Source organism: Cucurbita moschata, unplaced genomic scaffold, assembly GCF_002738365.1.
Source record: "Cucurbita moschata cultivar Rifu unplaced genomic scaffold, Cmos_1.0 Cmo_Scf00046, whole genome shotgun sequence".
Taxonomy (NCBI): Eukaryota; Viridiplantae; Streptophyta; class Magnoliopsida; order Cucurbitales; family Cucurbitaceae; genus Cucurbita; species Cucurbita moschata.
In genome coordinates this window covers 751,414-823,502 of record NW_019268562.1, presented here as the reverse complement: position 1 = coordinate 823,502, position 72,089 = coordinate 751,414, and the positions used below count along the sequence as shown (strand labels likewise).

Here is a 72,089-nt window from a genome sequence, read left to right as displayed (position 1 = left end):
AGGGCTATGGTTAATCATTTTTCTTTCTACCAACTCCTACATATTTCATATGGGATTTACAACAAGTTTTTTGAAGGAATCAGGCACTGAAAAGTCTTATAATCGGCTGTCCAACAAAAGGTTTCTAGATATACTCCGGCAAGAAACATGTTTTCCGACGAACTTTGGAAGATTATAACTTGTGCTACAGACCACAAAAAGGTATGAACTTGGTCTCTACTTCCTGCTTGAAACTTCATCTAAAGGTTTCATGGAGCAATCAAATCCATTAGATGTCTATATATAGTTGTAAAAAGATAAAACCAGAGGGGTATGATAAAAAAAAATCGAGATTTTTCTAGCTAACAATGAAGAAGATGAAGTCCAAAGTCAAAAGTCAAACTTTGACCACTAAAAGTCAAAGATAGGTATATGTTGATCTTCCCTCGGTTTTGTCAATTTTAACCTCCTTCCTGGCCGGTTCTCACGAAAATCTTTATGGTTCCAGAAACTAGACAAAATAAGAAGTCTGTGAAAGGAAAATTGAGATAATCAGATACAGGAAGCTCAAGAACGGAAATCCCAAATGTCAACGATGAGGTAAGTAGTGACCTTGGACATTTTGTTAAAAAATACTTGTACAAATCCATTGGATTTTCCATATGAACCCTAACATAAGTATGAATTTAGGATATATGAAAGAAAAACAAAAAGAACTGTGAGTTTAGGCCCTAAACTGATCAAAATGCTTAGATTTAAGTAACGTTAAAATAACCCACTAAATGAACTCCAAGGACGACTTAAAAAAATTTGAAAACTATTGGAACACGTTAAGTAGCAAAAGCAAGGATTATGGGTAAAATGACCAAAATGACCCTAGGACGACTTATGAAAATCCATGGTCTATATATGTGCTCCAAATGGTTTCGTACTTCTTATAAGGTCTATTATGAAGGACATGAAGATATGTTTGACGTTTCAAGTTGATTGGAGCAAGTTTGGAACCTAAACCAAGTTAGGACCAAGGAAACACCTAAAAGAAACACCACAAAAATCAAGACTCTTCTAGAACCCTCTAAAGAACTCCCTAGAAATCTACGACCTTCTAGAACAACTTATGCTAAGATAGGTTCGTATGGTTACAAATGCTAGTTACAACTTGTGCCTCCAGGAATTACGAACCTTGGAAACTTACAAGATTGAGAACCAAGAACAATACCACACAATCTTTACAACTACCCAAGTAAGGAGAATGCAAGGTACCACTCAAGGATAAGGAACCAAGGTCCTGAGACACAGAAACTCTAATAATGTCCAAAGTGACCTATGACCTCACACAAAGCGATGCTTTTTGTGGCCCAAGATTTCTTCTTCTAGGTGGGATGCCTTGCACCATGTTTCCTTTTTATAATATCATGCTTGGCCTCATTTCTCTCACTTAGAAGAGATGCCCTGCACCATGTTACGAGTACCCAAAAGATTTTCAAGATGCTATGTTCATGTATGCACCGACCACATGACCTTCATGGTTTATCATGGGGAGTAGTCTAGGGCCATGATGGAACTAGAAGATAGTAAGTTACACTAGCCAAGAATCAACTCCTAAGACCTCCCACGGTACAACGTGCTCATGACTTCGACTACGCTGCTTGGAACGCATGAAGCCTTGAGTGTAGGTGTTCAGACTGTATCATAGGGCAAGCCCTTGATGTAGGATTAGACTACATCTCTTGGAACTTAAGAAGTCTTGGATGTTGGTTTTCAGACTATGCTGCTTGGAATGCATGAAGCCTTGGGCATAGGTTAGCATACGGTATCGAAGGGCAAGCCCTAAGATGCGGGTTAAGACTACGTCGCTTGGAACTCATGAAGCCATGAACGTAGGTTAAGATTGTATCGCTTGGAACGCATGAAGCCTTGGACACAGGATTTGTTAGGTGCATAGCTAGTGCCATAAATCCTAGGGGGAGTGTCTTGGAGAACGAATCAAGAACAGAACAAGAACAAAACGAGAACAAAGAAAGTATCAAGAACAAGAGAAAGATCAAGGTCTAGAACATGGATCAAGATCCAAGTTCTAAGGACAAGAACCAAGAACCAAGAACCATGTACTAAGGCCCTTAAAGGATAACCAACGTTTCATAATCCAGAGGCCAAGGTCCTCAGGATAATCAAGATAAGAACCCCAACTCAGGAACAAGAATTGAAGAACTTGAGTACTTACAACAATAACAAGAACAAGAACAAGACAACAACAAAGAATGTGGTACCCTAGAATATTAAAGACACGATTAAGAGCCTACAAGTAGGCTACTTACAGAGTCTTTGTCTCAGTCTATATTCTCCATTTGTTTAGGTAATAAGGAGTTGGTCAAGGTCGGGAGATCAGGTGCCATAGACAAACCTCACTCGTTGTCCTCAACCCATTTGTTGTAAAATGTTTTGTGCCCGTTCCTTATTTTGTGTTTTAACTAGTATGATTGTGTTTTAAATACTTATGTATAAACTTCATTTGGATATTATGTAAATATAAAATTTTAAATTCTTTTGTTTATTTCACGAAAAATTTACCCGTCTTTTAGAACCATCGCGACAGCCCGATCCTTACAGAGTGGTATCAGAGCCCAAGGTTTCTCTATGGCCTAGCTCAGGAGGATTCCCTACCGAGACCAAGTAAGTATGCCTTTAAACTCTTAACTAGCAATTTGACAGACTAATCGTTTAATAAAAAATCAAAAGTGGAGAGATTAAACTAGCAATTTGATAAAGTGAGAATATAAGATTACATAAGGTTTTTAGTGTTGGTAATGGTTTCTAAAATCACAGTAAATACTAATACTTGTGTGTGTTTTGTGTGCCTACTCCAAGTACAATTTATTAAGTTAAACACTTGTGATAAGGACTATGAAATATGTATGAAGAACAAGTATCAAAGAATTCAAGAATGAACAAAAGAAAAATTTCCCTAATAGCTAATATAATACAAAAGTTATTAGAAGTGGGATTTGAACCCACGCCCTCTCATGAGGACCAAAACTTGAGTCTAGTGCCTTAGACCACTCAACCATCCTAACTATTTATTTTAAGCTCTAACATTGGTTTAAGAGTGGAATGAAGCATTCCTTATAAGGATGTGGAAAGCTCTCCCTAATAGACGCGTTTTAAAACTTTTAGACATACAACGATAAGTAACAGGCAAAAAATAACAAAAAAAATCTGCTAGCAATTGGAGAGGGGAACCAAGCATTTTCTTTAAGGTTGTGGATACCTCATCCTAGTAGACATATTTTCAAATTGTGAGGCTGATGGTGATACATAATTAGCCAAAGTAGACAATATCTGATAGAGGTGTGCTTGGTTTGTAACAAATTGTATAGAGCTAGTCATCGGGTGGTGTGCCAACGAGATTGCTGGGAACACAAGGGGGTGGATTGTGAAATCCCACATCGGTTGGGGAGGGGATGAAACATTTCTTATAAGAATTTGAAAATCTCTCACTATTAGACGCGTTTTAAAATCGTGCGGTTGATGACTATATGTAACGAGCCAAAGTAGACAATATCTAGGCTAATAGTCATAATTTGTTGGAATAGTTCAGTTGATTAGAGCTTATGATTGTTAGCAATAAGGTTGGGGAGGTTCAAGCTCTCTTTTTAGCAATGGTAATGAATCATTCCATTTTAGTATGTTGAAAAATAACCCTTCAACCAAAGTGGACAATGTCATATAATTATGGAGGTTCGTGATTCCTGACATTGTTACATAGTCTTAATCTAACATCCTTAATAATAATGTTGAGTTCTTTTTAGGGGGTACCTTCGATACAAAAACATAATGTAAAATATATTGAGTCATGATTGTCCTAACAATTGAGTCATGATCATAAAGAATGGACAAGTTGTCTCACATAGTGAGGAAAGTGACCAAGATGAGCTAAGAAGAAATCTAAGAGAATGAGGAGAAATTGAAAGCTTAAAAATAGTGAAAAGAATAATGAAATTGAAAAAAAAATGAAAGAAAGTGAGTTGTTTGGCTAGAGTTGGAGAGGTTAGAAGCTGAATGTTTTCACAAACCATCTTTATACTTATGTACAAGTAAGGATGTTTGGTCTCTAACGATGACAATTTTTATTTGCCTTGTATTTTTCAATCTCTTTTACAAGAATTTGAGAATGTGTTCCAAGATGAAGTACCTAAGGGACTACCTCTCATTAGAGATATTGAACATAAAATAGATTTCATAACGGGTTCAATCATTCCTAATAGGCCAACTTATAGAGAAAACCCAACTGAGACTAAAGAAATTCAGGCAAGTTGGGGAGCTCATGGAGAACGGCTATATACGAGAGAGTTTGAGTCCATGTTCTATACCATTCTTATTGATGCCAAAGAAAGATGGAACATGGCACATGTGCGTGGATTCTTGAGCCATCAACAAAATCACTGTGAAGTATCGACGTCATATTCCTAGGCTAGACCATATGCTTGATGAATTGCATGGTTCATATCTATTTACAAAGATTGATTTGAAATCTCGATATCATTAAATGAGAAGGCATATAGAAGATGAATGGAAAAGAACTTTCAAGACTAAGGTTGGATTGTATGAATGACTTGTTATGCCTTATGGGTTAACTAATGCTCCTACTACATTTATGCGCTTAATGAATCATGTTTTGAGAGAATATTTAGGAAAGCATGTTGTTGTACATTATGATGATATTTTAATTTATTCAAAGAATTTGTATGAGCATGTGAAGCATGCTAGGTAATTTTTTATTATGCTTAGAAAAGAGAAACTTTATGCTAATTTTAATAAGGGTATTTGTTCCTCGAAAAAGTTAACTTTCTTGGCTTCATAGTTGGTAAAAATTGAGTACAAGTAACTTTTTGCTCTGAAGGAATCCTTAATTTGAAGGAAAAGAGACCGTAGATAAGATTTTGAAACTTATCCCTAATTTGAACCTAAAACGGATTTTCTTCAATTGGGCTTGTTCTTGAGGTTATTTCTCTTCGTTGTCTTCTATGGGAACATTCCTTGGAGGTGTAATTGGGATCGTCCTTGCTTGACGAATTCTCGTGTATCCTCGGATTAAAATTTTGAGTTTTCCTTGAAGCTCTTCAATGACAAATTGGACTAGGGGAATGGTTTCTAGGCACTTTCAGCATGTTAAGAACAAGTTTGAATCGAAATGGTGTAGAATTGCTCTCGAATTTGGAAGAAATCTGAGAATAGGAGACCCAAAATCTAAACGCTTATTGCCTACTAGTGGGAGCTCAATTCTTGTTCCAAACTATTGCCCAAACGCTTATGAACAACATAGTGGAAAATAGATAACATTAGTTTAAATAAAAATAAAGCAATGCTCTGATCTAACCTAAGGATCATTAAAAATAACATGAATGCAACTACCCTAAATTTGGTTCCTTGGCCTTCAATGCAACGTTGTCATCCGTAAATGGGTATCTTACCTTTACTTTAAAATAAGAGTAGCATGTGGTTTGAGTACTTTAATAAATACTCAGTAAGTAATCTCACTGTTAGGGTTAGAATATGAATCACGTGTAATATAGTGGGACCTATCCTTTCATAAATACATTGTGGCATGGGCTTGGGCTTTGCTTTTCAGTCCGAGCAGAGTTGAATATGTTGTACTTCCCTTCACACGACCCATGAATGTGCACATTGACCACCAGGTGGGTTTGTATAAGAGTACTTTGTGGGTCTGCCTCGTCGAGCTTGTGCACACTCACATTACCAAATACCATGAAGGGAAAAGACCCGCATAATATCATAAGGAACATAAATATTGTAAGGTATGTGTCTGTACTAATCATAATGGGGAAGTATCCCGATGCACCTCGCATATAAAATACATGAGATCCCTAACATTAAAACACGACATAACGTTCCTATGAGACATACATACTTGATTCTTGTCATATTGTTCATGATTAACAATACATAGGCATAGGGTGTACTAAACATAATATAGAAGTATCTCGATGTACGTGGTATACAAAATGCATGAGGTCCCATAACATTAAAGCATGACATATATTTGTGGCGCTAATCATACCTCCAATCAATTCCCAGCATAGTGTTCCTCTGAGATATAAATACTCGATTCATTTCATATTTTTAATAATTAACAATACATGATTTTCTAATGTCTCATAGTCTTAGAATAGTGTATATGATATCATAGCGTAACTTGTATGCAACATATCATATATCATAGCATATACATAACATAGTATATATCATACAATCATAAAACACGACATGTGCCTGGGCCACAGATAACGATGTCCATTCCCTGTCATCATCCCGACCATCTATTTCATTCTCCATTTCCACAAAATTCTTTATTTATTTGTGTGGGGATCAAGGTAAGGGATTCCTTGAAAGGAAGTGGCAGGGATCGGATAACCCATGGAGAATTTTAGTGGGTTTTAAATCCAAGAGTCAGTCTTAGAGGAAAAGGCCAAGAGTGTTGAAGATGAAAGGCCAACAATCTTTATAGGAACAATGACGTTTAATCGGTCAGGAAACAGTGGCATTTTGATGTCTATATTTAGTTTTAGAAGACCTTATAAATACATTTGTTATTACTAGTGTAAAACGGTAAAGCAGAGCATAGAAAAAAAGAAAAGAAATAGAGAAGCAATAAAAGATTGTTTTTTCAGATAAACAGAGTGTTCTTTCTCTCCTTCTATCGTTAGTGTGTGTGAGATTTATTTCACAAATTTATGAGTTTTCTTTAACAAATTTGCATCAAGCCAATGGCGAATGTGACGGGTCAAATGCCGCTACCGCGACTAATGAAGACAAACTACGAGAATTTGAGCATTCATATGAAAGCTTTTCTCGGTTCTCAAGATGCATGGGAGGTGGTGGAAGAAGGGTTAGAAGAACCAAAAGATACCATAGGTTATACAGCGGCACGAAATAAGGCGTTAAAAGAGGTGCGATCAAAGGATAAGGGGGCACTATTCATGTTGTTCCGAGTCATCGACGAGTCGGGCTTTGAGAAGCTTGCCAATGCAACTACTTCAAAAGAAGCGTGGGACACTTTAGGAAAAGTGTTCAAAGGAATCGACCGAGTCAAGCAAGTGCGTCTCCAAACTCTTTGTGGCAAGTCAGATAGCATGAAGATGAAGGAGTCAGAAAGTGTATCTGACTACATCACGCATGTACAAACTGTGGTAAACGAACTCAACTGAAATGGAGAAATATTAGCCAAGACGCGGGTTTTGGAGAAGATTTTAAGGTCATTAACCAACAACTTTGAGAATGTTTTATGCGTGATAGAAGAGTTAAAGAACCTAGCAACATTTATAGTCGACGAGCTAGCCGGTTCTCTTGAGGCACACGAGCAATGTAAGAAGAAGAAGGAGGAAACATTCGATCAAGCACTTCAAACCAAGGCGTCAATCAAAGATGAAAAGGTACTCTACTCTCAAAATTTTGAAGGTAGAGGTTTTGGTTGTGAAAGTAGTGAAAATGGTCATGGTGGTCAAGGCAGCAGTCATGAAGGATACTATAAAAAGAAGTCGAGCCAAGTAAATTGGCGTGGAAGAGGACGCAGTCGAGGAAGAGGCGGCCGATCAATTTACTCCAACATTTAATGCTATAAATGTCACAAATATGGTCACTATACGAACGATTGTAACTTCGACAAATGTTGCAACTGTGGGAGAGGGGCATTTTGTAAATGATTGCCGAGTTGATAAAAAGGTGGAAGAAACAATCAACCTAGCCTTTGATGACACAACAAACCAAGGTCTTCTCTTGATGGCTCAAAATGAAGATCTGAAAGTGAAAGAACACGGCAGAGAAAAAGATGACGGCGGTAGTTGTGAGGCGGTGGAAGCTGTTGGAAACGAGGGGATACGCAGCGGATTTGTCAAAATCGCGATATCAGAGACGAGAAAATTGAAGAAGGAATCAGGATTGAACACGCGATCGCGAACGAGCCAAAGAAACTTCCAGATCATCAGAAGGAGAATAGAGATTTAGAGCAACAACCAAAATCTGCCGTGGATAAATCTGTGGAGAAGTCTCAGTTGCAGACGTTGAAATCGCTGACCGAGCGCCTTTTGAAGGAGAAAGTAGAGATTGAAAATGAAAAGAAAGCTTTTAGAAATGGAGATTGAAAGGTTAGAGAAGAAAGTACCTGAGCTGAGTGAGAGTTTTTTGTATCTCATATAGGAGAAGGAAGGAAATGAGAAGGTAATTTCTCAGCTTGTGAAGAGAATTGAAGAAGGTGTGGAGAAAGAAAGGTCAGCTGCTGATGAGTCGTGGGTTCAAAATCGGAGGTGCGCGCTAGGAAGTGAAATTCTTTACATTGAAGCGTAGCACCATGCGGATCGGGTCGAACATCCTTCGAGTCAAACTGGGCTAGACGTGGGCATGGGTCGGAAGAGTTACCACTTGTCGCATATCAATTGCAGACGCGTCACTTTACAACATGCCTGACGCGTTATTCCACCGAATCGTCAATATGTGTCCCTCAGGCTGTCTGACACGCGGCTTGCCTGCTGTCTAACGCGCTTTCCCTCCCGCAAGTTGACATGTGGCTTGCTGGAAAAAATTTTCTACTGATAGTCACAATACTGAAAGGGCTCTCAGAAATCCTCGAATTTCATCATTCATAGAAGAACATATCGAACGACTTAGATCTAAAGAAAAATTGTGAAAGTCATTTACCTCCTTCTTGTTCGTGAAAGGACTCTCAGAAAACCTCAAATTTCATCCTTCATAGAAGAACCTATCACGGCTCAGATTAAAGAAAAATTGTGAAAGGTTACCTCTCGCATGAGAAAAATTGTGAGAGGTTACCACCGTATCATGAAAAGATATTATTAAGAATTAAACCTTCACATTATTAACACGACAATCTAACCAACTGAGCTAATAGGGCATAGGTTTTATGCACGTTATAGATCGTTGGCTCCTAATCCAGTCAATCGAGTTTCGTTTACATAACTTGATAAATAATGAACTTAAAAAAGTCATTATCTTTTAAAGTTCGTGTTGTTTTAACTCGTATCATGAAAAGATATTATTAAAAATTAATGAAATTCGCCCATGGTGTCAAACCTACGACCTTCGCGTTATTAACGCGACGCTCCAACCAACTGAGCTAATAGGCCATAGGTTTTATGCACATTGTAGATCGATAGCTCCTAATTTAGTCAATCGAGTTTAGGTTACATAATTTTATGCATAGTAAACTTAAAACTTTAAGTCATTATCTTTAAAGTTCGTAATGTTGTAACCCCGTGCCATGAAAAGATATTATTAAGAAGAAATGAAATTGACCCATGCAGGTATTGTCTTCTTTGGATTTTCAGGATTACCTTACGCTTTTAAAATGCATAGAGAAATTTTCACACCCTTATAAAGAATGTTTCCCTCTCCAACCGTTGTGGGATCTCACAATCCACCCTCTTTGTATAGAGGTATCAAGTTGGCTTAAGGGCTCATCTTGTTATCTTTTTTGTCTCGGATTAGCCTCCTACAATTGATATGAACACTATTATAAAACAAGTATAGAAACCTTGTTCAATATCTGATTCATAAAAATTACTTAAGCTCTGGGAAATTGGTGAGTCCAACAACATCTTTCTAACTCAGGTCTCGTGTTGGTATTTATGTTGGAATAACTTAGATATAACATTCAACCTTAATTCAAACCTTCCTAATTTCTTCCAGGTGATTTAGTTTCTTCCTTTAACTAGATCATGACTTGATTAGTCTATATGTATTACTTGATCTTTTAAGTCACAGACTCCAAATCTTGTTAAAGTATCTGATCATTGACCACTTTGCCTCATACAACCTCAAAGCTTCTTCTTACTATTTGTGCATAAACATCTAAAGAAAAACGAAAAAGTGTTATTTCTTATAATTTCTTTGTAACACTAAGGAGTGACTTAATAAAACTCTCATCTAAGATGGATATTGCATAAGCATAATAAATGTTCTTATATGTAGTAAAACTTGAGATAATTAAGAATAGTTTCATATACACATCTTGTCATTTGATATTCATAACAAACCTTGATTTTTATAAAAGGTTTTTAAGGGTTGTTTGGTCATTTTTCTTAAGTTCATACCTCAAACACGTTCTAATTTCCTCATGTGATCTTGCATACTTACCCTTAAGGTCATAAATGAGTCTGTTAAAAAGTTTATTTAACAATTGAGGTTTTTTTTGTAATCTTGAAAACATTTTATAATTCTTATAGGGGTATGTTGGTCATTTACCACCCCAAATCTTGGTTAAATCTGGACATATTCCAATGGCCTTCTAACTTTGTATAAAATCTTTGAATCATGACATATTCAAATGGCCTTCTAAGTATGTTATAGAAGAGACACAACTCATCGAATCCAACGACCAAATTTAAAGTGGAGATCAGTTGCCCACTAATCAGAGAGAATATGTTTGGCATAAATTTCATAAAATTCAATCTCAAATTCACGACAATCTAGAAGTTTTTAACGTCGATTTAAGCTCTCTCTATAAATCCTGAAGTAGGAGCTTTCGTTTTGAGTTTTCTAACATTGTTACTTAGTCTTAATCAAGCATTCTCGATTACATTTCATAGGTAATATTATCATCCAACCTTTTCTGTTGGATCAAAACCCTTGAATTTAGTTATAATGTTTTAGTAATTTTTAGGGGTAGCTTCGGGTCGTTGAAATAAAATTTAAATGAAACTTTGAGCCGAATTGTTTTTAGGTATCCCTTTTAAGGTGTTTGAAGTATATTAACAGTACCTATATTGATCTCTAAGTGTTAAACCTAAACTGAAGCTTACTTTTTGTTTGGGCATACCCCAAATGTGTTGGGTTTTATGTCCTAAAACTCATTGTTTGTAAACAAAAACATATTATGTTTTCAATAAAGTTATTATTGATGTTTATTTAGTAAATATTGTTATTGAATAAAGTGAATGTTACAATCATTAATCCAAATTCAATAAACTAAGAACACTCTGGCTATAGTATGATTACTTGAACTATATGTAGAGACATAAGAGTGGATCAAGTGCAAGTATATAGTCAAAATGATCTATAGTACAGGGATAAGGCTGAGTACCTTATTCTGGGGCACTATGGATGCGGCCCACTTTTGTATATAATATAAACAATGTGATCACTAAATTGTACATGTGGAGACATGTGAGTGGGGGCGTCCTATGCAATGAGTATTGCATAAGATCGGACCATGAAGAAAACCACTCTCACTTTATAATGTCGTTTACTTTTGAGACTGATTTTTTCATTCGATGACCTAGGTAACTCGATCTTAATCCTGAGCTAACTACAAACTCCTGTTTATTCGAAATTATCCTTAGATTTGCATGGGTGAGAGTGGCCCGAGTTTTCCGACTTAATAAGCCTCCCATTTCAGGGGTAAGACTGGGTGAATAGCTGGGGGACATAGGGTGTATGATGGAATTCACTCCTACCCGCTTTTAGGGATAGTAGAGAGGTTGTTCCCTTAACTACTGACTCCAAGTCTTGAACATGGGGCCCCACCCTCTCATTGGCCCAAGAAGGATTCGGTTTGGTGGTTGGACCACAAACCAATTGTTCATTAGAGGATTAGTGGGACTTAAGAAACAAAAAGTAACTTTAGGGGTAAAACGGTAAATTGACCCAGCTCTAGTTAAGAACAACATGTGAAAGATCGACTTACTAATCATGGTTATATCACATGGACAGAAATATATCTATAGTGAAGGGAGTGCAACTACTAGCCTACAGTGGAGTGTCCAAGTAGTTAATAAATGTTGGTTAACAAGGTTAATGAGTTTAACCGGTTAATCTCGGATCATTTGAACCCATGATCTGTAGGTTCATTAGGTCCCTCTTCTAGCTCATATTTGACAAACCTTAGAACAGTGTGACGAGTCAGTTCAAAGTGTTCAAATTCAAATTAGGAAATACACGCTAAATATATACGATATATTTAACCTCATTTTGTTTTAATTATGAATTGAACAAAAAGTGAGAATTGGAGTTATTTAAATAAGATTTAAATATTTTAATTATGAATAATGATTGATAATCAATATGTGCTAGAATTGATTGGGATTGGCATTTTATTTAATGTTAAATATTAATTAAAATTTTTAATTAATCATTTATATTATTTTGATTTGAAATTAATTATTTAAATTAATTGTTGAATTAAAATAAAGAAAGTCAAAATGTTTATTCACTTAATAGAAAAATGCATGTTTGAGTTGGTAGAATTTTGAGTTTTAAAATTTGGTTTAACCAACGTGCATGTTTGCCAAATAAACCCCAAAAACTTGAGTGGAATTTTGAGTGTCAAAATTTGGTTAACTCAAACTTGCATACTTGCCACATAATCCTACAAATTTGAGCGGAATTTTTAGTGTCAAAATTTGGTAATCTCAAATTTGCATGAACATGCAAATATGACTCACTGGATTCCACAATCTCGTTTTAAGGCCGGAGAATAGTAGGGAATACACTAGTGGTGGTTCAAAATCGTTCGTGAGGAAAAAGGAATTTGAACTCCAAAAGGTTAGTATTCAAACTCATTGAGTTTTAATGCTTTTGAACATGCTATCTAATTTACTATAATTGATGTACTTAGGGTGCCTAAGATCCAAATTGAATACGCATGTGTTATAGTAAAACCATCAAAATGAACCTAAACTAACAACATAATTTATGAACAAAGGAAACAAAAGATTTTTAAAAAGAGAGAAAACCCAAAAAGTAGCAAGTTCCCTCAAACACTGCAAATGGATACCATTCACCACGTGAAAAACACAAAAAAAAAAAAAAATGGAAGAAAGAGGGTGCCAATGAAGGAGTAGGGAAGCAAATGGGGAAGAAGAAATATAAGGGAGATGGGGGGCTTTGGAGGCTTCAAAGGTAGATTATGGTGGGCAAAAATATCTCTAGATGTACTAAATTTTGTCACGTAGCATACATTAGCTAACAAAATAAGCAAGCGTCGAAAATCTATCAATGTCTTTCGATGCTTGTCAATTTAGTTGACCTTGTCCATAAAATTTTGTGCTTTCTGTGAGATATTTCTTCTATCCATGGTAAACCAAATATTGATTCTCATCTTTACTGCACTTCCATTTATCGCCAAACAAATTATCGAAAGATTTAGAATATGAGTATTGTAGTTTACTAATTCTCGCAGAGTTCCTGACCGACGCGGTGTTTGTTAAATTATGAACAATGAGTATTCTTGACCTTTGGTATATATGATGTTACATGCTGCTAAAGAAAGTAGTAGACGGACCGTAATTGATTGAGATTGAGTCTTACGTACGAGTCCTAAAATTCTAAATAACTATATTAGAGTAACATAAGCGAGAGGTAGTTGAAATACCTTATTAACTTACAAATGATCCAAGTAAAAGAAACTAAGAATTAATGGAGAATAAAACTTAAGAACAACTACAAAGATAAGTAATAAACCTGTGAATGACAAGTTAGCTATTTATTGAGTAAATTAATTACTTATTAAGATTATTTTAACTTTTTTGGCCAAATTAGAAGTTGCAGGCCAATCGAGGACGAGACCAACAGGCTCGAGACAACAAGGAATCCTAATCTGAGTCTGTTTTAAGTACATGTGCTTTTGTTGTTGAAAACTTACTTTAATTATTTTGTGTTGTAAAATATACTTGGTTCACATGTTTTACTTGTCATGTATGAAATTTTTTGTTTTATGACCGATTTTCATAGCAAAATATCTATGTTAGTTGTAACTCATGTGAATCGAGTTGTCGATGAACAAGTGTTATAGAAGCATTGCTCGAGAACTATGTGGTAACAGCGGGGATCGTCCCAAGGCATCCAGTCGTGTCTTGGTCAAGGTAAGAAGCGCTGCTCGAGAACTATGAGGTCACAGAAGGTGTCGTCCCAAGGAATCCAGTCGTCTGTTTATTTTAAATTTCTACATTTCTTTTTAGTTGTTTGTTGATGGTCGGTCGAGGTAAGAAGCTATAACACCCCAAAAAAATGAAGCAAAGCCACCCATGTAAGATCGAAAGGATCCAATCAAGAAATTAAGAGGATTAAGCAAGGAAAGTGGTCTTAAGCAAGTCCTTTCTATACCCTAATGAGTAACGGTAAGGACTAAGGCATTTGGAGAAGTATTGGGAATGAAAGCGTAAGCGAATAGGACGAAAAGGTCACTTTCCAATTTTTAAGAAAATTTTCGGATATTTAATTCCTTATCTAAATGGAATTTCATGATGCTCAAGGATAGAAAAATGACCAACAAGAGATGAAGAACTTTTTAGGAAAATTATGAATTTTTCGGAAAAAGAATAATAAAATATTCTAAAAGTGGCAAATTACCAAATTACCCTGATAATATGGATAATTACGAAAGTGTCATTCTGCTGAAAATAAAAACCTCTGCATGTGACCATCTGCACAAAGTCCTTCCAATCTCAAAATCGTGTCGTTGGATTTTTCCCAAATTTGTATACAATCTAGAACGTTCAAAGATCATCAAATCCAACAGTCGGAATTCAAACTCGAAGTTGGTAGCTCGCTGATCGGAGAGGATATTTTCGATGAATTATCTAGAAAATTCCAAATCACGATGATTTTGGAGCTCTCAATGTCGGTTGAAGCTCCCCCAAGTCTGAAGTTGGGGCAAAGTTTTAAGACAAGAATCAAGTAATGAGAATTCCTAAAACTCGAGTTTGAAGCTCTTAGATTATGGGTTTTTCTTTCTCAGATTTCTTCCAAATTCGAGGGCTTTGGTTAATAATTTTCCTTCCTACCAACTCCTACATATTTCATATGAGATTTACAACAAGTTTCGTGAAGGAATCAGGCACTGAAAAGTTTTATAATCGGCTGCCCAACAAAAGGTTTCTAGATATACTCCGGCGAGAAATATGTTTTTCAACGAACTTTGGAAGGTTATAACTTGTGCTACAGACCACGAAAAGGTATGAACTTGGTCTCTACTTCTTGCTTGAAACTTCATCTAAAGGTTTTGTGGAGAAATTGAATCCATTAAATGTCTATATATAGCTGTAAAAAGGTAAAACCAGCGGGGTCTGATAAGAAAAAATCGAGATTTTCTAGCTACCAAGGAAGAAGATGAAGTCCAAAGTCAAAGGTAAAACTTTGACCAATAAAAGTCAAAGATATGTTTATGTTGACCTTTCCTCGGTTTTCTCAATTTTAACATCCTTCCTGATTGGTTCTCATGAAAATCTTTATGGTTCCAGAAACTAGACAAAATAAGGAGTCTGTGGAAGGAAATTTGAGATAATTCGGATACTGGAAGCTCAAGAACGAAAATCCCAAATGTCGACGACAAGGTAAGTAGTGACCTTGGATGTTTTGTTAAAAAAATACTTGTAGGAATCCTTTGGATTTTCCATATGAACCCTAAAACAAGTATGAATTTAGGATATATGAAAGAAAAACAAAAAGAACTGTGAGTTAAGGCCATGAACGGATCAAAATGCTTAGGATTTAAGTAACGTTAAAAAAATAACCCACTAAATGAACTCCTAGGACAACTTATGAAAATTTGAAAGCCATTGGAACACGTTAAGTAGCAAAACCAAGAATTATGGGTAAAATGACCAAAATACCCCTAGGACGACTTATGAAAATCGAAGGTCTATACGTGCTCCAAATGATCTCGTACTTCTTATAAGGTCTATTACGAAGGACATGAAGATATGTTGGAGGTTTCAAGTTGATTGGAGCAAGTTTGGAACCTAAACAAAGTAAGGACCCAAGAAACACCTAAAGGAAACACCACAAGAATCAAGACTCTTCTAGAACCCTCTAAAGAACTCCCTAGAAATCTATGACCTTCTAGAACAACTCATGCTAAGATGGGTTCATATGGTTCAATGCAAGTTACAACTTATGCCTACAGGAATTACGAACCTTAGAACCTTACAAGACTGAGAACAAAGAACAATACCACACAATCTTTACAACTACCAAAGTAAGAAGAATGCAAGGTACCACTCAAGGATAAAGGACCAAGGTCCTCAGACACAAAAACTCTAATCATGTCCAAAGTAACCTATGACCTCACACCAATCGATGCTTTTTTAGGCCCATGATTTCTTCTTCTAAGTGGGATGCCCTGTGTCACAATCTGCAATATGATTGTGACCCGAGTGAGTCATCGAGGACGATGACTAAGTTAAGTGGGGGAGAATGTCACAACCATACTATGAAGAGAGTAGGTTGTGACCCTCACGCCATGACAAGCAAAGTGGCGTCCCTCAAGAGATGCCCATCCGGCCATATGTAGGCCAATATAGGAGGGTGCCATGATGTGATCGAGGAGGACGATGCATCATCCAACACACCACCACGCAAAGTGGGCATTGAAGACAAGTTGAAACATAAGCAAGACAGGGACATCAGAATATACATGAAGGACAAGATAGGCTTGTTGAAGGGCTGGGTAGGGCCCCGGGCCTTAACCTCAAAGGCGGGGTTTTTGAAGGAATTTGGGCATGCTGTTTGGGAGTTAAGTCCGTCTATATGAAATATGAATGTTCGCCAAGTTTGGTGTCAATCGAACATCGGACGGACAATACATGATACCGTATGACAACTCACCAAAATCATGTCTACACCTGGTAGAATGAAAATGGCTCAAAATGTACTATAGGGGTACCATGGTGTTAGCTCTCCACCACCCTTGGGCCCTGTGGCCTAAGTGAGCTACCCTGTGGCACATACGTGTGTAACAGTGTGGGCGAGCATGCCAAGACGAGTGTCTCGGGCGACTTTCTTTGAAATGGGTTTATGAAAGACAGTACCGGATGGCACGGGTGTGCCAGTATTGTACCCTAGCCCACTTGTTGGAGGTTGCTACTATGAAATAAAAGCTATGGTCCTCCTTAAATTTATAGTTAAGTTGTTTTCACTTTTCAATGTTCTGAATTTACGCTCATGGAAGAGTGTAAATTTGGCCATTTTTGGCTAACTTTGGGCGAAGATTTAGCCCACCCTTCCTATTTTTGTAATTATGTTTGCTATTTAAAAATTCAACTGATGAGAAATAAAACATCTAGCCTTCAGCAAATTCTCTCCATCTCTCTTTTTACTTTCCGCTATTATTTCTTCGAATGAACTTTCTTCGGCCGTTTTTTCGTCGATGTTTTGCCAGAGTCAACCAGTGGTATTAGAGCCAAGTTGAAGCGATCGGTGGTATATCATTACAGAAGAGCCGATCTTATCAACAGTCAAGTAGAATAGCTCAAGTGGTTAGAGCAGGTCTTAGGTTCGAGTAGAAGAAAATGCAAAGCACGAAAATACACACATCGTGGGGTCCATCTCGAGCAGGCTCACTCACTCCTCCATGCCGCCGTCGTGTGCCAGCATCTCCATCACTACCACAAAGAGGTTAACGCCATGATGATGGGCGTCGAGTTGTCGTTCGCCACCATATTACGATCTGTGCCCCTAGAGATGCTGGCGTCTCTCTCCACCAAGCGTACCGCGCAAGGAAAAATTTAACCCTTCAACCAAAGTGGACAATGTCATATAATTACGGAGGTTCGTGATTCCTAACATTGTTACATAGTCTTAATCTAGCATCCTTAATAATAATGTTGAGTTCTTCTTAGGGGTACCCTCGATACAAAAACATAATGTAAAAAATATTTTCGCATAAAGAAGTTACATCATGCATATTCTAGTGACTCTAGGCCGCTAGAAAACTAGGGTCGTTACATATAATCTACACCTGAACTTTCTATAACCTAAAGAAAAACCGTGGCAACTCGCTCGATCAAGGATTTGATTACCGCCTATAAGTAGGTTACTTATTTAGTTGCATTATATATTACTTTTCCTTTTTCAGGGATCACTAATGGTTAGTTAAGGTCATAGAGGAGGGTCATCTCGAATCGTCAGTTCTACGTGTTACGAGTTGTTATCCTTAGTTTTCGAATCTCGTTCCAGCTTTTATCAAATTTTTTATTTGTCATGTCAGTTCTATGTGTTACGAGTTGTTGTCCTTAGTTTTCGAATCTTGTTCCAATTTTTATCAAATTTTCTTTGTCAGTACGTGTCATGAAAAATGATTTGAAGTACTGAAAATTGAGTTATTATAGTTGTGCTTTGAAGTTTTTAAAATTGAGTTATTAAAGTTGTGCCCTATTTCGCTTATCTAAGCTATTCCCCGCCATTGGTGCCACGCAGTTTAACTCTTTTAAGCATACCAGAAATCAGGTAATTTAGTTATGCTCTTACCATTTCCTCTACTATCGATTCAAGTTGCAATAGGTGAGTTGACGAATATGCAATATATGACTATATGACATATATGACTCCTGAAAGATCAGATGACTTGCTACTCGAGAATAGTTGGCGAATATCTAACAAGAAGACGAAAAAAAAAAAAACAAAAGTTGGGACGAATTTGTTAATTTCTTAGATTTAAGGGTTTTTGCTTCAACCAAAGCTTGAATAGTTGGGTTGAGAATTAGGGTTGCCTAGTCAAATTGGTGTCAGAGTTTAGGTTGCATCTATGTGACCTACTCTAGAATTGGTTTTATCTCTAGTTTATTCGTTATGCTATTGTTTTCCCTTTCTTTAAATCTGTCCATTTATTTTCTTGCGGCCATTTCCATCTTGTTCGTCATATTTTGACCTTGTTCTCATTTTCTTTTTGAGCATCATATTTAGACCCTGAAAAAAAAGGAAAAAAAAAAGAAATTCTTATCATATTTGTTCATTATACATGGTCATTACCATTTATTTTAGATCATTTATAAAGATCAAATACACTTCAATTCACATTCTTTCTTATTCCATCTAAATCTAATCTAGAACATTTGTGTTTGATTTTTTTTTTCTCATCATTTAGACTTGAAGATAAATTCTAAATTTTCTCGATTTTATAAAAAAGGAAAGTTAGGTTGTTCTCAAATCTTCACCACCATTCTCTCTGGAATTCTTTTTTTTCAATGTGCAATTCCATCCAAAAAAAAAATATATTTGTGCCCTTCTTTCTTTGTTTATTTTTTTGTTGTTATTTTGTTGTTATTTCATAATTAATTTATCTTGATTTCATTGAATAGCTTGTTATTAATTGCTTTATCCATGTATTACCCTACCTTGATCATAATTTAGTCACTTTCACAAATAGCCTACCTTTGTGTGTAATAAACATGAGTGTCCCTTAGTATAAAATTAGTGAGTTGTGTATGTGAGATCCTAAGCATATTTAACTATTTTTTGTACAATCATGAATCGAGACGAAGGAAATGGAGGGGAGATCAATGAAGCTAGGTGGAGAGAAGCACAAGTCAGAACTATTACTTATTTAAATCAAGTTGTTAGTACATCGACAAACCGGATGGAGTGAATTGAAATAGCCTTAGGTAATCATCAAGGAAGGGAAATACTCTTGAATGAAGGAGTTGAAAATGAAGAAGATGATAATGTCACTCTTTTAATGGGACATAGTCCTAGGGTGGGAGAGAAAGAGTCCAACAAAAACTATGAAAAACCAATTGAAATGTGGGAGGAATTGAAGACATTAATGAGAAATATTTACAATCCGAAGCATTATTCTCGAGTACCCAAGCAAAAACTCTAGATTCTGCTACAGGGATCCAAAAGTAATGAAGAATATTACACAGAAATAGAGGCCCTTATGAATAGAGCATGCATTGATAAAGACGAAGAGGATTCAATGGCTAGATTCCTCGGTGGGATGAACTAAAAACTTGCTCACCAAGTAGATAGGTAAGCGTACTTTGATATGCAAGAATTGATACACCTTGCTGTCAAAATCGAAGGGCAACTAGCTTGGGAGAAGGAGAACTCCAGGAGGTATGCTATTTCTAAGTCTATTACTTACAACCCTTGGAAAAAAAATGCAAATATTGAAAGGATAAATTTCAAGGTTAGAGGTAAGTATGAGATTGAAAAAAAAGAACAAAGATGAGACATCCAAAGGTAAAAAGGAAGTGGAGGAATACAAGGAGGTCATATTGAAAGGATAAATTTCAATCTCTTTTACAAGAATTTGAGAATTTGTTCCAAGATGAAGTACCTAAAGGACTACCTCCCATTAGAGATCTTGAACATAAAATAGATTTTATTCCGGAGGCAGTCATTCCTAATAGGCTAGCTTATAGAGCAAACCCAACTGAGACTAAAGAAATTCAGAGGCAAGTTGGGGAGCTCATAGAGAAGGGCTATATACGAGAGAGTTTGAGTCCATGTTCTGTACCAGTCTTATTGATGCCAAAGAAAGATGGAACGTGGCACATGTGCGTGGATTCTTGAGCCATCAACAAAATCACTGTAAAGTATCGACATCCTATTCCCAAGCTAGACCATATGATTGATGAATTGCATGGTTCATATCTATTTACAAAGATTGATTTGAAATCTGGACATCATTAAATTAGAAGGCATATAGGAGATGAATGGAAAAGAGCTTTCAAAACTAAGGTTGGATTGTATGAATGACTTGTTATGCCTTCTGTGTTAACTAATGCTCCTAGTACATTTATGCGCTTAATGAATCACGTTTTAAGAGAATATTTAGAAAAGCATGTTGTTGTACATTTTGATTATATTTTAATTTATTCAAAGACTTTGTATGAGCATGTGAAGTAAGTTTTGATTATGCTTAAGAAACAGAAACTTTATGCTAATTTTAATAAGTGTAGTTTTGCTTGGAAAAAGTTAACTTTCTTGGCTTCACAGTTGGCAAGAATGGAGTAGAAGTAACTTCTTGCTCTGGAGTTGAAGGAATCCTTAATTTGAAGGATAAGAGACCGTAGATAGGAATTTGAAACTTACCCCTAATTTGAGCCCAAAACGAATTTTCTTAAATTGGGCTTGTTCTAGAGGTTATTTCTCTTCGTTGTCTTCTATGGAAACATTTCTTGGAGGTGCGATTGGGATCGTCCTTTCTTGACGTATTCTCGTGTATCCTCGGATTGAAATTTTAATTTTTCCTTTATGCTCTTCAATGGCGAATTGGATTGGGGGAACGATTTCTAGGCACTTTCAGCATTGTAAGAACAAGTTTGAAGAGAAATCGTAACGACCCTAAATTTTACCTATTTAATCTTAGGTCATCAATATATCTTGAAATGCGGAATTTACATTAAATGGGCCCTTATCAGAAATGCGACTAACTGTAACGACCTAAATTTTACCTATTTAATCGAAGGTTATTACTATATCTTGAAATGCAGAATTTACATTAAAGGGGCCCTTATCATAAATGCGACTACACGTCTTTATTACCTTGTGAAAAACGATTAGAACACTGAAACAATTATCTTATACTACCCTATGGTTTATTATGCGATTACAATTCAACCTATTCTAACCTATACTAATGATGCAAACCGAATTCAGCCTATACTAACCTATACTACACAAATGGAAAACAACTACCCTATGCATGTGCCATGGTCCGGGAGTGTACGATGCCGCCGTCGATCTCACATGGGTGCCTTGCCTTTATCTGAAAAGTAAAGTAGCACAAGGCTTGAGTATTTCTAGAATACTTATTTCGTTTTCCCTACGGTGCTATTCTAATGGGTAAATTTGGACGTGTACCATATACTCTACACACAGCTCATACGAGCGAGTATGGGCTCACCAGCTAGTTTGCACACTGCTGGGCCACTTTCCTTGTCTGGTGAGCAAACTCTAGGAGCTTCTTAGGCCGGATACCCGTTAGAACTAGTAACCATCACGGCAGCGCTATGCAAGGCATAACGATTGTTGTCCTGCCATTGAATGTACGCGTTCGTACCCTCGTGATGGGATAGGGGTATATCCCCCAGATGCATGAGAACACATAATGCATGAGGTCCCCATTACTTCTACCTTTGTCATTAACAAATATAACTGTCCTATTTCATGCTTAACATGTCATTTTCTCATTTTAAGTCTATGTAACATACGTAATCCTATCGGAGTTATATTTCGAGCAATTTACCGTATTTCATGTCATACATTACATGCTATTTACATTCAAATATTTCATACAATCATGCCATAATCATTCAAGAACATCATAAATGTCATAAGCACTACATATCACATCAGACTAAACAACATACATTCACGTTCACAAGATTACGTACTTAAGCACATTAGTCTAGCATACAATTTAATGACATGTGCGAATCCATGGGCATGTGCCAACATATAACAAATAACGCGTAACCTACGACGGGTGAGCCACTTACCTGGTAGGCCTTAGCCGAAGTACTCCCTAAAATATAAACGTAAGCTCCTAGCTCCTCGTAAACATCCTACGCTTCTATTGGTGGTTGGTTCCTATTGGATCATTCGACACTTAGTATTTCACAAATATAATTAATTTCCAACTTGAATTTGTGAAATACAACCTTAAAATGATCTATTTTACCTCAAACGGGGTCGAAATAAGTCTCCAGAAGGGTCGGAACGGTGAGAAATGGGTCGGAAATAAGTTTCTCGAGCCGAATAAGCCGCTAGAGCTGAGAAGCCACCGCCGAGCCAATTAGTCACCGGAGCCGAGGGGTGTCGTGCTGTATACGTGCCACTTGGCATAACCAGAGGACAACGCGTGTACAGCAGTCTCAGGACGAGGCGTGGGTTTTCGGGTTGATCACGAGTGATGGGCTGGCCTAGGCTGAAGGAAAACGTGTAGGTGGGCTGTTGGGCTTTTGCTCTTGAGTTGTGGCTGGTGGGTTAGGCCATAACTGGGCTTTCTGGTTTGTACTAAGGCGACTGGGCCGCGAAAGTGTCGTCAGCCGCGGTTTAGACAGAAGTGGATTGGGCTCGGTTCGGGTCGCGGGAGTCCGGCCTTCGGGTCAGACTTCATCTCCTTCGCCCAGTTACTCACCGATTTTCTGGCGACCTCTCTCTCACCTCGGTAACGTCGTTTTGACGTCCTTTTTCTCTCCTTTTTTCTCCGTTTCCGAATCTCCTTCTCCCCTTAATTTTGTTTTTGGTATGTGTTAGGTTCGTAAAGGCCTAATACTCCTAGATCTGAGAGGGTTTGGAAATCCGACACTCTGTCTCCCTTGCCCGACGGTGTACAACGTGTAGGATTCGTCTAAATCTACCTCTGGTGTGTGTAAAAGTCTGTGGGATTATTATGAGGCTCAGTACTTCAATTGAGATAATGAGAAATCATTTCGCCTTTTTAGTTGGAACTTTAGACGGTTCGCGAAAAAAGATAGCGAAAAAAATTAATTCTAGAGTCGAGACTAAAACGAATGTATAAACCATAAGCCCATGGATCCATACATCTCAATCGGAAAAGAATCAATAGAAAAAGAAAGAATCGGAATTGATCGATATATTTCTCGAAACAAACGAAAAGGAAACGATCTTAAAGTAAATTTCTTGGAACTTTAGGCGGTGTACAACGTGTAGGATTGGTCTAAATCTACCCCTAGTGTGTGTAAAAGTATCTGGGATTACTTTCGTTGTGTAAAACGGAGGTTTTGACGTCTTTCTAGTTTTTCAATTTTTTTCTTGTCTACAGGTATCTTCGAGGTGGCTGAAGGTTGGGTTTGGTTTCGGTGGTGGCCCAGACATCAGCCGCCCTTTGTGGGTCGTGTGCGAACGAAAACTTCGGCGAACTTCCATTTTTTTTTTTTATCTGATCCGTTACAAAAATGGTGTAGAATTGCTCCCGAATTTGGAAGAAATCTGAGAGTACGATACCCAAAATCTAAATGCTTATTGCCTATTATTGGGAGCTCGATTCTTGTTCCAAACTATTGCCTAAACTTTCAACTTTATAGGGGAAGCTTAAACCGACATTAAGAGCTTGAGAATCACTATGATTTTGAGATTTAACTTTCTAGATAATCAGTAAAAACTATCTACACCGATCAGAGGGCACAGATTTTTATCCCCTTTTTATTCATGGTTCTTATAACCAACTACTCTATTTTTCTATTAAACACTATCGTCACAGCATACATGACAATACTACTATGCATGAAAGAATTCATTTACAACATTTCATAAACGGTGCTATGGACTTCAATGTTCATAATGAACTCATTAAAACAATATTGTTATGAACAACATAGTGGAAAATGGATAACATTAGTTTAAATAAAAATAAAACAATGCCCTCATCTAATCTAAGGATCATTAAAAATAATATGAATGCAACTACCCTAACTTTGGTTCCTTGACCTTCAACGCAATATTGTCATCCATAAATGGGTATCTTACCTTTACTTTAAAATAAGAATAGCATGTGGTTTGAGTACTTTAATAAATACTCAGTAAGTAATCCCACTGTTAGCGTCGGAATATGAATCACATGTAATATAATGGGACCTATCCTTTCATAAATATATTATGACGTGGGCTTGGGCTTGGGCTTTGCTTTTCAATCCGAGCAGAGTTGAATATGTTGTACTTCCTTACACACGACCCATGAATGTGTACATTAACCACCAAGTGGGTTTGTATAAGAGTATTCTAAAGGTCTACCTCGTCTAGCTTGAGCACACTTACACTACCAAATACCATGAAGGCAAAAGACCCGCATAATATCATAAAGAACATAAATATTGTAAGGTATGTATCTGTACTGATCATAATGGGGAAGTATCCCGATGCACCTCCCATATAAAATGCATGAGATCCCTAACATTAAAACACGACATAACGTTCCTATGAGACAAACATACTTGATTCTTGTCATATTGTTCATGATTGACAATACATAGGCATAGAGTGTACTAAACATAATATAGAAGTATCTCGATGCACATGGTATACAAAATGCATGAGGTCCCATAACATTAAAGCATGACATATACTCATTGCGCTAGTCATACCTCCAATCTATTCCTAGCATAGTGTTTCTATGAGAGATAAATACTTGATTCATTTCATATTTTTAATAATTAACAATACATAATTTTCTAATGTCTCATTGTCATAGAGTGTACGTATTAACATAGTTTACATGAAATGATACATGAAGGATCATGCACCAAATAACAGCAAACCATAACATTGTTCTATGACATAACATAATCCTACAATAGTGTATATGATATCGTAGTGTAACTTTCATGCAACATATCGTATATCATAGCATATACATAACATTGTATATGTCATACAATCATAAAACACGACATGTGCAGGGACAACAAGTAGCGATGTCCATTCCCTGTCATCATCCCCACCATCTATTTCATTCTCCGTTTCAACGAAATCCTCTATTTATTTGTGTGGGGACCAGGGTAAGGGATTCATCGCAAGGAAGTGGCAGGGATCGAATTCCCCATGGAGAATTTTAGTGGGTTTTGAATCCAAGAGTCAGTCTTAGAGGAAAAGGCCCAGAGTGTTGAAGATGAAAGGCCAAGAATCTTTAAAGGAACAATGACTTTTTATGGGTCGGGAAACAATGGCATCCTGATGTCTGTATTTAGTTTTAGAAGACCTTATACATTTGTTATTTCTATTGTAAAATGGTAAAGCGTAGAGAGAGAAAAAAAAAAGATACAGAGAAGCAATAGAAGAAGTATTTTCAAATAAACAGAGTGTTCTTTATCTCCTTCTATCATTAGTTCGTGTGAGATTTATTTCACAAATTTGTGAGTTTTCTTTAACAAATTGGTATCAAGCCAATGGCGAATGTGACAGGTCAAATGCTGCTACCGCGACTATCGAAGACAAAATTTGAGAATTGGAGCATTCATATGAAAGCTCTTCTCGGTTCTCAAGATGCATGGGAGGTGGTCGAAGAAGGGTTAGAAGAACCAAAAGAGGTGCGATCAAAGGATAAGGGGGCACTGTACATGTTGTTCTGAGTCGTTGACGAGTCGGGCTTTGAGAAGTTTGCCAGTGCAACTACTTCAAAAGAATCGTGGGACACTTTAGTAAAAACGTTCAAAGGAATCGACCGAGTCAAGCAAGTGCGTCTCCAAACTCTTCGTGGCAAGTTGGAGAACACGAAGATGAAGGAGTCAGAAAATGTATCTGACTACATCATGCATTTACAGACTGTGGTAAACCAACTCAACCGAAATGGAGAAATGTTAGCCGAGCCGCGGGTTTTGGAGAAGATTTTAAGGTCATTAACCAACAACTTTGAGAATGTTGTACGCGCGATATTAGAGTCAAATGACCTAGCGACGTTCATAGTCGATGAGCTAGCCGGTTCTCTCGAGGCACACGAACAACATAAGAAGAAGAAGTAGCAAAGACTCGATCAAGCACTTCAAACCAAGGCATCAATCAAAGATGAAAAGGTACTCTACTCTCAAAATTTTGAAGGTAGAGATTGTGGCCGTGAAAGTAGTAAAAATTGTCATGGTGATCAAGGCAACAGTCATGAAGGATACTTTAAGAAGATGGGATAGTCGAGCCAAGAAAATTGGCGTGGAAGAGCATGCAGTCGAGGAAGAGGTGGCCGATCAATTTACTCCAACATTCAGTGCTACAAATGTCACAAATATGGTCACTCTGCGAATGATTTTAACTTCGACAAATGTTACAATTGTGGCAGAGGGGCATTTTGCAAAAGATTCTTGAGTCGATAAAAAGGTGGAAGAAACAATCAACCTAGCCTTGGATGACGCAACAAATGAAGGTCTTCTCTTGATGTCTCAAAATGAAGATCGGAAAGCGAAAGAACACAATGCAGAAAAATACGATGGTGGTAGTTATGAGGTGGTGGAATCCGTTGGAAATGAGGGGATATGCAGCGGATTTGGCAAAATCGCGATATCGGAGACGAGAAAATCGAAGAAGGAATCTGGATTGAACACGCGATCGGCGAACGAGCCAAAGAAACTTCCAGATCATCAGAAGGAGAACAGAGATTTAGAGCAACAACCAAAATCTGTCGTGGATAAATCTGTGGAGAAGTCTCAGTTGCAGACGTTGAAATCGTCGAACGAGATGCCTTTTGAAGGAGAAAGTAGACATTGAAAAAGAAGAAAGCTTTTAGAAGTGGAGATTGAAAGGTTAGAGAATGGGAAGGTAATTTCTGCTGATGAATCGTGGGTACAAAACTGGAGGTGAGCGCTGGGAAGTGAAATTCTTTACATTGAAGCATGGCACCATGCAGATCGGGTCGAACATCCTTTGAGTCAAACTGGGTTAGATGTGGGCGTGGGTCGGAAGAGCTACCGCGTGTCACGCATATCGAGTGGAGCCGCATCACTTTACAATGCGCTTGACGCGTTCTTCCACCCAATCGTGAACACGAGTCCCTCAAGCTGTCTAATGCGCTTTCCCTCCCGCAAGTTAAATTTCTCTCCTGACTACACTTAATCTTGCCTTCAAAGTCAGTTCATTTACCTCCTTGTTCCTCGAACCTCTAACCATCTGAGCTAATAGGTCATAGGTTTTATGTACATTACAGATCGTTAGCTCCTAATCCAGTCAATCGAGTTTCGTTTACATAACTTCATGCATAATAAATTTTAAAAAGTCTGTTGTCTTTTAAAGTTCGAAGTGTTTTAACTCGTATCATGAAAAGATATCATTAAAAATTAATGAAATTGGCGCATGCAGGTGTCGAACCTGCGACCTTTGCATTATTAGCACGACGCTCTAACCAACTAAGCTAATAGGCCATAAGTTTTATGCACATTGTAGATCAATAGCTCCTAATTTAGTCAATCGAGTTTAGGTTACATAATTTTATGCATAATAAAATTAAAACTTCAAGTCATTATCTTTAAAGTTCGTAGTGTTGTAACCCCGTATCATGAAAAGATATTATTAAGAATTAATAAAATTTAGCCTATGTATTTGTCGAACCTACAACCCTTCACGTTATTAGCACAACAACCTAACCAACTGAGCTGATAGGTCATAGGTTTTATGTACATTATAGATCATTAGCTCCTAATCCAGTCAATCGAGTTTGGTTTACATAACTTTATGCATAATAAACTTAAAAAAGTCATTATCTTTTAAAGTTCGTAGTGTTTTAACCGTATCATGAAAAGATATCATTAAAAATTAATGAAATTAGCCCATGAAAGTGTCCATGAAAGTGTCGAACCTGCGACCTTCACGTTATTAGCATGACACTCTAACCAACTAAGCTAACAAGCCATAGGTTTTATGCACATGGTAGATCAATAGCTCCTAATTTAGTCAATCAAGTTTAGGTTACATAATTTTATGCATAATAAAATTAAAACTTCAAGTCATTATCTTTAAAGTTCGAAGTGTTGAACCCCGTATCATGAAAAGATATTATTAAGAATTAATAAAATTTAGCCTATGTATTTATCGAACCTACAACCCTTCACGTTATTAGCACAACAACCTAACCAACTGAGCTGATAGGTCATAGGTTTTATGTACATTATAGATCATTAGCTCCTAATCCAGTCAATCGAGTTTGGTTTACATAACTTTATGCATAATAAACTTAAAAAAGTCATTATCTTTTAAAGTTCGTAGTGTTTTAACCGTATCATGAAAAGATATCATTAAAAATTAATGAAATTAGCCCATGAAAGTGTCGAACCTGCGACCTTCACGTTATTAGCATGACACTCTAACCAACTAAGCTAACAAGCCATAGGTTTTATGCACATGGTAGATCAATAGCTCCTAATTTAGTCAATCAAGTTTAGGTTACATAATTTTATGCCTAATAAAATTAAAACTTCAAGTCATTATCTTTAAAGTTCGAAGTGTTGAACCCCGTATCATGAAAAGATATTATTAAGAATTAATAAAATTTAGCCTATGTATTTATCGAACCTACAACCCTTCACGTTATTAGCACAACAACCTAACCAACTGAGCTGATAGGTCATAGGTTTTATGTACATTATAGATCATTAGCTCCTAATCCAGTCAATCGAGTTTGGTTTACATAACTTTATGCATAATAAACTTAAAAAAGTCATTATCTTTTAAAGTTCGTAGTGTTTTAACCGTATCATGAAAAGATATCATTAAAAATTAATGAAATTAGCCCATGAAAGTGTCGAACCTGCGACCTTCACGTTATTAGCATGACACTCTAACCAACTAAGCTAACAAGCCATAGGTTTTATGCACATGGTAGATCAATAGCTCCTAATTTAGTCAATCAAGTTTAGGTTACATAATTTTATGCATAATAAAATTAAAACTTCAAGTCATTATCTTTAAAGTTCGAAGTGTTGAACCCCGTATCATGAAAAGATATTATTAAGAATTAATAAAATTTAGCCTATGTATTTATCGAACCTACAACCCTTCACGTTATTAGCACAACAACCTAACCAACTGAGCTGATAGGTCATAGGTTTTATGTACATTATAGATCATTAGCTCCTAATCCAGTCAATCGAGTTTGGTTTACATAACTTTATGCATAATAAACTTAAAAAAGTCATTATCTTTTAAAGTTCGTAGTGTTTTAACCGTATCATGAAAAAATATCATTAAAAATTAATGAAATTAGCCCATGAAAGTGTCGAACCTGCGACCTTCACGTTATTAGCATGACACTCTAATCAACTAAGCTAACAAGCCATAGGTTTTATGCACATGGTAGATCAATAGCTCCTAATTTAGTCAATCAAGTTTAGGTTACATAATTTTATGCATAATAAAATTAAAACTTCAAGTCATTATCTTTAAAGTTCGAAGTGTTGAACCCCGTATCATGAAAAGATATTATTAAGAATTAATAAAATTTAGCCTATGTATTTATCGAACCTACAACCCTTCACGTTATTAGCACAACAACCTAACCAGCTGAGCTGATAGGTCATAGGTTTTATGTACATTATAGATCATTAGCTCCTAATCCAGTCAATCGAGTTTGGTTTACATAACTTTATGCATAATAAACTTAAAACTATAAGTGATTATCTTTTAAATCTAGTATCATTAAATATATAATTATTGAGAATTAATGAAATTGACCATGCAAGTGACCTGCTGTAGCTCCTAATCTAGCCAATCGAATTTAGGTTACATAATTTAATGCATAATAAAACTTAAAACTCTCTAAATTAAAGTCATTATGAAATTAGCCCATCCAACCTTTGTGTTATTAACACGACGTTCTAACCAACTAAGCTAAAAGGCCACAAGTTTTATGCTCATTGCAGAGCAGTAGCCCCTAAACTAGTCAATCGAGTTTAGGTTACATAATTTTATGCATAATCAATATAAAATTTTAGGTCATTATCTTTTAAAGTTTGCAGTGCTTTAATCCCATATCATTAAAGATATCATTGAGAATTAATGAAATTGACCCATCCAAGTGGCAAACCTGCCACCTTCGCACTTAATTAGTGCGACAGCTAATGGGCCAAAGGTTTTATGCAAATTGCAGATCCATAGCTCCTAATGAAGCCAATTGAGTTTATGTTACATAATTTTATGCATAATAAAAGTTCAAACTTTCCAATTTTAAGACATTATCTTTAAAGATCGTAGTATTGTAATCTCATATCATGAAAATATATTATTAAGAGAATTAATGGTATTGTCCCACCGTAAAAGAGAGGTCCATCACTTCATTTTATAAGCCCACTTGAACTGTTTAAAGTCAGTCCAAGAATACATTTTTTTACGGCTCTTGGTCAATATTTTGGTTGATATGGCTTGGGTTTGATACGCTCGGACCCTTTCTTCTTTCAATTTTTCAGAAGCTCAAATTAGTTAAGCTATGGGAAATTAGTGAGCCCAACAACATCTCTCTAACTCACACAACTATATCGAACTCCGAGAAAACCTTTTAACCTTGCCTTCTTGGTTCATATGCTTGAGGAAACCCTTGTTTCTACATGTATGTATAACTATCTGGATTAGCTCTTAATGTTCAATATATCGTCGTGTGGGCCCATTCTTACCTCTCAATGACTAGAGCTATTGCTCTCTAAAACAAATGTTAACGAGTGTGAAGTTCTGACTTAGTAGCTCATGTGTCTTTGGCTCGGTCTACCTTAACCAAGTTGTCCAGGCCATAATCTAAAAAAATTCAAGTAGATTCAAGGCTCAGATCTCATGTTGGAATTAATTTTGGAATAACTTAGATATAACATTCAATCTTAATTCAAACCTTCAGTTTCTTCCTTTAAGTAGATCATGACTTGATTCGTCTATGTGTATTACTTTATCTTTTAAGTCATAAACTCTAAATCTTGCTAAAGTATCCAATCATTGACCACTTTGCTCATACAACCTCAAAGCTTCCTCTTACTTTTGTGCATAAACATAACAACAAAACAAAAAAAAAAAAAAATATATATATATATATATATATATGTGTTATTTCCTCAAATTTCTTGGTAACACTGAGTGACTTAATAAAACTCTCATTGCATAAGCATAATAAATGTTCTTGTATGTAGTAAAACTTGAGATAATTAAGAATAGTTTCATATACACATCTTGTCGTTTGATATTCATAACAAACCTTGATTCTTATAAAAGGTTTTAAGGGGTTGTTTCGTCATTTTTCTTAGAGTTCATACCTCAAACACGTTCTAATTTCCTCATGATCTTGCATACTTACCCTTAAGGTCATAAATGGGTCTCTTAAAAAGTTTATTTAACAATGGAGGTCTTTTGGAATCTTGAAAACATTTTAGAATTCTTATAGGGGTACGTTGGTCATTTACCACCCAAATCTTGGTTAAATATGGACATATACCAATGGCCTTGTAACTTTGTATAAAATCTTTGAATCATGACATATTGAAATGGCCTTCTAAGTATGTTATAGAAGAGACACAACTCATCGAATCCAATGACAAAATTTAAAATGGAGATCAGTTGCCCACTAATCAGAGAGAATATGTCTGTCATTCTCAACTTGTTAATACAATCTCTAATAAATACAAAGTTAACAGTGAGAAAAGAAAAAACAACCAAAGTTATTCTCCAATGTGAATAAGGTGGAGAATCTCAACTCCCATTTTAAGACTTCACAATATCTCACATTTATATTAAAACAAATAATAGGAGAGAGAAGGTAAAGATCCTATGAACTGATGAAGGTGCAGGCCATGGAAGTCAGTATAGACAATAATAGGGCAGTTGAATGTTTTGAATGTTTTGAATTTTAAGTTAGTACATGATAGGACATATTAGATTTCAGTCAATTTTGTTAGGTGTTTGTGTGAAGCTTGATTTTCCTTTAAAATGGTTGAATTTCATGTTTTAAATTAATTATGTAAGTCCATGGCCTTATTTTAAAAATGTCTATTATGAATTTCTGCATTTATGTGCAGGCATGAGTTGACGTCACTAATTAGCTCAAGAAAATTAGGGTATTACATTTTATGTTATGATATGAATGATATATATGTTATGAATCTACGGCGATATGAATGATATATAATGTTTGAACCTTCACATATTACACCACACATATTATGTTAACATGTTCAAGTTGTGCCAATGAGACATTGATAAACCATGTATATTAACCATAGAAGATTTGTCCAATATACGTGTGTATGTCTCATAGGAATTCTATGTCATGAAAAATAAAATGGATGTATGATTTGCATCATAACTATGTATCATGATTCGAAACTATAGGATCTCATTCATTTCACATGTCACATGCATCGAGAGACTTTCTCGTTATGATTATGTACACTATGATATTATGCATGCTCCTTCCCCTTTGTGGTTTCTGGCAACGTGAGTGTTCGCAAGCCTGCCATCAGATCCATAAGGTATGTATACGAGCTCACTTAATGGGTCCATGTGCGCATGTGTGTTTCGTGTATAGAAAAGTACTACGCATCAAACCTTACTCGAACTTGAAGAAGAGAATAAGGTCATGATGTGTGATGTCCCACATTAGTTGGGGAGAATAACAAATCACCCTTTATAAGGGTGTGGAAACCTTCCCCTAGCAGACGCATTTTAAAGCCTTGAGGGGAAGCCTGAAACGGAAAGTCCAAAGAGGACAATATCTGCTAGCGATGGATCTCGGTCGTAACATCATTGCTTCATTTAAGGTGTAATGCCTTTAGACCTAGATTTAGAATTTAAATCTAACTTGTAACTGTCTTGATATTATTTGAATCAACCACCCGAATTTAATTTAGAGTATTTAGAGCAGTGAATTTGAACCCAGAATTTAATTTAGAGTATTTAGAGTAGTGAATTTGAATCAACCACTAGAATTTAATTTAAAGTAGTTTTACTCTCATTTACTTTCGGGTTTTATTCCCATAGTAAATAACTAAAACAACTTTATTTTCTTGGTGGTTCTTAAAGGTTTGTTCCACAAAAGCAATAAAGATGCTACATTTTCATCCACTAACTTAGATCATTATTTAATAAGGTTGAGAACAACCATTTTTCCATGCGTGCAAGAACTCAAATTTGTTTAGAGGATTATTAATTACTATCTGCCAACCATATGCATCTTTCATTACCCCATGGATCAGAAAGCCATGTTCCCTTTTCTTACTAGAAAACCTCGAATGAAGCATGCCCTAATTTGCTCTCAAAGTCACACCAAAACAATGTCGTTCGAAAAAAATTCTCCTTAAAGTCCCAATAGAATTGGGTTCCTGGATTGACGATATGCACGCCTAAGTCCATAGCAAATCTAAAATTTTACGTTAGATACACCCCAACTAAGATAAATATATACATATAAATTTTAAGAAGTATACGAAAATAAAAACATTAAAATACGAAAATAAAACCATTAAAAACCTAATAAATATTATGTAAAAATTAAATAGTTTAATTTTTTGTTTTTAAAATTTCAAAACTTAAAATAAAAACTTGGATTCCACCATGAGTATGTAGAGATATATATATTCTCTACTAACCTAAATCTTCGTCTTTTGATTTGCAATGAGTATAAAGAGGTGGATTTGAAGGATGGTTCCAAATCACAACTTCCCACTTTATCAATGAAATGAAGGATGTTTCCAAATCACCACTCCCCACTCTGTCAATGGAAGTTGAGAATTGCATGCCCTAAAAAGGAAAGCCAGCTTTACAAAATGAGCCCATATATTTTCAATTTTCAATGTTCCTTATAGAAATATCTTTCAAACCAAAGACCAAAATTTTTATTGAGAATTGCATGCCTCAGTTTGCTAGAGCGGGTGGGCTTTAACAACAAAGTCGGAGGTTCTGCTAAATGAATGAATCCATTCCTTAAGGTTGTGAAAACATCTTTTGAATAGAAATTTTGAATCAATTTAATAAAAGAATAGCAACTTTATAAAAGAAAACCTTTCTAAGTAAGTTGTCTAAAGTGGGATTTCAATCCACGCACTCTCACAAAGACCAAAACTTGACTCCTAACGCCTTCGAACACTCAACCATCCTAATTATTTATTGTGACACCTAACATTGGATGGAGAGAGGAATGAAGCATTCCTTATAAGGGTGTGGAAACCTTGACCTAAAAGAAGCGTTTTAAAACTTTTAAACTTACGACGATACGTAACAGGCCAAAACAAACAATATCTGCTAGCAACTGGAGAGGGAAACCAAACATTTCCTATAAGGTTGTGAATATCTCTTCCTAGTAGACATATTTTAAAATCGTGAGGCTGATGGTGATACGTAATTAGCCAAAGTAGACAATATCTGAAAGAGGTGGGCTTGGTTTGTAACAAATTGTATTAGAGCTAGTCATTAGGTGGTGTGCCAACGAGGTTGCTGGGAACACAAGGGGGTTCCCACCTCGGTTGGGGAGGGGATGAAACATTTCTTATAAGCATGTGAAAATCTCTTACTATTAGACGTGTTTTAAAACCGTGAGGTTGACGACGATATGGAATGAGTCAAAAGTAGATAATATCTAGGCTAATGTTCATAATTTGTTGGAATAGTTTAGTTGGTTAGAGTGTATGATTGTTAATGTTAAGGTCGGAGGTTCATCTCTCTTTTTAGCAATGGGAATGAATCATTCCATTTTAGTATATGGAAAAATTTAACGACAAATTTAACTCTCCAACCAAAGTGGACAATGTCATATAATTATGTAGGTTCGTGATTCCTAACATTGTTACATAGTCTTAATCTAGCATTCTTAATAATAATATTGTGTTCTTTTTAGGGGTAGCTTCAATACAAAAACATAATGTAAAAAATATTTTCGCATAAAGCAGTTACATCATGCATATTCTAGTGACTCTATGTCCCTAGAAAACTAGGGTCGTTACATATAATCTACACCTGAACTTTCTATAACCTAGAGAAAAACCCGTGGCAACTCACTCGATCAAGGATTCGATTACCGCCTACAAGTGGGTTACTTATTTAGTTGCACTAGATATTACTTTTCCTTTTTGGGTGATCACTAATTGTTAGATAAGGTCATAGAGGAGGGTCGTCTCGAGCCGTCAGTTCTATGTGTACAAGTTGTTGTCCTTAGTTTTCGAATCTCGTTCAAATTTTTATTAAATTTTTTCTTTGTCACGTCAGTTTTATGTGTTACGAGTTGTTGTCCTTAGTTTTCGAATCTCGTTCCAATTTTTATGAAATTTTGTCTTTTTCAGGACGTGTCATGAATTATGATTTGAAGTCTTGAAAATTGAGTTATTATAGTTGTGCTTTGAAGTCTTTAAAATTGACTTATTATAGTTGTGCCCTATTTAGCTTATCCAAGCTATTCCCGACGGTTGGTACCTCGCAGTTTAACTCTTCTAAGCATACCAGAAATCAGGTAATTTAGTTATGCTCTTACCATTTTCCTACTATGGATTCAAGTTTCAATAGGTGAGTTGACGAATATGTAATATATGACTATATATCTCCTGAAGATCAGATGACTTGCAACTTGAGATTAGTTGGCGAATATCTTAGAAAAAGACCATAACCTGAAAAGAAAAAAAAAAAATAGTAATTTGGCAATTTGACCAAGTATGCCTTTAAACTCTTTACTATTTGTTTAATAAAAAATAAAAAATGGAGAGATCAAACTAGCAATTTGACAGAGTGAGAATATAAGATTACATATCGTCTTTAATGTTTGTAATGGTTTCTAAAATCACTCTAAATACTAATATTTGTGTGTGTTTTGTATGCCTACTCCAAGTAATTTATTAAGTTAAAAACTTGTGATATGGACTCTGAAATGTGTATTAAGAACAAGTATCAAAGAAATCAAGAATGAACAAAAGAAAACTTACCTAATAGTTAATATAAAGTTGTCAAAAGTGGGATTTGAACCCACACCATCTCATGAGGACCAGAACTTAAGTATGGGGCCTTAGACCCCTCAGCCATCCTAATCATTTATTTTAAGATTTAACATTGATCGATGAGGGGAATGAAGTATTCCTTATAAGGATGTGGAAAGCTCTCCCTAATAGATGCGTTTTAAAACTTTTAGACATACGACGATAAGTAACAGGAAAACAAAAAAAAACAATATCTGCTAGCAATTAGAGAGGGGAACCAAGCATTTTCTTTAAGGTTGTGGATACCTCATCCTAGTAGACATATTTGAAAATCGTGAGGCTGATGGTGATACGTAATTGGCCAAAGTAGACAATATCTGATAGAGGTGAGCTTGGTCTGTAACAAATTGTATTAGAGCTAGTCATCGGGTGGTGTGCCAACGAGATTACTGGGAACACAAGGGGGTGGATTGTGAAATCCCACATCGGTTGGAGAGGGGATGAAACATTTCTTATAAGCATGTGGAAATCTCTCACAATTAGACACATTTTAAAGCCGTGCGGTTGACGACGACATGTAACTAGCTAAAGTAGACAATATCTAGGCTAATACTCATAATTTGTTGGAATAGTTCAGTTTATTAGAGCGTATGATTGTTAACGATAAGGTTGGGGAGGTTCAAGCTCTCTTTTAAGCAATGGTAATGAATCATTCCATTTTAGTATGTGGAAAAATTTAACCCTTCAACCAAAGTGGACCATGTCATATAATTATGGAGGTTCATTATTCCTAACATTGTTACATAGTCTAATGTAATATCTTTAATAATAATGTTGAGTTCTTTTTTAGGGGTACCTTTGATACAAAAACATAATGAAAAAAATATTTTCGCATAAAGTAGTTGCATCATGCATATTCTAGTGACTCTAGGTCCCTAGAAAACTAGGGTCGTTACATATAATCTACACCTGAACATTCTATAACATAGAGAAAAACCTGTGGCAACTTGCTCGACCAAGGATTCGATTACCGCCTATAAGTAGGTTACTTATTTAGTTGCACTATATATTACTTTTCCTTTTTTTGGGGGATCACTAATGGTTAGTTAAGGTCACAGAGTAGGGGCGTCTCGAGCCGTCAGTTCTATGTGTTAGGAGATATAAAAACATAATGAAAAAAATATTTTCGCATAAAGTAGTTGCATCATGCATATTCTAGTGACTCTAGGTCCCTAGAAAACTAGGGTTGTTACATATAATCTACACCTGAACTTTCTATAACATAGAGAAAAACCTGTGGCAACTTGCTCGACCAAGGATTCGATTACCGCCTATAAGTAGGTTACTTATTTAGTTGCACTATATATTACTTTTCCTTTTTTTGGGGGATCACTAATGGTTAGTTAAGGTCACAGAGTAGGGGCGTCTCGAGCCGTCAGTTCTATGTGTTAGGAGATATAAAAACATAATGAAAAAAATATTTTCGCATAAAGTAGTTGCATCATGCATATTCTAGTGACTCTAGGTCCCTAGAAAACTAGGGTTGTTACATATAATCTACACCTGAACTTTCTATAACATAGAGAAAAACCTGTGGCAACTTGCTCGATCAAGGATTCGATTACCGCCTACAAGTAGGTTACTTATTTAGTTGCACTATATATTACTTTTCCTTTTTTGGGGGATCACTAATGGTTAGTTAAGGTCACAGAGTAGGGTCGTCTCGAGCCGTCAGTTCTATGTGTTACGAGTTGTTGTCCTTAGTTTTCGAATCTCCTTCAAATTATTATCAATTTTTTTCTTTGTCACGTCAGTTCTATTTGTTACGAGTAGTTGTCCTTATTTTCGAATCTCATAACAATTTTTATCAATTTTTTCTTTGTCAGTCCCATGAAAAATGATTTGAAGCCTTGAAAATTGAGTTATTATAGTTGTGCTTTAGAGTTTTTAAAATTGAGTTATTATTGTTGTGCCCTACTTAGCTTATCTAAGCTATTCCCGGCCATTGGTGCCATGCAGTTTAACTCTTCTAAGCCATTGGTGCCATGCAGTTTAACTCTTCTAAGCATACAAGAAATCAGGTAAAGTTGTGCTCTTACCATTTTCCCTACTATGATTCAAGTTGCAATAGGTGAGTTGGCTAATATGCAATATATGACTATACGACATATATGACTCCTCAAAGATCAGATGACTTGCCACTTGAGAATAGTGGGCGAATATCTAACCAGAAGACCAAAACTTACGAAAGAAAAAAAGAATACAAAAAAATACAAAAACAAAAGCTTGGACAAATTAGTTAATTTCTTTCATTCAAGGGTTTTTGCTTCAATTAAACTTGGATGGTTGGATTGAGGATTAGGGTTGCCTAATCAATTTGGTATCAGAGCCTAGTCTGCATCTATGGCCTAGTCTAGAATTGATTTTATCTCTTGTTTATTGGTTTATGTTTTTCTTTTCTTCAAATCTGTCCATTTATTTCTTGCTGCCATTTCCATCCTTTTCATCATCTTTTGACCTTGTTCTTATTTTCTTTTTGAAGATCATATTTAGACATTTAAAAAAAAAATAAAAAAAGAAATCCTTATCATATTTGTTCATTATAAATAGTCCTTACCATTTATATCTTTATTTCAAGATCAAATAATCTGCTATTCACCTTCTTCTTATTTCATCTAAATCTGGAATATTTGTGTTTGATATTTTTTTTTCCTCATCATTTAGACTTGAAGATAGCTTCTAAATTTTCCAGTATTTTATAAGACAAAAAGTTAGTTGTTCTCAAATCTACACCACCATTCTCTTTGAAATTCTTTTTTCTTCAATCTTCAATTCAATCCAAAAATATATTTGTGCTCTTCTTTCTTTGTTTTTATTTTGCTGTTAATTCATAATTAACTTATCTTGATTTCATTGAATAGCTTGCTATTATAAGACTTGTTTTACCATGTATTAGCCTACCTTAATCATAATTTAGTCACTTTCTCAAATAGCTGACCTTTGTGTGTAATAAACATAAGTCAGAACTATTACTCGTTTAAATCAAGTTATTAGTACATCGACAAACAGGATGGAGTGAATTGAAATAGCCTTAGGTAATCTTCAAGGGAGAGAAGTACTCTCGAATGAAGAAGTTGAAAATGAAGAAGATGCTAATGTCACTCTTTTAGCGGGACATAGTCCTAGGGGTGGGAGAGGAAGAGTGAGAAGAAGGGGTAGAGAAATTTTAGAACCAAAAAGAATTGAGAGGGCATATAGAAGATGAATGGAAAAGAGCTTTCAAGACTAAGGTTGGATTGTATGAATGACTTGTTATGCCTTTTGGGTTGACTAATGCTCCTAGTACATTTATGCACTTAATGAATCACGTTTTGAGAGAATATTTAGGAAAGCATGTTGTTGTACATTTTGATGATATTTTAATTTATTCAAAGACTTTGTATGAGCATGTGAAGCATATTGGGTAAGTTTTGATTATGCCTAGGAAAGAGAAACTTTATGCTAATTTTAATAAGGGTAGTTTTTGCATGGAAAAAGTTAACTTTCTTGGCTTCATAGTTGGTAAAAATGGAACTTATTGCTCTCAAGCCCAAGGAATCCTTAATTTGAAGGAAAAAAGACCGTAGATAGGATTTTGAAACTTACCCCTAATTTGTGCCCAAAACAGATTTTCTTCAATTGGGATCGTCCTTGCTTGATGTATTCTCGTGTATCCTCAGATTTAAATTTTGAGTTTTCCTTGAAGCTCTTCAATGACGAATTGGACTGGGGGAATGATTTCTAGGCACTTTCAGCATTGTACGAACAAGTTTGAATCGAAATGGTGTAGAATTACTCTCGAATTTGGAAGAAACTTGAGGGTAGGAGACCCAAAATCTAAATGCTTATTGCCTACTATTGGGAGCTCGATTCTTGTTCCAAACTATTGCCTAAAAGCTTATGAACAACATAGTGGAAAATAGATAACATTAGTTTAAATAAAAATAAAGCAAGGCCCTCATCAAACCTAAGGATCATTAAAAATAACATGAATGCAACTGCCCTAAATTTGGTTCCTTGGCCTTCCACGCAATGTTGTCATCCGTAAATGGGTATCTTACCTTTACTTTAACATAAGAGTAGCATGTGGTTTGAGTACTTTAATAAATACTCAATAAGTAATCCCACTGTTAGGGTCGGAATATGAATTACGTGTAATATAGTGGGACCTATTCTTTCATAAATACATTGTGGCATGGGCTTGAGCTTTTCTTTTCCATCCGAGCAAAGTTAAATATGTTGTACTTCCCTACACACGACCCATGAATATGCACATTGACCACCAGGTGGTTGGTATAAGAGTACTCTGTGGGTCTGCCTTGTCGAGCTTGTGCACGCTCACACTACCAAATACCATAAAGGGAAAAGACCCGCATAATATCATAAGGAACATAAATATTGTAAGGTATGTCTGTACAAATCAAAATGGGGAAGTATCCCGATGCACCTCCCATATAAAATACATGAGATCCCTAACATTAAAACACGACATAACGTTCCTATGAGACATACATACTTGATTCTTGCCATATTGTTCATGATTAACAATACATAGGCATAGGGTGTACTAAACATAATATAGAAGTATCTCGAGGAACATGGTATACAAAATGCATGAGGTCCCATAACATTAAAGAATGACATATATTCATGGCGCTAGTCATACCACCAATCTATTCCTAGCATAGTGTTTCTATGAGATATAAATACTTGATTCATTTCATATTTTTAATAATTAACAATACATGATTTTCTAATTTCTCTTAGTCCTAGAATAGTGTATATGATATCATAGCGTAACTTTTATGCAACATATCGTATATCATAGCATATACATAACATAGTATATGTCATACAATCATAAAACACGACATGTGTAGGGGCCACATGTAGCGATGTCCATTCCCTGTCATCATCCCCACCATTTATTTCATTCCCCATTTCCACGAAACTCTCTATTTATTTGTGTGGGGATCAGGGTAAGGGATTCATCGCAAGGAAGCGGCAGGGATCGGATTCCCCATGGAGAATTTTAGTGCGTTTTAAATCTAAGGGTCAGTCTTAGAGGAAAAGGCCAAGAGTGTTGGAGATGAAAGGCCAAGAATGTTAGAGGAACAATGACTTTTTATGGGTTAGGAAACAGTGGCATCTTGATGTCTATATTTAGTTTTAGCAGACCTTATAAATACATTTGTTATTACCATGGTAAAACTGTAAAGCAGAGAAGAGAAAAAAAAATAAAAGAAACAGAGAAGCAATAGAGGATTGTTTTTATAAAATAAACAGAGTGTTCTTTGTCTCCTTCTATCGTTAGTGTGTGTGAGATTTATTTCACAAAATTTATGAGTTTTCTTTAATAAATTTGTATCAAGCCAATGACGAATGTGACAGGTCAAAAACCGCTACCGCGACTAACGAAGAAAAACTACGAGAATTGGAGCATTCATATGAAAGCTTTTCTCGATTCTCAAGATGCATGGGAGGTGGTCGAAGAAAGGTTAGAAGAACCAAAAGATACCGCGGGTTATACAGCGACACGAAACAAGGCGTTAAAAGAGGTGCAATCAAAGGATAAGGGGGCGCTATACATGTTGTTATGAGTCGTTGACGAGTTGGGCTTTGAGAAGTTTGCCAATGCAACTACTTTAAATGAAGTGTGGGACACTTTAGGAAAAGTGTTCAAAGGAATTGACTGAGTCAAGCAAGTGCGTCTCCAAACTCTTCGTGGCAAGTAGGAGAGCATGAAGATGAAGGAGTCAGAAGGTGTATCTAACTACATCACGCATATACAAACTGTGGTAAACCAACTCAACCGAAATGAAGAAATGTTAGCCAAGACGCAGGTTTTGGAATAGATTTTAAGGTCATTAACCAACAACTTTGAGAATGTTGTATGCGCGATAGAAGAGTTAAAGAACCTAGCGACGTTCACGGTCGATGAGCTAGCCATTTCTCTCAAGGCACACGAGCAACATAAGAAGAAGAAGGAGGAAACACTCAATCAAGCACTTCAAACCATGGCGTCAATCAAAGATGAAAAGGTACTCTACTCTCAAAATTTTGAAGGTATAGGTTTTGGCCGTGAAAGTAGAAAAAATGGTCATGGTGGTCAAGGTAACAGTCATGAAGGATACTATAAGAAGAAGGGACAGTTGAGCCAAGCAAATTGGCGTGGAAGAGGACGCAGTCGAGGAAGAGGCGGTCGATCAATTTACTCCAACATTCAGTGCTACAAATGTCACAAATATGGTCATTATGCGAACGATTGTAACTCCGACAAATGTTACAATTGTGGCAGAGGGGAAATTTGCAAAAGATTGTCGAGCTGATAAAAAGGTGGAAGAAACAATCAACCTAGCCTTGGATGACGCAACAAACGAAGGTCTTCTCTTGATGGCTCAAAATGAAGATCTGAAAGCGACAGAACACGATGGAGCAAAATATGATGGCGGTAGTTGTGAGGTGGTGGAATCCGTTGGAAATGAGGGGATACGTAGCGGATTTGGCAAAATCGCGATATCGGAGACGAGAAAATTGAAGAAGGAATCTGGATTGAACACGCGATCGGCAAACAAGCCAAAGAAACTTCCAGATCATCAGAAGGAGAATAGAGATTTAGAGCAACAACCAAAATTTGCTGTGGATAAATCTGGCGAGAAGTCTTAGTTGCAGACGTTGAAATCGCTAAACGAGCGCCTTTTGAAGGACAAAGTAGATATTGGAAAAGAAAAGAAAGCATTTAGAAATGGAGATTGAAAGGGGAAGTGGCGGAGCTGAGTGAGAGTTCTTTCTGTCTCAAGTAGGAGAAGGAAGAGAATGGGAAGGTAATTTCTGAGCTTGTGAAGAGAATTGAAGAAGGTTTGGAGAAAGAGAGTTTAGTTGGTGATGAGTCATGGGTTCAAAACCAGAGGTGCGCGCTAGGAAGTGAAATTCTTTACATTGAAGCGTGGCACCATGCGGATCGGGTCAAACATCCTTCGAGTCAAACTGGGTTAGACGTGGGCGTGGGTCGGAAGAGCTACTACGTGTCGCATATCGAGTGGAGACGCGTCACTTTACAACGTGCCTGACGCATTATTCCACCTAATCATCAATACGTGTCCCTCAGGCTGTCTGACGCGCTTTCCCTCCCGCAAATCGACATGTGGCTTGCCCGAAAATTTGTGGATCGGGTCAAACATCCTTCGAGTCAAACTGGGTTAGACGTGGGCGTGGGTCGGAAGAGCTACTGCGGATCGGGTCAAACATCCTTCGAGTCAAACTGGGTTAGACGTGGGCGTGGGTCGGAAGAGCTACTGCGTGTCGCATATCGAGTGGAGAGAGTCAAACTGGGTTAGACGTGGGCGTGGGTCGGAAGAGCTACTGCGTGTCGCATATCGAGTGGAGACGCGTCACTTTACAACGTGCCTGACGCATTATTCCACCTAATCGTCAATACGTGTCCCTCCGGCTGTCTGACGCGCTTTCCCTCTCGCAAATCGACATGTGGCTTGCCCGAAAATTTTCTCTACTGACCTTGCAATGATATGATAAATTTGGCCTTCAAAGTCAGTTCATTTACCTCCTTCTAGTTCCTTAAAGGACTCTCAGAAATCCAAAACCTCCTTCTAAAGTTTCATGCTTCATAGAACATATCGAACGGTTCAGATCTAAAGAAAAACCTCAAGGACTTTCAAAAATCCTTAATGAAATTGGCCCATGCAGGTGTCGAACCTGCGACCTTCGCGTTGTTAGCACGACGCTCTAACCAACTAAGCTAATAGGCCATAGGTTTTATGCACATTGTAGATCAATAACTCCTAATTTAGTCAATCGAGTTTAGGTTACATAATTTTATGCCTAATAAAATTAAAACTTCAAGTCATTATCTTTAAAGTTCGTAGTGTTGTAACCCCATATCATGAAAAGATATTATTATGAATTAATGAAATTTGGCCTATGTGAGTGTCGAACCTACAACCTTCACATTATTAACACGACAATTAACCAACTGAGCTAATAGGGCATAGGTTTTATGCACATTATAGATCGTTGGCTCCTAAATAAGTGAATCGAGTTTCGTTTACATAACTTTATGCATAATAAACTTTAAAAAAAAATTCACAGTGTTTTAACTCGTATCATGAAAAGATATTATTAAAAATTAATGAAATTGGCCCATGCAGAAAGATATTAAAATTAATGAAATTGGCCCATGCAGGTGTCGAACCTACAACCTTCGCGTTATTAGCACGATGCTCTAACCAACTAAGCTAATAGGTCATAGGTTTTATGCACATTGTAGATCGATAGTTCCTAATTTAGTCAATCGAGTTTAGGTTACATAATTTTATGCATAATAAACTTAAAACTTTAAGTCATTATCTTTAAAGTTCGTAATGTCGTAACCCCATATCATGAAAAGATACTATTAAGAAGAAATGAAATTGGCTCATGCAAGTGTCAAACCAATGACCTTCACATTATTAGCATGACGTCCTAACCAACTGAGCTAATAGGCCATAGGCTTTGTGCACATTGTAGATCGGTAGCTCCTCATTCAGTCAATCGAGTTTCGCTTACATAATTTTATGCCTAATAAACTTAAAACTATAAGTGATTATCTTCTAGTATCATTAAATATATCATTATTGAAAATTAATGAAATTGGCCCATGCAGGTATTATCTTCTTTTGATTCTCGGGATTACCTTACGCTTTTAAAACGCATAGAGAAATTTTCACACCCTTATAAAGAATGTTCCCTCTCCAACTGTTGTGGGATCTCACAATCCACCCTCTTTGAATAGAAGTATCAAGTTGGCTTAAGGGCTTATCTTGTTATCTTTTTTGTCTCTGATTAGCCTCCTAATCGATATGAACGCTATTATAAAACAAGTCTAGAAACCTTGTTCAATATCTTATTCATAAAAATTACTTAAGCTATGGGAAATTAGTTAGCCCAACAACATCATCCTAACTCAGATCTCGTGTTGGTATTAATGTTGGAATAACTTAGATATAACATTCAACATGAATTCAAACCTTCCTAATTTCTTACCGGTGATTTACTTTCTTCCTTTAACTAGATCATGACTTGATTAGTCTATATGTATTACTTTATCTTTTAAGTCACACAGACTCCAAATCTTGCTAAAGTATCCCATCATTGACCACTTTGCTACAACCTCAAAGCTTCCTCTTACTATTTGTGCATAAACATCTTTAAAAAAAGAAAAAAATAGGTCCCACCGAGATTTGAACTTGGGTTACCGGATTTAAAATCCAATGTCCTAACCACTAGACCATGGGACCACAAATTTGTAAAGATTTGTGTGTCATTAATATATGAACTTTAAAAAGAATAATAGTATCTTATTTGTTTCTTATAGATCTAAAAATTTTGAAAATGATTTGTGTCTTTGTTTTTAGTTTTGTATTTGATAGGGTTTCAACGCAATAACATTAATTAATTTATTAGATCATTTGTACAATTATTCAACCATTCTTCTTCACTCATTTCTATCCTACTATAATAGATTTCACAGAAAGGTTATTTTGAAACAAATTTAACGTTAAAAAGATACTGATTTAATAAGTTTTTCCCATCCATATTTTTTAAAAGTTTATTTGAATATTCTAGGTAACATTACCGAAGTAAAAAAAATCAAATTATTTATGTTTACTCTATTTTTATAAAAAGAAGACAATGTCGCCAAGGAAAAACATACGAGAAAATAATAAGAGTGTGACGTTTTATGGGTTAGAAAAAAGTGGCATTCTGATGTCTAGAAACTGTGACGTTTTATGGGTTAAGAAAAAATTGCATTCTGATGTCTAGGAACAGTGACGTTTTATGGGTTAGGAAATAGTTGCATTCTGATGTCTAGGAACTGTGACGTTTTATGGGTTAGGAAACAGTGGCATTCTGATGTCTAGGAACAGTGACGTTTTATGGGTTAGGAAACAGTGGCATTCTGATGTCTAGGAACAGTGACGTTTTATGGGTTAGGAAAGAGTGGCACTCTGATGTCTAGGAATAGTGACGTTTTATGGGTTAGGAAAGAGTGGCACTCTGATGTCTAGGAATAGTGACGTTTTATGGGTTAGGAAAGAGTGGCACTCTGATGTCTAGGAATAGTGACGTTTTATGGGTTAGGAAAGAGTGGCACTCTGATGTCTAGGAATAGTGACGTTTTATGGGTTAGGAAAGAGTGGCACTCTGATGTCTAGGAATAGTGACGTTTTATGGGTTAGGAAAGAGTGGCATTCTGATGTCTAGGAATAGTGACGTTTTATGGGTTAGGAAACAGTGGCATTCTGATGTCTAGGAACAGTGACGTTTTATGGGTTAGGAAACAGTGGCATTCTGATGTCTAGGAACAGTGACGTTTTATGGGTTAGGAAAAAGTGGCATTCTGATGTCTAGGAACAGTGACGTTGGGTTAGGAAACAGTTGCATTCTGGAACAGTGATGTTTTATGGGTTAGGAAAGAGTGACATTCTAATGTCTAGGAACTGTGACGTTTTATGGGTTAGGAAAGAGTGGCATTCTGATGTCTAGGAATAGTGACGTTTTATGGGTTAGGAAACAGTGGCATTTTGATGTTTAGGAATAGTGCTGTTTTATGGGTTAGGAAACAGTGACATTCTGATGTCTAAGAACAGTGACGTTTTATGGGTTAGGAAACAGTGGCATTCTGATGTCTAGGAACAGTGACGTAAATAGTGGCATTCTGATCTGATGTTTAGGAACAATGACGTTTTATGGGTTCGGAAACTGTGGCATTCTGATGTCTAGGAACAGTGACGTAAATAGTGTCATTCTGATGTCTATATTTAGTTTTAGAAGAACTTATAAATAATTTGTAGTGGCGGCATTCTGATGTCTAGGTTAGGAAACAGTTGCATTATAATGTCTATATCAGAATGCCTGGGTCAGGAAACAGTTGGATTCTGATGTCTATATTTAGTTTTAGAACACCTTGTAAATACATTTTGTAGGGGGCGGCATTCTGATGTCTAGGTTAAGAAAATGTTGATGTCTATATTTAGTTTTAGAAGAACTTATAAATACATTGGTAGTGGCCCGATTCTGATGCCTATATTTAGTTTTAGAAGATCTTATACATACATTAGTATATTAAATACATTTTTAGTGGCATTCGATGTCTATATTTAGTTTTAGGAGACCTTATAAATACATCTGTTATTTCTACTGTAAAACAATAAAGCAGAGCATAGAAAAAAAAATTAAAAAAAAAAAGAAAAAGAGAAATAGAAATAGAGTGTTCTTTGTCTTCTTCTATCGTTAGTCTGTGTGAGATTTATTTCACAAATTTGTGAGTTTTCTTTAACAAATTGGTATCAAGCCAATGGCGAATGTGACGGGTCAAATCCTGCTACCGTGACTAACGAAGATAAAATATGAGAATTGGAGCATTCATATGAAAGCTCTTCTCGGTTCTCAAGATGCATGGAGGTGGTCGAAGAAGGGTTAAAAGAACCAAAAGATACCATGGGTTATATAGCGACACGAAACAAGACATTAAAAGAGGTGCGATCAAAGGATAAGGGGGCACTGTACATGTTGTTCCGAGCCGTTGACGAGTCGGCCTTTGAAAAGCTTGCCAATGCAACTACTTCAAAAGAAGCGTGGGACACTTTAGGAAAAGTGTTCAAAGTAATTGACCGAGTCAAGCAAGTGCGTCTCCAAACTCTTCGTGGCAAGTTGGAGAGCAGAGCATGAAGATGAAGGAGTCAGAAAATGTATCTGACTACATCATGCATGTACAGACTGTGGTAAACCAACTCAACCGGCATGGAGAAATATTAGCCGAGATGCGGGTTTTGGATAAGATTTTAAGGTCATTAACTAACAACTTTGAGAATGTTGTATGCGCGATAGAAGAGTCAAATGACCAAGCGACGTTCACAGTCGACGAGCTAGCTGGTTCTCTCGAGGCACACGAACAACGTAAGAAGAAGAAGGAGGAAACACTCGATCAAGCACTCTAAACCAAGGCGTCAATCAAAGATGAAAAGATACTCTACTCTCAAAATTTTGAAGGTAGAGGTTGTGGCAGTGAAAGTAGTAAAAATGGTCATGGTGGTCAAGGTAGCAGTCATGAAGAATACTATAAGAAGAAGGAATAGTGGAGCCAAGAAAATTGGCGTGGAAGAGGACGCAGTCGAGGAAGAGGGGGCCGGTCAATTTACTCCAACATTCAGTGCTACAAATGTCACAAATATGGTCACTATGCGAACGATGGTAACTCCGACAAATGTTACAATTGTGGCAGAGGGGCATGAACATTCAAGACCCGTGCCTCGACCCACTTCACGAACTGCTCATGTGTCAATGTCCCTCAACGACAGGGTCACTACTGCATACACCGGCCCCTTCGGCTCAGCTTCTCGGAATTCTAGGCTAAAAAATGACATATTTGGCTCGATTTGACATTTTTTACACCAACCTTTACGTTTTTTACCTTTCTGAAGCTAATTTTTTTTAATATAGGTAATTATGAGTCAGTTAACAGAGGGCCTAGTGGAAAGAATCCTAAGATGACGGATGTTTATGTCAAGGACGCTAGTGTATTCCAGTATTGGAGGAATTAAGGAGCCTATGTATTCTAGCAGTGGGGGAATTAAGGAACGAGATATATATAGAGGCTCACCATGTATTCCATTAGTGGGGGGAATTAAGGAACGAGATATTGACAGAGGCTCACAACTCATCATTTGCTATGCACTCAGGTAGTACAGAAAATCAAAGTGTCCTTGAGATTCAGGCGTAAGGGTAAACTTGAACAATACTAACTTTTGTAGAAGCTTGGAAAATCACGTCGTGGCCATTTTAAATCTCTAGCGAGTTCAATTGATTTCAATAATGATAAGATTGTATTTTTATTTTACCTTTATTTGAGTTGTCAGAAGTGGGATTTGAACGCACACCCTCTAATCCCGCATTTGTTGGAGAGGGGAATGAAGTATGACTTTTAAGTCTTTAACATCTCTCCAGTGGGCGTGATTTAAAATGATTCTGATGGCGATATATAACGGGAAAAAATGGACAATATTTTTTAGCGGTTGGAAAAGGGAACGAAACATTCCTTATAAGGATGTGGAAACCTCTTCCTAGTAGACTCGTTTTAGAATTGTTTGGTTGATGGTGATATGTAATGGACAAAATTGGACAATATTTGTTAGTGGATGGATTGTGAGATTGAACATTGGTTGGAGTGGAGAAGAAACATCCCTCATAAGGATATGGAAACCACTCTCTAATAGAGGCGTTTTAAAACCGTGAAGTTGACAGTAATATGTAACGAGCCAAGCTGAATATATTTACTGATAGTGGGCTTGAGCTATTATAAATGATTAGCTATAATAGCTCAGTTGGTTAGTGCGTGTGGGCATTAACAACAAGATTTGGGCTTACAAATGATTAGCTAGAATAGCTCAGTTGGTTAGAGGTTGTGGACTTTAACAACAAGGTAGCGTTTGGGCTTTAACAACAAGATCAGAGGTTCTGCTAATATGAATGAATTCATTCATTAAGTTAGTGGAAAACATCTTTGGAATAGAATGGTTGAATCAATTTAATAAAAGAATAGCACTTTATAAAAGAAAGCCTTTCTAAGTAAGCTGTCTAAAGTGGGATTTCAACCCACGCACTCTCATAAGGACCAAAACTTGACTTCTAACGCCTTTAACCACTCAACCATTCTAACTATTTATTGTGAGACCTAATATTGGTTGGAGTGTGAAAACCTCTCCCTAAAAGACGCGTTTTAAAACTTTTAAACTTACGACGATACGTAATAGGCCAAAATAAACAATATTTGCTAGCAATTGGAGAGGAGAACCAAACATTTCCTATAAGGTTGTGGATATCTTTTTCTAGTAGACATATTTTAAAATTGTGAGTCTGATGGTGATACGTAACTAGCAAAAGTAGACAATATCGGAAAGAGGTGGGCTTGGTTTGTAATAAATTGTATAAGAGATAGTCATCGGGTGGTGTGCCAACGAGGTAGCTGGGAACACAAGGGGGTGCCCACCTCGGTTGGGGAGGGGATGAAATATGTCTTATAAGCATGTGAAAATCTCTTACTATTAGACGTGTTTTAAAATCATGAGGTTGACGACGATATGGAATGAGTCAAAGTAGACAATATCTAGGCTAATATTCATAAGTTGTTGGAATAGTTTAGTTGGTTAGAGCGTATGATTGTTAATGTTAAGGTCATTCCATTTTAGTATGTGGAAAAATTTAACCCTCTAACCAAAGTGGAAAATGTCATATAATTATGTAGGGTCGTGATTCCTAACATTGTTACATAGTCTTAATCTAGCATTCTTAATAATAATATTGTGTTCTTTTTAGGGGTAGCTTCAAGACAAAAACATAATGTAAAAATTATTTTCACATAAAGCAGTTACATCATGCATATTCTAGTGACTCTAGGTCCCTAGAAAACTAGGGTCGTTACATATAATCTACATTTGAACTTTCTATAACCTAGAGAAAAACCCGTTGCAACTCACTCGATCAAGGATTCGATTACCGCCTACAAGTAGGTTACTTATTTAGTTGCACTAGATATTACTTTTCCTTTTTGGGTGATCACTAATTGTTGGATAAGGTCATAGAGGAGGGTCGTCCCGAGCCGTCAGTTCCATGTGTACAAGTTGTTGTCCTTAATTTTCGAATCTCGTTCCAATTTTTATCAAATTTTTTCTTTGTCAAGTCAGTTCTATGTGTTACGAGTTGTTGTCCTTAGTTTTCGAATCTCGTTCCAATTTTTATGAAATTTTGTCTTTTTCAGGATGTGTCATGAATAATGATTTGAAGTCTTGAAAATTGAGTTATTATAGTTGTGCTTTGAAATCTTTAAAATTGAATTATTACAGTTTTGCCCTATTTAGCTTATCCAAGCTATTCCCGACCATTGGTGCCACACATTTTAACTCTTCTAAGCATATCAGAAATCTAGTAATTTAGTTATGCTCTTACAATTTCCCCTACTATGGATTCAAGTTGCAATAGGTGAGTTGGCCAATATGTAATATATGACTATATAACTCCTGGAAGATCAGATGACTTGCAACTCGAGATTAGTTGGCGAATATCTTACAAAAAGACAAAAACCTACAAAAAGACAATTTCTTTAAATCCTAAGATGATGGAGGGTTATGTCAAGGACGCCTATATATTCTAACAACTGAGGAATTAAGCAACGAGATATTGATAGAGGCTCACAACTCACCATTTGCTATGCACCCAGGCGGTACAGAAAATCACAGTGTCCTTGAGATTCAGGTGTAAGGGTAAACTTGAAGAACACTAACTTTCTTAGATGCTTGGAAAATCATGTCGTGACAATTTTAAATCTCCAATAAGTTCAATTGATTTCAATAATGATATGCTATTGTATTTTTATTTTACCTTTATTTGAGTTGTCAGAAGCGGGATTTGAACCCACGCGCTCTGATCCCGAATTGGTTTGAGAGGAGAATGAAGAATAACTTATAAGTGTATGTAAACATCTCTCTAGTAGCATGTTTTAAAACTGTGATTCTGACGACGATTTGTTACGGGTAAAAATGGACAATATTTTTTAGCTGCTGGAAATTGGAACTAAGCATTCCTTAGAAGAGTGTGGAAACCTTTCCCTAGTAGACTCGTTTTAGAATTGTGAGGCTGATGACGATACGTAATGGGCAAAAACAAACAATATTTGCTAGCGGTGGGTTTGGGCTATTACAAAAGCTATTAGAGTTAGTCACCAAGCGGTGTGCCAGCAAGGACGCTGGGCCCCCAAGGATTGTGAGTTCCAACATTGGTTGGAGCGGGGATGAAACATTCCTTATAAGAGTGTGGTGGGCTTGAGCTATTACAAATAATTAGCTGGAATACCTTAGTTCGTTAGAGCGTGTGGCTGTTAACCACAAGGTCAGAGGTTCAAACCCTCTTTCTAGCACTTCAAATTAATTGAATGTGAATTATTTGAAGTGTGAGTGGCTCATGCTTGTTGAGTGTCCTCCTTTTGATTGTTATATTTGCTTTATTATGTTTTGACGTTTACCGAAATACCTCCCGGTCATGATTAGTACGGACACGTACCTTACGACATTTATGTTCACAATGATGTTATGATACGATATTGTGTACCCACAATACTATGTGCACTCCCCTCCCTCCATGGTATACCAACATACATGCAAGTGTCCTTTTGATTGTTATATTTGCTTTATTATGTTTTGACGTTTACCGAAATACCTCCCCGTCATGATTAGTACAGACACGTACCTTACAACATTTATGTTCACAATGATGTTATGATACGATATTGTATACACCACAATACTATGTGCACTCTGGTTGCAAGTGTCCACCTTTTGATTGTTATATTGCTTTATTATGTTTTGATGTTTACCGAAATACCTCCCGGTCATGATTAGTACGGATACGTACCTTACGACATTTATGTTCACAATGATGTTATGATACGATATTGTATACACCACAATACTATGTGCACTCCCCTCCCTCCATGGTATACCAACATACATGCAAGTGTCCTCCTTTTGATTGTTATATTTGCTTTATTATGTTTTGACGTTTACCGAAATACCTCCCCGTCATGATTAGTACAGACACGTACCTTACGACATTTATGTTCACAATAATGTTATGATACGATATTGTATATACCACAATACTATGTGCACTCTGGTTGCAAGTGTCCTCCTTTTGATTGTTATATTTGCTTTATTATGTTTTGACGTTTACCGAAATACCTCCCGGTCATGATTAGTACGGATACGTACCTTATGACATTTATGTTCACAATGATGTTATGATACGATATTGTATACACCACAATACTATGTGCACTCCCTTCCCTCCATGGTATACCAACATACATGCAAGTGTCCTCCTTTTGATTGCTATATTTGCTTTATTATGTTTTGACGTTTACCGAAATACCTCCCTGTCATGATTAGTACGGACACGTACCTTACGACATTTATGTTCACAATGATGTTATGATACGATATTGTATACACCACAATACTATGTGCACTCCCTTACCTCCATGGTATACCAACAGCATGAGTGTATGCTAGTTGAAGCCCAGGTCAATAGGTATGTATGTAAGCTCGCCTGGGAGCAAATGTGTTTGTATGTAAGTCGTGATTTCATGTGTTTGCATTACCCTCTACTAGTAGTGGGGTTACTTCATGAGTATTTCTTAAAATACTCAAGACATGCGCTGCTCTTATTTTTTAGGTAAAGGCAAGGCACCTCTGCACAAATGACGATGTCAAGATGACGACCATGGGATCCAACGTACACAACACTAGTGAGATAGAGGGGTAGGATCCAACGTACAAAGACGGTTAACGCCATGAGAAAGGAGAAGAAACTGGATGTAGACAACAAGTTTTGATACGGAGGAATGAAGAAAGGAAACCATGAGAAAGGAGAAGAAACTGGATGTAGACAACAAGTTTTGATACGGAGGAATGAAGAAAGGAAAATGCGTGGAAACGAGTGGAGAAGACGAAGTCCACCTGCTTGGACCCAAATTCGAATACTAACAACCTCATTCCAGTCAAGCAACCTCATACCCAGTTTGGTCTAGTAACTAGATACCCAACACAGCAATCAGATACCCACCAACAACTAGTCCAGTAGTTCAGTTCCTCTGTGCTTTGCCCAAAAACCCACGTTCAAGCCTAAATACATAGAACACAGCCCAACCCACGGATCCACTACACAGACCTGTGCGCCCACATGAACATTCGAGACCTGCACCTCGAACCAGTTCGCAACCTGCTCATATGTCAATGTCCCTCAGCGACAGGGTCACTGTTGCATACACCGGCTCCTTCGGCTCAGCATCTCGGAGTCCTAGGCTAAAAACTGGTGTATTAGGCTTGGTTTGACATTTTGACACCGACCTTTACGTTTTTTGCCCTTCCGAAGCTTATTTTTACTTTCATAGAAATATTTAAGGTTAGTGTAATGTCGTATTTCTGAAGTTCAAGTTAAATTAGATTAGAAATGTAAATTACTAACGAAGTGAGATGGACATTTTAATAGGAAACAACTCCCGACAACACTTGAAGTAACTTCGAGAGACAAAATTCAAACGTACTTGAGTTTAGAGAAAATGTCTGCCAAGACCAACCAAGTAAGTGGCCTTACTATCGGCTAAGTCGGACAACTTGATTTATCTATGACGACACATGCCCAGTGGTCCTTGCACGTGTCATTTATGTTTTAAATTTTATGAGGTGGTGACTATGACTATGTTATTTGATGATGCTATATGATGTTATATTATGTTATATGATGATGTTACATGATGACGTTGGATCATGATGATATGATGATGATGATGCATGATAACATGACGATGTAAGATGGAAGATTATAAGATTGATTAATATGACATTATTCCATATTAAAACGTGGTGCATGTATTAAATGACATGATGCACTATGAGATTGAGTATTTTTAAGATACAACCCTAGCCAATGTTAATGATGATGAACGTATGAAGGCCAGGGCATGCATATTACATAGAGTAATATGTGAAGTGTATATAGGGTTGTGTCATAAAGATGTTCTAAAGATGAAAAACCCTAGGGACCTCATGCATTTTGTGTGTACATATACATCAAGTTACTTCCCATTTATGATGATGAGTACGGATGCTTACACTACAATCATGATCATCACCATGCCTTGCATGACACTTAGGGGTCTACTGACCCCTAAACGTCGCTACAGACAGTTAGCTCGACTATGATGGGTCCAGAGGGTGCGAACTATCTGGAGATCCATGCTCGCACGTGTGAGTCATGTGTAGGGAAGTACTACACATCCAATTTTTTCTGGACTGGAGGCCACCCCTATGATATTTTTAACAATAGGTTCCTAAGATCATTAGTTGCATGTGTTTGCATTCCCTAGCCTCAATAGTGGGTCACTTATGAGTATTTCTTAAAATACTCCAGCCTTGTGTTACTTCTATTTCAGGTAAGGGCAAGACACCCCTATACAACTAATGACGACATCACAAATAGATATAATGACACATGCATAGAATAGTAGTATTTTATTTTCCTAGGCATAGGTTAGTATAGGGCAATTTTACTTTGATGTTTTAATTGTTTTAGTTACTATTTATTTATGTTGTTTTAAAGATGCTTTCGAATGAGTAAGTCCATTATAGTATTTTAAGATGAAGTTTGTGTTTTAAGATGAAGTTTAAATGTTTAATTTCATATAAGAGCATAGGATATGATGACGATAGCAACTTTAGGCTAATAGAAATCTAGGGTCGTTACCGTTGGTAACAAAGCTCTAGGTTATAGATTCGGTAGACTTGCCTACGAGATAGGCTTGCCACGTTCCATGGTTTCACCATCGATGTCCCGTCACTGTCAGGTATGTCTTGTATAAGATAAGAAAAAGAAAGGCCTTTAATTACGTGTGCTTTCCTGTTTACCAATATTGATGTAATTTAGTATCAAATATGTTGAGCTCTAATTATATGATTTATGGTAGCATTATGTTCCACCTAGTTGTATTTTTATGAATATGTCATGTTTGCTAAATTATATGTTGTGATTATATGTGATATGATGCAATTTATGTTAGCGAGATATAGACTTCAGAAAAATTAGATATTGATTTTAGAATCATGCCACATAAGGACACTGAAGAGGATGACGAGGAAGGAGACGACCCTGTATTAGAGGAAGAGGAAGAGGTGGAGGTGAAGATAGCCCACCTCGTGAAGGTTTAGAGATGAGGACGAACGCACCTTAAGTTGTGCTACCTCAGGCTGCGCACCTCCAGTAGCACCGATAGCTGAAATAAATCCCACTACAAACCTGGTGTGTGAATCATTTCAGGCAATACGATGATGCCCACTCAACAAGCCAATAGGGTATGGAAAGGGGAATGAAGCCAACAATTCAATAGGCCATCCTAACTGCTTATTGTTATAAGTAAGAATTACTATTTCCATTGGTGTGATGCTTAGGGTGTGATGCCTTTTAGAGAACCAAAAGTAAAATAACTAGAACTTATTTTTGAACGTGGACAATATCATACTATTATGGAGGTTCGTGATTTCTAATCATCAAGCATTCTCGATGAGATTTCATGGGTAATATTATCTATCCTTTTTCTATTGAATCAAACCCCTTGAATTGAGTTATAATGTTTTAGTAATTTTCTTTTTCTATTAAATCAAAACCCTTCAAGTGTTGAAATTCAAATTAGGGAATACACACTAAATATATACCATATATTTAACCTGATTTTGTTTTAATTATGAATTGAACAAAAAGAGAGAATTGAAGATATTTAAATAAGATTTAAATATTTCAGTTATGAATAGTGATTCATAATCAATATGTGCGGGAATTGATTGGGATTGGCATTTTATTTAATGTTAAATATTAATTAATTTTTTAATTAATCATTTAATATTATTTTTATTTGAAATTAATTATTTAAATTAATTGTTGAATTAAAACTAAAAAAAGTCAAAATGTTTATTCACCCAATGGATTTTTCCATGTTTGAGTTTGTGGAATATTGAGTGTCAATATATGGTTTAACCAAACTTGCTATGACCTTCTAGAACAACTCATGCTAAGATGGGTTCATATGGTTACAAATGCAAGTTATAACTTATGCCTCAAGGAATTACGAACCTTAGAAACTTACAAGATTGAGAACGAAGAACAATACCACACAAGCTTTACAACTACCCAAGTAAGAAGAGGCAAGGTACCACTCAAGGATAAGGGACCTATGACCTCCGACCATGCAATGCTTTTTTAGGCCCAAGATTTCTTCTTCTAGGTGGGATGCCCTGCACCATGTCTCCTATGAAGAATATCATGATTGGCCTCATTTCTCTCACCTAGAAGAGCCCTGCACCATGTTACGGGTACCCAAAAGATTTGCAGGATGCCATGTTCATGTATGCATCGACCACATGACCTTTATGGTTTATCATGGGGAGTAGTCTAGGGCCATGATGGAACAAGAAGATAATAAGTTACCCTAGCCAAGAATCAACTCCTAAGACCTCCCAAGGTACAACATGCTCATGACTTAGATTATGCCGCTTGAAACGCATGAAGCCTTGAGCATATGGTTTCAGACTGTATCATAAGGCAAGCCCTTGATGCAGGATTAGACTACATCTCTTGGAACTTAAGAAGTCTTGGATGTTGGTTTTCAGACTATGCCGCTTGGAATGTATGAAGCCTTGGGCATAGGTTAGCAGATGGTATCGGAGGGCAAGCCCTAAGATGAGGGTTAAGACTATGTCGCTTGGAACTCATGAAGCCATGAACGTAGGTTAAGATTGTATCGCTTGGAACGCATAAAGCCTTGGACACAGGATTGTTAGGTGCATAGCTAGTGCCATAAATCCTAAGGGGAGTGTCTTGGAGAACGAATCAAGAACAGAACAAGAATAAAGAAAGTATCAAGAACAAGAGAAAGATCAAGGTCTAGAACATGGATCAAGACCCAAGTTCTAAGGACAAGAACCAAGAACCAAGAACCATGTACTAAGGCCCTTAAAGGATAACCAATGTTTCATAATCCAGGGACCAAGGTCCTCAGGATAATCAAGATATGAACCCCAACTAAAGAACAATAAACTGGAGAACTTAAGTACTTACAACAAAAACAAGAACAAGAACGAGACAACAACAAAGAATGTGGTACCTTAGAATATCAAGGACACGATTAAGAGCCTACAAGTAGGCTCCTTACAGAGTTTTTGTCTCATTCTTTATTATCCATTTGTTTTAGGTAATAAGGAGTTGGTCGAGGTTGGGAGCGGACTCTGAAGCAGGTGCCATAGGCAAACCTCACTCGTTGTCCTCATCCCATTTGTTCTAAAATGTTTTGTGCCCGTTCCTTATTTTATGTTTTAACTAGTATGTTGTGTTTTAAATACTTGTGTATAAACTTTATTTTGATATTATGTGAATATAATTTATTAAATTCTTTTGTTTATTTCACGAAAATTTTTTCCATCTTTTAGAACTATCGCGATAGCCCGATCCTTACAGAGTGGTATCAGAGCCCACGGTTTCTCTATGGCCTAGCTTAGGAGAACTCCCTACAAGACCAAGTAAGTATGCCTTTAAACTCTTAACTAGCAATTTGACAGACTAATCGTTTAATAAAAAATCAAAAGTGGAGAGATTAAACTAGCAATTTGATAGAGTGAGAATATAAGATTAAACTAGCATATTTGTGTGTGTTTTGTATGCCTACTCCAAGTACAATTTATTAAGTTAAACACTTGTGATAAGGACTCTGCAATGTGTATTAAGAACAAGTATCAAAGAAATGAACAAAAGAAAACTTACCCAATAGTTAATATAAAAGTTTCAAAAGTGGGATTTGAACCCATGCCCTCTCACGAGGATTAGAACTTGTGTATGGGGCCTTAGACCATTCGACCATCTTGACTATTTATTTTGGGATCTAACATTTGTTAGAGAGGGGAATGAAGCATTCCTTATAAGGATGTGGAAAACTCTCCCTAATAAACGCGTTTTAAAACTTTTAAACATACAACGATAAGTAACAGAAAAAAAAAAAAAATTTGCTAGCAATTGGAGAGGGGAACCAAGCATTTTCTTTAAGGTTGTAGATACCTCATCTTAGTAGACATATTTTAAAATCGTGAGGCTGATGATGATACGTAATTAGCTAAAGAAGACAATATCTGATAGAGGTGGGCTTGGTTTGTAACAAATTGTATTAGAGCTAGTCATCGGGTGGTGTGCCAACGAGATTACTGGGAACACAAGGGGGTGGATTGTGAAATCCCACATCGGTTGGGGAGGGGATGAAGCATTTCTTATAAAATGTGGAAATCTCTTACTATTAGACGCGTTTTAAAATCGTGCGGTTGACGACGATGTGTAACGAGCCAAAGTAGACAATATCTAGGCTAATACTCAGAATTTTTTGGAATAGTTCAGCTGGTTAGAGCATATGATGGTTAACGATAAGGTTGGGGAGGTTCAATCTCTTTTTTTAGCGATGGGAATGAATCATTCCATTTTAGTATGTGGAAAAATTTAACCCTTCAACCAAAATGGACATGTCATATAATTATGGAGGTTCATGATTCCTAACATTGTTACGTAGTCTTAATCTAGCATCCTTAATAATAATGTTGAGTTATTTTTAAGGGGTACCTTCGATACGAAAAAATAATGTAAAAAATATTTTCGCATAAAGCAGTTACATCATGCATATTCTAGTGACTCTAGGTCCCTAGAAAACTAGGGTCGTTACATATAATCTACACCTGAACTTTCTATAACATAGAGAAAAATTCGGGGCAACTTGCTCGACCAAGGATTCGATTACCGCCTACAAGTAGGTTACTTATTTAGTTGCACTATATATTACTTTTCCTTTTTCGGGGATCACTAATTGTTAGTTAAGGTCACAGAGGAGGGTCGTCTCGAGCCGTCAATTCTATGTGTTACGAGTTGTTGTCCTTAGTTTTCAAATCTCGTTTCAATTTTTATCAATTTTTTTCTTTGTCACGTCAGTTCTATGTGTTACGAGTAGTTGTCCTTATCTTTCAAATCTCGTAACAATTTTTATCAATTTTTTTCTTTGTATCATGAAAAATGATTTGAAGCCTTGAAAATTGAGTTATAGTTGTGCTTTGAAGTTTTTAAAATTGAGTTATTACGGTTCTGCCCTATTTAGCTTATCTAAGCTATTCCCGGCCATTGGTGCCATGCAGTTTAACTCTTCTAAGCATACCAGAAATGAGGTAATTTAGTTATGCTCTTACCATTTCCCCTACTATCGATTCAAGTTCCAATAGGTGAGTTGACGAATATGCAATATATGACTATATGACATATGACTCCTGAAAGATCAGATGACTAGTGACTTGCCACTTGAGAATAGTTCGCCAATATCTAACAAGAAGATCAAACCCTACTAAAGAAAAAGAAAATTAAAAAACTAAAAAAAAATACAAAAACCAAAGTGTGGAGAATTAGTTAATTTCTTGATTCAAGGTTTTTTTGCTTCAACTAAACTTGATGGTTGGGTTGATGACTAGGGTTGCCTAATCAATTTGGTATGAGAGCCTAGGTTGCATCTATGTTGCATATTCTAGAATTGATTTTATCTCTTGTTGATTCGTTTATGTTTTTTTTTCTTCAAATCTGTCCATTTATTTCTTGCTGCCATTTCCATCCTTTTCATCATCTTTTGACCTTGTTCTTATTTTCTTTTTGAAGATCATATTTAGACGTTGAAAAAAAAACAAAAAAAGAAATCCTTATCATATTTGTTTATTATAAATGGTCCTTACCAGTTATTTTAGACCATTTATATCTTTATTTCAAGATCAAATAATCTTCTATTCACATTCTTTCTTACACCATCTAAATCTGGAATATTTGTGTTTGATATTTTTTTTTCCTCATCATTTAGATTTGAAGATAGCTTCTAAATTTTATAGCATTTTATAAGAAGGAAAGTTAATTGTTCTCAAATCTACACCACCATTATCTTTGGAATTCCTTTTTCTTCGATCTACAATTCAATCCAAAAATATATTTGTGCCCTTCTTTCTTTGTTTATTTTTTGTTTTTATTTTGCTGTTATTTCATAATTAACTTATCTTGATTTGATTGAATAGCTTCCTATTATCAGACTTGTTTTATCCATGTATTAGCGTACCTTGATCATAATTTAGTCACTTTCCCAAATAGCCTAACTTTGTGTGTAATAAACACAAGTTTACCTGAGTGTAAAATTGGTGAGTTGTGTATGTGAGATCCTAAACATATTTAACTATTGTTTGTACAATCATGAACCAAGACAAAGGAAATGGAGGGGAGATCAATGAAGCTAGGTGGAGAGAAGCACAAGTCAGAACTATTTATGGGAGAGAAGCACAAGTTATTAGTACATCGACAAATAGGATGGAGTAAATTGAAATAGCCTTAGGTAATCTTCGAGGAAGGGAAGTACTCTCGAATGAAGAAGTTGAAAATGAAGAAGATGACAATGTCACTCTTTTAGTGGGACATAGTCCTAGGGGTGGGAGAGAAAGAGTCAGAAGAAGGGGTAGAGAAATTTTAGCACAAAAAAGAATTGAGAGGGAGTAGGAACACGAGAGAGGAGAAGAAAGAGGAGTTGGGGGTTAAAGCTTAAAATTTCAACTTTTTATGGGAGATCTGATCTAGAGGAGTATTTGCAATATGAGAGAAAAATTGAGCATGGTTTCGATTGCTACAATTTCAGTGAAGAAAGAAAATTGAAGCTTGTTGTGGCTGAATTTTGTGATTACACTAATATATGGTGGACATCTTTGAAAATAGAGTGGAGGAGAAGTTATGAAGAACCAATTGAAACGTGGGAGGAATTGAAGTCATTAATGAGAAAAAGTTACATCACGAGCATTATTCTCGAGTACTCAAGCAAAAACTCTAGATTCTGCTACAGGGATCCAAAAGTATTGAAGAATATTACACAGAAATGAAGGTCCTTATGAATCGAGCATGCATTGATAAAGACGAAGATGATACAATGGCTAGATTCCTCGGTGGGATGACCTGAAAACTTGCTCACTAAGTGGATAGGCAAGCATACTTTGATATACAAAAATTGTTATACCTTGCCATTAAAATCGCAGGGCAACTAGCTTGGGAGAAGGAGAACTCCAATAGGTATGCTATTTCTAAGTCTATTACTTACAACACTTGGAAAAAAAATGCAAATATTGAAAGGATAAATTTCAATGTTAGAGGCAAGTATGAGATTGAAAAAAAGAACAAAGATGAGACATCCAAGGGTAAAGAGGAAGTGGAAGAATACAAGGTCATATTAGTCGTGATTGTCCTAACAATTGACTCATGATCATAAAGAATGGACAAGTTGTCTCACATAGTGAGGAAAGTGACCAAGATGAGCTAGTTGAAGAAGAAATCCAAGAGAATGAGGAGAAATTGAAAGCTTAAAAATTTTGAAAAGAATAATGAAATTGAAAATAAAAATGAAAGAAAATGAGTTGTTTGGCTAGAGTTGGAGAGGTTAGAAGCCGAATGTTTTCACAAAAACCATCTTTATACTTATGTACAAGTAAGGATGATTGGTCTCTAACGATAACAATTTTTTGCCTTGTATGTTTCAATCTCTTTTACAAGAATTTGAGAATGTATTCCAAGATGAAGTACCTAAAGGATTACCTCTCATTAGAGATATTGAACATAAAATAGATTTTTATAACGGGTGCAATCATTCCTAATAGAAAACCCAACTAAGACTAAAGAAATTCAGAGGCATGTTGGGGAGCTCATGGAGAAGGGCTATATACGAAAGAATTTGAGTCCATGTTCTGCACCAGTCTTATTGATGCCAAAGAAAGATGGAACGTGGCACATGTGCGTGGATTCTTGAGTCATCAACAAAATCACTGTAAAGTATCGACGTCCTATTCCTAGGCTAGACCATATGCTTGATGAATTGCATGGTTCAAATCTATTTACAAAGATTGATTTGAAATCTGGATATCATTAAATTAGAAGGCATATAGAAGATGAATGGAAAAGAGCTTTCAAGACTAAAGTTGGATTGTATGAATGACTTGTTATGCCTTCTGGGCTAACTAATGCTTTTAGTACATTTATGTGCTTAATGAATCACGTTTTGAGAGAATATTTAGGAAAGCATGTTGTTGTACATCTTAATGATATTTTAATTTATTCAAAGACTTTGTATGAGCATGTGAAGAATGTTAGGTAAGTTTTGATTATGCTTAGGAAAGAGAAATTTTATGCTAATTTTAATAAGGGTAGTTTTTGCATGGAAAAAGTTAACTTTCTTGCCTTAATAGTTGGTAAAAATGGAGTACAAGTAACTTCTTGCTCTGAATCTGAAAGAATCCTTAATGTGAGTGAAAAGAGACCGTAGATAGGATTTTGAAACTTACCCCTAATTTGAGTCCAAAACGGATTTTCTTGAATTGGGCTTGTTCTTGAGGTTATTTCAATTCGTTGTCTTCTATGGAAACATTCCTTGGAGGTACAATTGGGATCGTCCTTGCTTGACGTATTCTTGTGTATCCTCGGATTGAAATTGGGAGTTTTCCTTGAAGCGCTTCAATGACGAATTGGATTGGGGGAATGATTTCTAGGCCCTTTCAGCATCGTAAGAACAAGTTTGAATCGAAATGGTGTAGAATTGCTCTCGAATTTGGAAAAAATCTGATAGTAGGAGACCAAAAATCTAAACGCTTATTGCCTACTATTGGGAGCTCGATTCTTGTTCCAAACTATTGCCTAAACGTTGATGATCAACATAGTGGAAAATAGATAACATTAGTTTAAATAAAAATAAAAATACCTTAATATAACCTGAGGATCATTAAAAATAACATGAATGCAACTGCCCTAAATTTGGTTCATTGGCCTTCAACGCACGTTGTCATCCGTAAATGGGTATCTTACCTTTACTTTAAAATAAGAGTAGCATGTGGTTTGAGTACTTTAATAAATACTCAGTAAGTAATCCCACTGTTAGGGTCGGAATATGAATCACGTGTAATATAATGGGACCTATCCTTTCATAAATACATTGTGGCATGGGCTTGGGCTTTGCTTTTCAGTCCGAGCAGAGTTGAATATGTTGTACTACCCTACACACGACCCATGAATGTGCACATTGACCACCAGGTAGGTTGGTATAAGAGTACTCTGTGGCTCTGCCTTGTCGAGCTTGTGCACACTCGCACTACCAAATACCATGAAGGGAAAAGACCCGCATAATATCATAAGAAACATAAATATTGTAAGGTATGTGTCTGTACTAATCATAATGGGGAAGTATCCCGATGCACCTTGCATATAAAATACATGAGTTCCCTAACATTAAAACACGACATAACGTTCCTATGAGACATACATACTTGATTCTTGTCATATTGTTCATGATTAAGAATACATAGGCATAGGGTGTACCAAACATAATATAGAAGTATCTCAATGCACGTGGTATACAAAATGCATGAGATCCCATAACATTACAGAATGACATATATTCATGGCGCTAGTCATACCTCAAATCTATTCCTAGCATAGTGTTCTTATGAGATATAAATACTTGATTCATTTCATATTTTTAATAATTAACAATACATGATTTTCTAATGTCTCATAGTCTTAGAATAGTGTATATGATATCATAGCGTAACTTGTGTGCAACATATCATATATCATAGCATATACATAACATAGTATATGTCATACAATCATAAAACACGACATGTGCAGGGGCCACAGGTAGCGATGTCCATTCCATGTCATCATCCCCACCATCTATTTTATTCTCCATTTCCACGAAATTCTATTTATTTGTGTTGGGATCAGGGTAAGGGATTCATCGCAAGGATGTGGCAGGGATCGGATTCCCCATGGAGAATTTTAGTGGGTTTTAAATCCAAGAGTTAGTCTTAAAGGAAAAGGCAAGGAGTGTTGAAGATGAAAGGCCAAGAATCTTTATAGGAATAATGACTTTTTATGGGTTAGGAAACAGTGGCATCCTCATGTCTATATTTAGTTTTAAAAGACCTTATAAATAGGTTTGTTATTACTATGGTAAAACGGTAAGGCAGAGTGAGAAAAAAAAAAGAAAAGAAACAGAGAAGCAATAGAGGATTGTTTTTTCAGATAAACAGAGTTATCTTTGTCTCCTTCTATCATTAGTGTGTGTGAGATTTATTTCACAAAATTTATGAGTTTTCTATAATAAATTTGTATCCAGCCAATGGCGAAAGTGATGGGTCAAATGCTGCTACCGCGACTAACGAATACAAACTACGAGAATTGGAGCATTCATATGAAAGCTTTTCTCGGTTCTCAAGATGCATGGGAGGTGGTCGAAGAAAGGTTAGAAGAACCAAAAGATACCACGGGTTATATAGCGGCACGAAACAAGGTGTTAAAAGAGGTACGATAAAAGGATAAGAGGGCACTATACATGTTGTTCCAAGTCGTTGACGAGTCGGGCTTTGAGAAGCTTGCCAGTGCAACTACTTCAAAAGAAGTGTGGGACACTTTAGGAAGAGTGTTCAAAGGAATCGATCGAGTCAAGCTAGTGCGTCTCCAAACTCTTCATGGCAAGTCGGAGAGCATGAAGATGAAGGAGTCAGAAAGTGTATCTAACTACATCACGCATGTACAAACTGTGGTAAACCAACTCAACCGAAATGGAGAAATGTTAGCCGAGACTCGGGTTTTGGAGAAGATTTTAAGGTCATTAACCAATAACTTTGAGAATGTTGTATGCGCGATAGAAGAGTTAAAGGACCTAGCGACGTTCACAGTTGATGAGCTAGCCGGTTCTCTCGAGGCACACGAGCAACGTAAGTAGAAGGAGGAAACACTCGATCAAGCACTTCAAATCAAGGCGTCAATCAAAGATGAAAAGGTACTCTACTCTCAAAATTTTGAAGGTAGAGGTTTTGGCCGTGAAAGTAGTAAAAATGGTCATGGTGGTCAAGGCAGCAGTCATGAAGGATACTTTAAGAATTAGGGACAGACGAGTCAAGAAAATGGGCGTGGAAGAGGATGCAGTCAAGGAAGAGGCGGCCGATCAATTTACTCCAACATTTAGTGCTACAAACGTCACATACATGGTCACTATGCAAACGATTGTAACTCCGACAAATGTTACATTTGTGGCTGAGGGGCATTTTGTGAAAGATTGTCGAGCTGATAAAAAGGTGGAAGAAACAATCAACCTAACCTTGGATGACGCAACAAACGAAGGTCTTCTCTTGATGGCTCAAAATGAAGATCTGAAAGCGATAGAACATGAGAGAGCAAAAGACAATGGGGGTAGTTGTGAGGCGATGGAAGTCGTTGGAAACGAGGGGATACGCAGCAGATTTGGAAAAATTGCGATATCGGAGACGAGAAAATCGAAGAAGGAATCTGGATTGAACACGCGATCAGCAAACGAGCCAAAGAAACTTCCTGATCATCAGAAGGAGAACAGAGATTTAGAGCAACAACCAAAATCTGGCATGGATAAATCTGTGGAGAAGTCTCAGTTGCAGACGTTGAAATCTCTGAACGAGCGCCTTTTGAAGGAGAAAGTAGAGATTGAAAAAGAAAAGAAAGCTTTTAGAAATGGAGATTGAAAGGTTAGAGAACGAAGTGGCGGAGCTGAGTGAGAGTTCTTTCTATCTCAAATAGGAGAAGGAAGAGAATGGGAAGGTAATTTCGTAGCTTGTGAAGAGAATTGAAGAAGGTGTGGAGAGAGAGAGGTCAGTTGCTGATAAGTCGTGTGTTCAAAACCGGAGGTGCGCGCTAGGAAGTGAAATTCTTTACATTGAAGCATGGCACCATGCAGATCGGGTCGAACATCCTTCGAGTGAAATTGGGTTAGACGTGGGCGTTGGTCGGAAGAGCTACCGCGTGTCGCATATTGAGTGACAACGCGTCACTTTACAACGTGCCTGACGAGTTATTCCACCCAATCGTCAATACGTGTCCCTCAGGCTGTCTGAGACGCGGCTTGCCAGTTGTTTGACGCGCTTTCCCTCCCACAAGTTGACATGTGGCTTGTTGGAAAATTTTCTCTACTGACAGTCGCAATACTGAATCTGGCCTTCAAAGTCGGTTCATTTACCTCCTTCTTGTTCCTGAAAGGACTCTCAGAAATCGTCGAATCTCATCCTTCATAGAAGAACATATCGAACGGCTCAGATCTAAAGAAAAATTGTGAAATTCATTTACCTTCTTCTTGTTCCTGAAAGGACTTGAATTTCATCCTTCATAGAAGAACATATCGAACGACTTAGATCTAAATAAAAATTGTGAAAGTCATTTACCTCCTTCTTGTTCCTAAAAGGACTATCAGAAATCCTCAAATTTCATCCTTCATAGAAGAACATATCGAACGGCTCAGATATAAAGAAAAATTGTGAAAGTCATTTACCTCCTTTCTTGTTCCCGAAAGGAATTGAATTTGCTCTTTCATAGAAGAACATATCGAACGGCTTAGATCTAAAGTAAAATTGTGAAAGTCATTTACCTTCTTCGAACGCCTCAGATCTAAAGAAAAATTGTGAAAGTCATTTACCTCCTTTCTGTTCCTGAAAGAACTCCCAGAAATCCTCATTTACCTCCTTCTTGTTCCTGAAAGGACTCTAAGAAATCCTCATTTACCTCCTTCTTGTAACCGAAAGGACTCTCAGAAATCCTCAAATTTAATTCGAGAAATCCTCATTTACCTCCTTCTTGTTCCTGAAAGGACTCTAAGAAATCCTCATTTACCTCCTTCTTGTAACCGAAAGGACTCTCAGAAATCCTCAAATTTAATTCGAGAAATCCTCATTTACCTCCTTCTTGTTCCTGAAAGGACTCTAAGAAATCCTCATTTACCTCCTTCTTGTAACCGAAAGGACTCTCAGAAATCCTCAAATTTAATTCGAGAAATCCTCATTTACCTCCTTCTTGTTCCTGAAAGGACTCTAAGAAATCCTCATTTACCTCCTTCTTGTAACCGAAAGGACTCTCAGAAATCCTCAAATTTAATTCGAGAAATCCTCATTTACCTCCTTCTTGTTCCTGAAAGGACTCTCAGAAATCCTAAGCTCAAATTTCATCCTAGAAATCCTCATTTACCTCGTTGTTCCTGAAAGGACTCAATTTACCTCCTTGTTCCTAAAAAGACTCTAAAAAATCCTCACCTCAAATTTCATCCCAGAAATCCTCAATTACCTCCTTCTTGTTCTTGAAAGGACTCTTAGAAATCCTCAAATTTCATCCCAGAAATCCTCATTTACCTCCTTCTTGTTCCTGAACGGACTCCAAGTAATCCTCATTTGCCTCCTTGTTTCTGAAAGGACTCTAAGAAATCCTCATTTACCTCCTTCTTGTTCCTGAACGGACTCCAAGAAATCCTCATTTGCCTCCTTCTTGTTCCTAAAAGGACTCTAAGAAATCCTCATTTGCCTCCTTCTTGTTCCTGAAAGGACTCCAAGAAATCCTCATTTGCCTCCTTCTTGTTCCTAAAAGGACTCTAAGAAATCCTCATTTGCCTCCTTCTTGTTCCTGAAAGGACTCCAAGAAATCCTCATTTACCTCCTTCTTGTTCCTGAAAGGACTCCTAGAAATCCTCATTTACCTCCTTCTTGTTCCTGAAAGGACCCCAGAAATCCTCATTTACCTCCTTCTTGTTCCTGAAAGGGCTCTCAAAAATCCTCACCTAAAATTTCATCTAGAAATCCTCATTTACCTCCTTCTTGTTCCTGAAAGAACTTCTCGAAATTCTTGTTCCTGAATTTATACGCGCCTGCGGCCATCATCATCTCATTGACAACATTCATTATCAGATAGTCAGAAAATTCATCGATATTTCATTCATAGATTGCTAGACCATCGTAATGAGCTTGAGTTTGCAGTGTCTTTTCTTCGAACTGGATATCTGGAAAAGACGGTTGAGGATACCAGTTTTTCTGATTACTGGTATTATTTTGACTCCTTCTAGAGATCCTTTCAATTCGATTGTAGAAAGGTTCTTCTCTCTCATTTGCAATCTCGTCTTCGGATTCTTGGTTCTCGCCATCATTGTTAACGACATTGACAGATGAATCTTGAGGCGTCATGGCGGGATTTAGTATCCTATCCAATTTTTCCTCTATCTTGGCCATTGCAGCCTCTTCTTTTGAAATCTTTTTTGTAAATATTTCGAGATTTGCCGGTCTGAGTATTGGTATTGACTCATCAACCTTTGGTACAGACCTGCTTGCCTGTTCCTGCTGAGTACCTGATTTTTTCATGATTTTTTCTTTGATACTCTCAAGCTGAGTGGGGATCGTAGATAAAATCTTGTTTGAATAATTATTTTGATGCTAGATATTCTTGATATCCTTTAGGGTCGGATTACCCTTTTCTAGCCCTTCTGGGATAGTCTTGAAAGGCTAGCTTTGACCTTTTCTCCATAGTAATTGTCGAATTCAACTTCTTCTAACGGAGGATGCTTTGAATATACTTCGCCTCTTCTGGTAGTCTTCTAGCTTCTTTGAGTCAAATTGCATATTTGTAAAATATTTTCTTCAAACCATTCGAAGAATGGTATGTTTTCTTCAACTGTTTCCATGTGAGAATACCACTGAGCTCTTAATTCGCATCGCTCAGTTTCTTTGTAGGTTTGGAAGAAAGCTTTTCTCTTTGAAGAGTTGGCAGCTGACATAAAAATCTGCCTTTAAAAATTCTTTGTCTATCTAAAAATCAGCTGTAATAACGTTCAGCTAGCTTTCGTAGACGAATTGAGTATCTATATCTGTATAGGTTGGAGATCTTGAGCCGTCTTCATAGTGGATTGATGCCCTTTTTTTATCATAATTGACCTCCTTTACCTTTAAGGGGTCATACATTGATCTTGAAATTCCCAACGTACTTGGTCTAGAACTCAAGAATTCTTTTACCTTTGATTCTGACGAAGGTTCTTCGCTGAATTTTATTTCAACGCTTCCATCGTCATGTTCGATGATTTGTACTGGGTTTTGAAATTCCTTTCTCCTCGGAAGATTAGCATCTTCTATTTTTCAGAGAGTATTTCTGGTTATTTGATCCCAAGAAAGGGTTTTTGGAACAGTCACAGAGGACTTTCCAATATTTGCCGCTATGAGCATGGTTGATCCTTTTGGTGAGGATCTTAATGCTCTTGGAGAAATATTTGTATTCATGAGTTTGTAATAAACCCTGAATATGACGACTGAAGAATTTGTTTCAACCTTGATGTTCAAATTTTTTTATTGTAAATCCAGCATGAGGGCTGATAATATGTGCAGGTCGTGGAGTGACAAAGTAAAGTTTGGATAACAATTGAAATAGACTGGTCCATAAAGTTTGGATAACAATTGAAATAGACTGGTCCATTCTCTAGATTGGATTGAACCATCCCCAATAAAGAATTTGAGAAATCTTCATGTCTCTTATCTCGTAAGGAGATAAGGACTTTGATATCTAACTCAAGTCTGAACAATGGTTTTACAGCTACTTGGACAAGACCGACATGAAGATAATTAAACTCTTCACGGTGTTGGAGTATAAGGGATTTTGAAAAAAGATTCAGAGACTCCCATTGCTGTGAATCGGGATATTTTTCTCTGAGAATTTGATGCATGATCTTTGAGCAAAATTGAAGGTTGAAATTTGGTAGATAGTTTTAGGATCTACCTTTGGAATAGTCCAATTTTGGAGTTGATCTTCGATCTTGGCGATCTGATATTCTTGATTGACAGTATTTGAGATTGTGAGATTTTCTCCCCTTCTATGCTCATTTGAACTTTCTTCTTCATCGGTAGAACATTTGAAATGGTTTGATTTACTGAGCTTTCTCAGAAATTCGTTCATAAAGAGATAGGTAAGATAAGAGATAGAGTAGAATGATTTTTCTCTGAATTCTTCAATTGATATTCAAGAGAGAGCTATCGGTCGATCGATGCTCTCTTTACATTGATGAAGTCCTTTTATAGACTTCGTAAATTTGAAAAACGCCAACTAAGAGATGAGATCGAATCTAGCAGAACAGGACCCCTGCAAGATCTGTAAGAAAACATATAAAGTAAACTAATAATTTAAAAGACTAATAATTTACAAACACTGATAATTCACATGTGAGCCTTTACTGTGTGGCTGACAAGTTGTCAATCTTTGTTTTGTCTCTGATAAAGTTGTCAGGATGTAGATAAGATTTTTCTTCAGAATTTTTCATATGACTAAGCACCCAAGCTTGCCAACAGACTTACTGCGCTCCCGCGTCTTACCACCTGGAACACAAGGGCTATTCGCTCAGCTATCACATACTCCAAATTCTTTTGAAAAACCATATCCTCCTCCTGGTTTCTGCAACATCGCTCTTAATGATCGAGTAACTCCTCTTCCCTCACGAAAATTGAGAGGCTTTGATACCATTCCTACGCTTCATGACTTGAGCCCTTACAATTTACATGAGCTCTGTCATCCTAGCTTTTATTTTAAAAATGTCTATTATGAATTTCCGAATTTTTTATTTAAGCAGGCATGAGTTGACGTACTAATTAGCTTAAGAAACTTAGGGGTGTTACATTTTATGTTATGATATGAATGAAATATATGTTATGAATCTACGTTGTGATATGAATGATATATAATGCTTGAACCTTCACATATTACACCACACGTATTATGTTAACATGTTCACGTTGTGCCTATGAGACATTGATAAACCATGTATATTAACCATAAAATATTTGTCCAGTATATGTATGTATGTCTCATAGGAATGCTATGTCATGAAAAATAAAATGGATGTATGATTTGCATCATATTTATGTATCATTTTTCGAAACGATAGGACCTCATTCATTTCGCATGTCAAATGCATCGAGAGACTTTCTCGTTATGATTAGTACACATGTGTACACTTTCTTATTATGTACACTATGATATTATGCATGCTCCTTTCCCTTTGTGGTTTCTGGCAACGTTAGTGTTCGCTAGCTTGCCATCAGACCCATGAGATATGTATACGAGCTCACTTAATGGATCCATGTACGCATGTGTGTTTCGTGTATAGAAAAGTACTACACATCAAACCTTACTCGAACTTGAAGTAGAGAATAAGGTCAGGATGTCATAAGAAAAGATAGATCCCACCATGATTGTATGTGATTGCATTTTTTAACCTGAATAGTGGGGTTACTTACTAAGTATTTTTAGATACTCAAGTCACATGCTACTTCTTTTTTAGGTAAAGGTAAGCCAACAATGTATGAATGATGGTGTCACGGTGGAAACCATGGAAGTGAAGTCAAGGTAGTTGCATTCGCATTTGATGTAGTAGCCCTTAGATTTGATAAGTGTGTT

The 72,089-nt window shown here is 36.6% G+C and overlaps 6 non-coding genes across 6 annotated transcripts; 1 reads left to right on the top strand and 5 right to left on the bottom strand.

Annotated features, from left to right (window-relative positions):
- Window positions 1-27,522: 27,522 nt before the first annotated feature.
- Window positions 27,523-27,596, bottom strand: TRNAI-AAU. The gene has a single exon. It is a non-coding gene; the product is annotated as a tRNA-Ile (tRNA).
- Window positions 27,597-28,483: 887 nt separating this feature from the next.
- TRNAI-AAU lies at window positions 28,484-28,557 on the bottom strand. The gene has a single exon. It is a non-coding gene; the product is annotated as a tRNA-Ile (tRNA).
- Window positions 28,558-28,957: 400 nt separating this feature from the next.
- On the bottom strand, window positions 28,958-29,031 carry TRNAI-AAU. Its single transcript has one exon. It is a non-coding gene; the product is annotated as a tRNA-Ile (tRNA).
- Window positions 29,032-43,829: 14,798 nt separating this feature from the next.
- TRNAV-AAC lies at window positions 43,830-43,903 on the bottom strand. Its single transcript has one exon. It is a non-coding gene; the product is annotated as a tRNA-Val (tRNA).
- Window positions 43,904-44,325: 422 nt separating this feature from the next.
- TRNAI-AAU lies at window positions 44,326-44,399 on the bottom strand. Its single transcript has one exon. It is a non-coding gene; the product is annotated as a tRNA-Ile (tRNA).
- Window positions 44,400-52,030: 7,631 nt separating this feature from the next.
- TRNAN-GUU lies at window positions 52,031-52,104 on the top strand. Its single transcript has one exon. It is a non-coding gene; the product is annotated as a tRNA-Asn (tRNA).
- The last annotated feature ends 19,985 nt before the right edge of the window (window positions 52,105-72,089 follow it).